At 45.1% G+C, this 50,811-nt stretch overlaps 2 protein-coding genes across 2 annotated transcripts; both read left to right on the forward strand.

Annotated features, from left to right (window-relative positions):
- The first annotated feature begins 912 nt into the window (after positions 1-912).
- Positions 913-10,570, forward strand: LOC115189780 (ABC transporter G family member 20-like). Its single transcript, XM_029748299.1, has 5 exons — positions 913-1,055; positions 4,952-5,055; positions 5,685-5,844; positions 6,618-6,722; positions 9,036-10,570. Exons 1-5 carry the CDS (start codon positions 1,034-1,036, stop codon positions 9,140-9,142), a joined length of 498 nt encoding a protein of 165 aa, XP_029604159.1. The 5' UTR covers positions 913-1,033; the 3' UTR covers positions 9,143-10,570.
- Positions 10,571-19,113: 8,543 nt separating this feature from the next.
- LOC115189781 (ABC transporter G family member 23-like) lies at positions 19,114-42,010 on the forward strand. Its single transcript, XM_029748300.1, has 6 exons — positions 19,114-19,215; positions 22,185-22,333; positions 34,481-34,640; positions 36,239-36,393; positions 40,935-41,042; positions 41,556-42,010. The coding sequence occupies exons 1-6, from the start codon at positions 19,138-19,140 to the stop codon at positions 41,671-41,673; spliced, it is 768 nt and encodes a 255-aa protein (XP_029604160.1). The 5' UTR covers positions 19,114-19,137; the 3' UTR covers positions 41,674-42,010.
- Positions 42,011-50,811: the final 8,801 nt, after the last annotated feature.

A 50,811-nucleotide genomic window follows, 5' to 3' on the forward strand; every position in this document is an offset into this window, starting at 1 on the left:
CTCCTCTCCCCCTCCCTTCTCCTCATTCTACCCCCTCCCTCCTTCTCTCTCCCTCCCTTCTCCCTCATTCTACCCCTCCCTCCTTCTCTCTCTCCCCCTCCCTTCTCCTCATTCTACCCCCTCCCTCCTTCTCTCTCTCCCCCTCCCTTCTCCTCATTCTACCCCCTCCCTCCTCTCTCTCTCCCCTCCCTTCTCCTCATTCTACCCCCTCCCTCCTTCTCTCTCTCCCTCCCTTCTCCCTCATTCTACCCCTCCCTCCTTCTCTCTCCCCCTCCCGTCTCCCTCATTCTACCCCCTCCCTCCTTCTCTCTCCCCCCTCCCTTCTCCTCATTCTACCCCTCCCTCCTTCTCTCTCCCTCCCTTCTCCCTCATTCTACCCCTCCCTCCTTCTCTCTCTCCCCCTCCCTTCTCCTCATTCTACCCCCTCCCTCTCTCTCTCTCCCCCTCCCTTCTCCTCATTCTACCCCCTCCCCCTTCCTCTCTCTCCCTCCCTTCTCCCTCATTCTACCCCCTCCCTCCTTCTCTCTCTCCCCCTCCCTTCTCCTCATTCTACCCCCTCCCTCCTTCTCTCTCTCCCTCCCTTCTCCCTCATTCTACCCCTCCCTCCTTCTCTCTCCCCCTCCCGTCTCCCTCATTCTACCCCCTCCCTCCTCTCTCCCCCTCCCTTCTCCCTCATTCTACCCCCTCCCTCCTTCTCTCTCCCTCCCTTCTCCCTCATTCTACCCCCCTCCCTCCTTCTCTCTCCCCCTCCCGTATCCCTCATTCTACCCCCTCCCTCCTTCTCTCTCCCCCTCCCGTCTCCCTCATTCTACCCCTCCCTCCTCTCTCCCCCTCCCTTCTCCCTCATTATACGCCCTCCCTCCTTCTCGCTCCCCCTCATTCTCTCCCTCATTATACGCCCTCCCTCCTTCTCGCTCCCCCTCATTCTCTCCCTTCCCTTCTTCTCTCTCCCCTCTCTCTACACAGCATCACTTTCTACTTGGCAGTGGGCTTGACAGCTCTGTCCTTCGTGATAGAGAGGAAGGAGGGGCTAATGGAAAGGTGCTGGGTCTCAGGTAAAGGTCAAAGTTCACACAGTGGGTAACAAAATGGCACCCTATTCCCTATTTCATGCTTCAATTTTGACCTGGGCCGAGCGTCCCAAACAGCATCCTATAGAGGGCTTGCAAGTACGTCACAAATCACCTAGCAACCCCCATGTTGGAAGACCCAACTCAAGTCTGATGAAAGTCCTCCAATCATCCACATGGCTAGCTGCGTTTTGCTACCACCGGAAACTTCTGGAAGATTTCCCATTATTCCATTTTTTTCTAAGGACCAAGAAAACGGAGTCAGTGGGAGAACCTATTCAAGTAAGTAAATATATGTTGAAAATAAAAAAAACAATGAATTATTAGCTAGCTTGCTACAGAAACTAAGTGTGCACGGCTAACTCAAATTAGCTGCTAACGTAATGTTCGCTAGTTAGCTAACTTTACATACTGTATACTGTAACTAACTAGGTGAATAAAATATCACCAGTTTGCTAACTTCATATTAGCTAGTTAGCTATCTTGATGTATTTATCATTGTAACTCCAAATGCATTTGTAGCTAGGTAGCCAGCTAACAGCCATGGAAGAGAGTGAACAGATTAGCTAGCAATTCCAGCTGTCAGAGAACAGAGAGTAGGCTACTCTAGTAGTACCTTTGTGGGAGGACATTATGAGATTATTCTCCAGTTCCAGTCCCTAGTGAGATACTGAGGACAGAGAGATGTAGCAACATAATATTCAGGGCTGTCTAACTTGAGTATAATGCTGCTTGTTTCTTTTCGATGTTGTCTCCTCAGATCCTCAGAGAGCTGGGAAACCCTGTCTGCAGATGAAGAGGTCCTAATTAATGTCTCAAGAGAATATACCATGGATTATATATTAGCACATTTTTGTGAAGAAAAATAGTTTAAAAGTCATACAATGTATAAACCCATTACAACTGGAGCAGGCCAACCGTGCTGGGTGTGCAGGGTTCTGTTCCAGCCCTGCACTAACACACCTGATTCAATGTATCAAACCTAATGAATTAATAATCAGGTGTGCTAAAGCTGGGCTGGAACAGAAGTCTGCTCCCCCAGTAGATCAGGGATCAGTGGATAATGAGTCAATAAGTGTGCTAAAGCTGGACTGGAACAGAAGTCTGCTCCCCCAGTAGATCAGGGATCAGTGGATAATGAGTTAATAAGTGTACTAAAGCTGGACTGGAACAGAAGTAGATCAGGGATCAGTGGAGCGATGTTGGACACCTCTGGTATTGATGTTTTTTTTGTTCACCTGAAATTGTTTTAATAATAATAGCATACGTGTTACTAAAATGTCTAACCTTTACATAGGAGTTAGCATACTTGTACACTTTGACATTATATGAAAGTGTTGATTTTTACAGTTAAGTGTTAATGTAACTATTATTCAAGATGAGCTAGTGTTGATGTTGATTAATCACAGATCACAATCCTGCAATAAAGAGGAATTTGTCTGTTTCTGTGTTCTATTCTCAAATGAACATTTCCTCTCCAATTAGTTTGATTTGATTGTCACTATTTTTTCAGGATATCGGCCATGTGACCCATTTTGCAGCTGATAATGGAATGCAACACCAATGCAGCCATAGACCTACAGCAGTGGTTCCCAACTCCAGTCCTCCAGTTCCCCCAACAGCACACATTGTTGTAGCCCAGGATAAACAAACCTGATTCAACTCATTGAGGGCCTGATGATTAGTTGACAAGTTGAATCAGGTGTGTTTGTCCGCGGTTACAATAAAACTGTACTGTTGGGAGGGGGTACTCGAGGACCGGAGTTGGGAACCACTGGCCAATAGCATGATGGCATTAGTCTTCTGGGCATTTGCAATGCAGCCCTTGACATTATGCTGCTGAAGCAGAGAATAGCTTAACTCACACACTGTTGACATATTGTTCAGCTGTAGACTATGTATATGAGGCTAATCATTATACTAGATGTTGTACATGCTTTGTGCTGACATGACATTTTTGGATGCAAATCTAAGCCTCGTAATCTAGGTGGTGAAATGTCTGAAAGCAGGAGATTGGATCCTTAGCTTAAAACATACACACAACTATACTGAACAAAAACATAAAAGCAACATGTTTCATGAAATAAAAGATCCCAGAAATGTTCCATACGCACAAAAAGTTTATTGCTCTCAAATGTTATGCACAAATTTGTTTACGTCCTTGTTAGTGAGCATTTCTCCTTTGCCAAGATAATTAATCCACCTGACAAGTGTGGCATATCAAGAAGCTGATTAAACAGCATGATCATGACACAGGTGCACCTTGTGCTGGGGACAACAAAAGGCCACTCAAATGTGCAGTTTTGTCACACAACACAATGCCACAGATGTCTCAAGTTTTGCAGGAATGTCCACCAGAGAATTTAACGTTAATTTCCAACTGGCCTCACAACACGTGTAACCACGCCAACCCAGAACCTCCACATCCTGCTTCTTCACCTGTGTCTGAGACCAGCCACCCGCGGATGAAATTGAGGGATATTTCTGTCTGTAATAAAGCTCTTTTGTGGGGGAAAAATCATTCTGATTGTCTGGGCCTGGATTCCCAGTGGGTGGGCCCATGCTTTCTCAGGCCCACCCATGGCTGCACCCCTGCCCAGTGATGTGAAATCCATAGATTAGGGCCTAATGAATTTATATCAATTGACTGATTTCCTTATATGAACTGAAACTCAGTAAAATCGTAGAAATTTTTGCATGTTGCATTTATATTTTTGTTCAGTATAATTCATTCTATTTTTATTTGTATTATTATTTTTTAACTCTGCATACATTGTTGGGAAGGGCTCATAAGCAAGCATATCACAGTAGTGTACACCTGATACCTGCATGTGACAAATAAAATGTGATTAGATTTTGATCAGAATAATGCCCCATCTCCCCCTAGTGGTCAATACTGGTCAGTACACAGATGATGATCTGAGCCCATAGTGCACTATAGAGGGCTTGCAGTTGACGTACGACGCCTCCTGGCGGCCATGTTGGAAGACTACTGCATTAATTATTCTGACAGCCAAGCGTCTACTCCTAACGACATGATGACAGTGCCTAAAACTAGTTGATTCATCACCATGGTCATTTTCTGTACAGTATTTGGCAGAGGATTGTTACTTTGAAGAATCTCAAATATAAAATATATTTTGATTTGTTTAACACTTTTCTGGTTACTACATGATTCCATATGTGTTATTTCATAGTTTTGATGTCTTCAAAAAAATGGAGTAAAAATAGTCAAAATAAAGAAAAAGCCTTGAATGAATAGGTGTGTACAAACTTTAGACTGGGACTGTATGTGAATGTGTGTTTGTGTTGTTTCGGTCTGCGTTGTGTCTAATGTGTGTGTGCGTATGTAGTGTATGTGAGAGTGTCGTTGGGTTTTGTGTGGGTGTGTCAATGTAGTATGTGTGAGTGTGTATATATAGTCTAGTGAGTGTGTACGGTGTACGGTCAGTGCAGATAGGCTCAGTGCAAATAGGCTCAATGCAGATAGGCTCAGTGCAAATAGGGCCAGTCCAATAATTGACTATTTAGCTAAATCACCATGGGCCCCACATTATGAAAAAAGAAATACATTGCTTCTCCCTTTTCCTCTATGATCTTCCTACCCTCTCTCTCTCTCTCCTCACTCTCGCTCTCTACCTCTCCCTCTTCTTTTCTCTCTCCTTCTTACTCCTCTCTCTCTCTCTATCCCCCTCTTTCTTCTCTTTCTCTCTATTCCTCCTCTCTCTCTCTATCCCTCTCTTTCTTCTCTCTCTCTCTCTCTCTCTCTATCCCTCTCTCTCTCTCTCTCTCTCTCTCTATCCCTCTCTTTCTTCTCTCTCTCTCTCTATCCCTCTCTTTCTTCTTCTCTCTCTCTCCTTACTCTCTCTTTCTCTCCCCAGGTGTGAGTTCAATGGAGACCGTGCTGGCGTATCTCATCTCCCAGCTGATTATCATCAGTGTCCAGATCGTTCTACTACTGATCTTAATGCTGCTTGTCTTTAAGGTAACACACACACACACACACACACACACACACACACACACAGGTCTCTGTATTGTGACAATAGAAAGAGTCAGGGCCTTATGTAACAGACACTATATCACTGAATAACATGACATGCTCTTTCACCTTCCTCTCTCTTGTTACCATCCCTCCTCTTTCACCTTCCTCTCTCTTGTTACCATCCCTCCTCTTTCACCTTCCTCTCTCTTATTACCATCCCTCCTCTTTCACCTTCCTCTCTCTTGTTACCATCCCTCCTCTTTCACCTTCCTCTCTCTTGTTACCATCCCTCCTCTTTCACCTTCCTCTCTCTTATTACCATCCCTCCTCTTTCACCTTCCTCTCTCTTGTTACCATCCCTCCTCTTTCACCTTCCTCTCTCTTGTTACCATCCCTCCTCTTTCACCTTCCTCTCTCTTATTACCATCCCTCCTCTTTCACCTTCCTCTCTCTTATTACCATCCCTCCTTTTCTGTCTTTCTCACTTTTTACTCTCTCCTCCTCCAACCCCTCTCCTCTCTCTCTCCTTCCTTCTCCCCCTCCTCCAACTCTCGCTTTCCTTCCCCTCTCTTCCCCTCCCTCCCCCCTCCTCTCCCCCTCCCCCCTCCTCCCCCTCCACCTCCCTCCAGATTCCTAATGAGGGGAGCCTGGTATTGGTTATAGCTCTGATCGTGCTGCAGGGCATAACAGGCACTTCCTTTGGTCTGGTCATCTCATCCGCCATCGATGACGAACAGAACGCCACCCAAGCTGCCCTTGGTATCTTCTACCCCAACCTCATCGTCAGTGGTAGGTCACACACACACACGGACGCACGTACACACGCTAGCACACAGAGACACACACACACACACACACACTGTCTTTTACCTCAATAGTCAGTGGTACGTTTTAGGGGGTTTGATTTCCGTAACTATGCAAAACTACAATAGTGTCTTCCATGTTCTCTCAATAAAGTTGAATTAAATCCTATTCAGTTCAGTTCTATTACTCTTTCTGAAAATAACATTTTCTTGGAAGAAAATCCATGTTGCCAAAGCAGTTCAGTTTAGGATATGTCTCTGTCTTCTGAGCCTCACAAAGAGTGAGAAAAACAGCACACACACACACACACATATCTCACTCTCTCTTTCTCTAAGACTCTCTGTTTCTCTAAGACTCTCTTGTTTCTCTAAGACTCTCTGTTTCTCTAAGACTCTCTGTTTCTCTAAGACTCTCTGTTTCTCTAAGACTCTCTGTTTCTCTAAGACTCTCTCTCTTTCTCTAAGACTCTCGGTTTCTCTAAGACTCTCTGTTTCTCTAAGACTCTCTGTTTCTCTAAGACTCTCTGTTTCTCTAAGACTCTCTGTTTCTCTAAGACTCTCTGTTTCTCTAAGACTCTCTGTTTCTCTAAGTCTCTCTGTTTCTCTAAGACTCTCTGTTCTCTAAGACTCTCTGTTTCTCTAAGGCTCTCTGTTTCTCTAAGACTCTGTTTCTCTAAGACTCTCTGTTTCTCTAAGACTCTCTGTTTCTCTAAGACTCTCTGTTTCTCTAAGGCTCTCTCTTTCCTCCTCTCCCTACAGGTATAATCTGGCCTGTGGAGTGCATCCCCTATCCACTACGTTACATCAGTCTGGCCCTGCCCCAGACCTACGCTTCTGAAGCCCTACGATGCATCATGTACAGAGGTAACACACACACACACAGACACACAAATAAAAATACTGTACATAAACTCAGCAAAAAAAGAAACGTCAACTGCGTTTATTTTCAGCAAACTTAACATGAGTAAATATTTGTATGGTACATAAGATTCAGCAACTGAGACATAAACTGAACAAGTTCCACAGACATGTGACTGACAGAAATGGAATAATGTGTCCCTGAACAAAGGGGGGGTCAAAATCAAAAGTAACGGTCAGCATCTGCAGTGGCCACCAGCTGCATTAAGTACTGCAGTGCATCTCCTCATGGACTGCACCAGATTTGCCAGTTCTTGCTGTGAGATGTTACCCCACCCTTCCACCAAGGCACCAGCAAGTTCCCAGACATTTCTGGGGGGAATGACCCTAGCCCTCACCCTCCGATCCAACAGGTCCCAGACGTGCTCAATGGGATTTAGATCCGGGCTTTTCGATGGCCATGGCAGAACACTGACATTCAGTCTCGCAGGAAATCACACACAGAACGAGCAGTATGGCTGGTGGCATTGTCATGCTGGAGGGTCATGTCAGGATGAGCCTGCAGGAAGAGTACCACATGAGGGAGGAGGATGTCTTCCCTGTAACGCACAGCATTGAGATTGCCTGCAACGACAACAAGCTCAGTCCGATGATGCTGTGACACACCGTCCCAGACCATGACGGACCCTCCACCTCCAAATCGATCCCGCTCCAGAGTACAGGCCTCGGTGTAACACTCATTCCTTCGACGATAAACGCGAATCCGGCCATCACCCCTGGTGAGACAAAACCGCGACTTGTCAGTGAAGAGCACTTTTTGCCAGTCCTGTCTGGTCCAGCGACGGTGGGTTTGTGCCCATAGGCGAGGTGAGGACCTGCCTTACAACAGGCCTACAAGCCCTCAGTCCAGCCTCTCTCAGCCTATTGCGGACAGTCTGAGCACTGATGGAGGGATTGTGCATTCCTGGTGTAACTCGGGCAGTTGTTGTTGCCATCCTGTACCTGTCCCGCAAGTGTGATGTTCGGATGTACGGATCCTGTGCAAGTGTTGTTACACGTGGTCTGCCACTGCAAGGACGATCAGCTGATCGTCCTGTCTCCCTGTAGCGCTGTCTTAGGCGTCTCACAGTACTGACATTGCAATTTTTTCCCCTGGCCACATCTGCAGTCCTCATGCTTCCTTGCAGCATGCCTAAGGCACGTTCACGCAGATGAGCAGGGACCTTGGGCATCTTTCTTTGGTGTTTTTCAGAATCAGTAGAAAGGCCTCTTTGGTGTCCTAAGTTTTGTGACCTTAATTGCCTACCGTCTGTAAGCTGTTAGTGTCTTAACCACCGTTCCTGTCACGTCCTGACCATAGTAAGTTGTTATTTTCTATGGTAGAGTAGGTCAGGGCGTGACAGGGGGTGTTTGTCTGTTTTGTATTTCAATGTTGGTTTTTGTTTGGCATGACCTCCAATTAGAGGCAGCCGGTTGTCGTTGTCTCTAATTGGAGGTCATATTTAAGTTGATGTTTGTCCCATCTGTTTTTTGTGGGTGATTATATTTTGTGAGTTGTGTTTGTTCCTCCTGCGTCACGGTTTGATGTTTTGGCCTTCAGTTTATTTTGGTATTGCATTAAGTTTCACAGTCTAATAAATATGTGGAACGAAACAGACGCTGCATTTTGGTCCGATCATTTAAACAGCCGTGACAGTTCCACGGGTTCATGTTCATGAATTGTTTATGGTTCATTGAACAAGGAACAATGAAGATCTGTGAAGTTATTTGTATTTTTACGAATTATCTTTGAAAGACAAGGTCCTGAAAAAGGGACGTTTCTTTTTTTGCTGAGTTTACATACATTCACACAGACATACATACACACAGACATACATACACACAGACATACATACAAATATACATACTATACATACAGTACATACATACATACATACATACATACATACATACATACATACATACATACATACATACATACATACATACATACATACATACATACATACATACATACATACATACACACACAACATAGTCCCGAGCTCACAATGGAGGAGAGATATCCTGCTCTCTCTCTGTCTGTTTGTCTGTCTCATCTTCACATCACAGTACAAACTCTAACACACACACACACACACAAACTCTCTCTCTCTCACACACACACACACACACACACACACACACACACACACACACACACACACACACACACACACACACACACACACACACACACACACATACACACACACACACACACACACACACACAGAGAGAGAGAGAGAAAGACACCATCTTATCTTGTCTCTCCCTCAGGCTGGGGTCTCTCCAGAATGATAGTGTGGCGAGGCTTTGTTGTCACCCTGGGCTGGAACACTTTCTTCGTCATCCTTGCCATCGTCATCCTCAAGCTGAGGATGTGAGACGCCTACCCAGGGAAGATGTGTGCGTATGTAGTGTATGTGAGTGTGGGAGGTTTTTGTGTGGGAGTGTCAATGTAGTGTGTGTAAGTGAGTGTGTATATGGTGTGTGTATATATAGTCTAGTGAGTGTGTGTGTAGGGTCAGTGCAGATAGGGTAACTTTCCCCCTCAGTCACCTTAGTTTGGCTACTCAATCTATCTATTTGTCACTCACAAACCAATCAAAATGCCTGAAATGTGCGTCTGGACACTGCACCCGCCCACTCAGGTGTTGTGAGTGTAATCACCGTCAGAAGAGTGATCATCGCCTGAGGACTATTATTGTGGACAATAACACGAATGGGTATAATATGTTTACAGCAGGATTCTATTGTACTGCCGTTATAAGTCTGTAATGTTAGTGTGTTTTCCCGATACTGCTTTGCATGTTGTTGATAGTTAATTGCCATTATTGCATTGGTTGCACAGGTGTTTTATGTAGGAGATTTGTTGTACTGGTAACACAAGGGTCGAATTGTTAAAAGTTAAGAAGGGGCATGCTTTTTTGTCAAAGCAGCTGTTAGGGTCAGAGTTATGCGTAGCCTCATGAGACTTATTTTCAAACGCACAACTAGGTTGCCTGACAACTCACACTGAATAATTCCACTGCTCTATGTTCGCTACATACTTCATTGCGGAGAAGGAACTAACGTCCGTGGGCGTGGCGTAGCTTTTGGCCAGAGCAAGGATTTTGGGTAGTCAGGCAAACTAGGTATATGTGTTGTTTCAGTCCCATATGTCATGTCTTTCTAGAATGCCATTTTTAGAAATATTCGTTGGGAAAATGTTTGGTCTCTTTCTCAGAAGTCTATTTTAACTAATAAGATTAAATAAGTTTCATATAAATGAATCCACAAGTGCTACCCTACTAAACACTATCTTGAAGTTTAAAAAATACATTGATGTTTCTTGTACCTTCTGTAATGATCAACTGGAGACTGCTTCACGTTTAGTTTGGTATTGCTCTTATACCAGGAAGCTGTGGCAAGATATCTGGAGATTGTTTTTGATCATAAACATTTCCTCTTCTACTTGAAAATGTGATATTTGGTTTTAAAAGTATAGCAAAGTCTTTCTTCTTAAATCAACCTCATTGTTATTTTAGCTCAATTCCATATTCATAAATGTAAATGACCGAGTCAAAAACCTCTTTACTATTTTTGAGAATGAAATTGAACAATATATAAACAACATTTCTTCTTCTCATGACATAAAAGCAAACAAAAGGTTGAATGTCATTTTGACAAGGTGCTTACATAATGTATGGTCTGTATTACTGGTCTGTATTACCCTGACTGTAGTTTTCCATGTTTGGATACTCGGTTGTGTACTCTGTTTGTTTTTCTATATGGGTTTTCTTTTACAATAAAATAAAAAAGACAACTAGGCATATCAGACTACAAATAAGCAGTTTGTTGTCCTGGCAACTGGGAAGAAGTGGAATAATTGTCACGATTCTCACCGACGAGCATTACAATAATATATGAAGCATGGAGAATAACAGTAATGTTCTTGCTGACACAAGCAAATAAATTACCCTGTATTTGAGCCCATTGTCAGGAATTAAAAGTGTTACACTGACTTACATTAGCTATTGTGAAAGACCCAATATTAAGCAGATGTGTAGGAAATGTGGTTTAGTATAGATTGGAGCCAGAAATGTGGTTTAGTATAGATTGGAGCCAGAAATGTGGTTTAGTTTAGGTTGGAGCCAGAAATGTGGTTTAGTATAGATTGGAGCCAGAAATGTGGTTTAGTATAGATTGGAGCCAGAAATGTGGTTTAGTATAGATTGGAGCCAGAAATGTGGTTTAGTATAGATTGGAGCCAGAAATGTGGTTTAGTTTAGGTTGGAGCCAGAAATGTGGTTTAGTCTAGGTTGGAGCTAGAAATGTGGTTTAGTTTAGGTTGGAGCCAGAAATGTGGTTTAGTATAGATTGGAGTCAGAAATGTGGTTTAGTTTAGGTTGGAGCCAGAAATGTGGTTTAGTATAGATTGGAGTCAGAAATGTGGTTTTGTAACAGCCGTCGTAAGGATTGGACCAAGGTGCAGCGGGAACGTGTATACTCATCCTCTTTATTAAATCAAAAGAAGGAAAAACAAACAAATCACATATACAAAACAACAAACGCCTCCAAACAGTCCTGTCATGTGCACAGACACAAAACAGGAGACAACTACCCACAAATCCCATTACCAAAACACCCCTATACATAGGACCTTCAATCAGAGGCAACGAGGAACAGCTGCCTCCAATTGAAGGTCAATCCAATGAACTAAACATAGAAATAGATAGACTAGACTGAACATAGAAGTACACTAACATAGAACATAGACCAAGAAACCCCGGAACACATAAAACAAACACCCCTCTTACATAAGTACATATCCCAACAAACCCCGAACCACATAAAACAAACACCCCCTGCCACGTCCTGACCAAACTACAATAACAAATAACCCCTTAACTGGTCAGGACGTGACAGGTTTAATATAGGTTGGAGCTAGAAATGTGGTTTAGTATAGATTGGAGTCAGAAATGTGGTTTAGTATAGATTGGAGCCAGAAATGTGGTTTAGTATAGATTGGAGCCAGAAATGTGGTTTAGTATAGATTGGAGCCAGAAATGTGGTTTAATATAGGTTGGAGCCAGAAATGTGGTTTAGTATAGGTTGGAGTCAGAAATGTGGTTTAGTATAGATTGGAGCCAGAAATGTGGTTTAGTTTAGGTTGGAGTCAGAAATGTGGTTTAGTATAGATTGGAGCCAGAAATGTGGTTTAGAATAGGTTGGAGCTAGAAATGTGGTTTAGTATAGATTGGAGCCAGAAATGTGGTTTAGTATAGATTGGAGCCAGAAATGTGGTTTAGTATAGATTGGAGTCAGAAATGTGGTTTAGTATAGGTTGGAGTCAGAAATGTGGTTTAGTTTAGGTTGGAGTCAGAAATGTGGTTTAGTATAGGTTGGAGCCAGAAATGTGGTTTAGTATAGGTTGGAGCCAGAAATGTGGTTTAGTATAGATTGGAGCCAGAAATGTGGTTTAGTTTAGGTTGGAGTCAGAAATGTGGTTAAGTATAGGTTGGAGCCAGAAATGTGGTTTAGTATAGATTGGAGCCAGAAATGTGGTTTAGTTTAGGTTGGAGTCAGAAATGTGGTTAAGTATAGGTTGGAGCCAGAAATGTGGTTTAGTATAGATTGGAGCCAGAAATGTGGTTTAGTATAGGTTGGAGCCAGAAATGTGGTTTAGTATAGGTTGGAGCCAGAAATGTGGTTTAGTATAGGTTGGAGCTAGAAATGTGGTTTAGTATAGATTGGAGCCAGAAATGTGGTTTAGTTTAGGTTGGAGCCAGAAATGTGGTTTAGTATAGATTGGAGCCAGAAATGTGGTTTAGTTTAGGTTGGAGCCAGAAATGTGGTTTAGTATAGGTTGGAGCCAGAAATGTGGTTTAGTATAGGTTGGAGTCAGAAATGTGGTTTAGTATAGGTTGGAGCCAGAAATGTGGTTTAGTTTAGGTTGGAGCTAGAAATGTGGTTTAGTTTAGATTGGAGCCAGAAATGTGGTTTAGAATAGGTTGGAGCCAGAAATGTGGACTGGAGCCTGGATTTGAGCCTATTTTAAATATTGTTAATTGAGATACGTTAAATACACAATCAAAACTTGGCTTTAGTAAATGTGAGTTGTTTTGAAGCTAATTTCCTGCAATTCTACATAGTGTAACATAACTCATGAGTCACGACATCTTTTGGGTAGATTATTGTATAGTAATATGGATAAGGAAATTAAAGTGTAGACTATTTTCACAAATGTTATTCTGCTAACAAATTATAATGTTCTAAACCAGATTACCAAACCGTACAGAAACCACTTTGAACCCTGCCCCCAGCTGAATCACGATTGACTCCTGATTGGTCAAAGTCACCCACCATTTGATCGATGAATGGGTTCTCAATTTTAGACCAATGAGAGGACGCAAACCGAGTGTGTAGGGAAGCGAAATCTCAATTTGTCATGTTGTAAACCACAGCCCAGTTGATTAAGACGGGAAGATTTCTATCTAAGGTGAAGTGATACAAGACATTATTATTTCATTCATACGGCCTTTACAACCGCAGAGAATACTTTAGATAGCCAACCCCAACTTCGTTCGACTCAAAATGTGGGCGTGCAAGCCTGTTCCTGCTATCTACCTGTTAGTTTAGCCAGGATTTTCCCTTCATCTGACTCCATTAATAGCCCTTGTGTGACGGAGAAGCCAGGACCTCTGCTTGATGCTTTTTCTTACCAGCTACCTCTTCTAGCTAGAGAGAAGTAACGTCAGAGTTGATCAGGAAGAGGAAAGGAAGATGGACGTTACCCGACCGTGACGGTGACACACTGCCCAGCCTTGCCACGGCAGCACGTGAGGGGAACATCAGCCGTGTGTTGTATCTGATCCTGCTTGGCTGCAGTGTGGACAGCCAGGATGACGGTGGCTGGACCGCCCTCCACGAGGCAGCAGCTGCTGGCAACACAGAATGTGAGCAGTGAGCTAACAATTGCTGCTGGTGGGGTTTGACTTCTCTTTGTATCTGTATTGGCTCTAGGCTTGGGCAGTATCCAGATTGTCATGCCATCATATCTACCTTGAGCCATACAGGGTTATTCGGTAATACCGGCACTGAACACAAGGGGTGCTGTTTTTAAACACCACTGATACTCAGTAATCCGTTGGTTAGCACATTTTAAAATCCCATAGAGAACGCAAACTAAATGCTAACGAATGCTTTGTAAACATTTTACAATCTCAGACCTAAAGTATACAAGTATACTAGTAACTAAAAAATACTACTCAGTTCACTGCACGCACAAAGCAACTATTAGACAGCAAGGCTCTTGATCCAGGAGGGGATTCTCTGATGTTACCAAGCGAATGCTTGATTTTGGAGGAAGCTAAACACTTACACTACACAACCAAAAGTATGTGGACACCTGCTCGTTGAACATTTCATTTCAAAATCATGGGCAATAACGTGAAGTTGGTTCCCCTTTGCTGCAACAACAGCCTCCACTCTTCTGGGAAGGCTTTTCCACTAGATGTTGGAACATTGCTGCAGGAACTTGTTTCCAATTAGCCACGAGCATTAGGTGAGATCTGGCACTGATGTTGGATGATTAGGCCTGGCTCACAGACAGTATTACAATTCAACCCAATGGTTTTTGATGAAGTTGAGGTCAGGGCTCTGTGAAGGCCAGTTAAGTTCTTCCACACTGATCTCGATAAACCATTTATGTATGGACCTCAGGGGCATTGTCATGCTGAAACAGGAAAGGGCCTTTCCCAAACTGTTGACAAAGTTGGAAGCACAGAGTCTAGAATGTCAATCTATGCTGTAGCGTTAAGATTTCCTTCACTGGAACTAAGGGGCCTGAACCATGATAAACAGCCACAGACCATTATTATCCTCCACCAAACTTTACAGTTGCACTATGCATTGGGGCAGGTAGTGTTCTCCTGGCATCTGCCAAACTCAGATTCGTCTGTCGGACTGCCAGATAGTGAAGCGTGAATCATCTCTCCAGAGAACGCATTTTCACTGCTCAAGAGTCCAATGGCGGCGAGCTTTACACCACTCCAGCCGACACTTGGCATTGCTCATGGGGATCTTAGGCATGTGTGCGGCTGCTCGGCCATGGAAAGACATTTCATGATGCTCCTGATGAACAGTTCTTGTGCTGACGTTGCTTCCAGAGGCAGTTTGGAACTCGGTAGGAAGTGTTGCAACCGAGGACAGACAATTTTTACACCCTACACCAGGGCTGCCCAACCCTCTTCCTGGAGATCTACTGTCCTGTAGGTTTTCAGTCCAACCCTAATTTAGCATATCTGATTCAGCTAGTTAAGGTCTTGTTGAGCAGCTAATTAGTAGAAGCCGGTGTGTTAAGTTAGAGTTGGACTGAAAACCCACAGGACGGTAGATCTCCAGGAAGAGGGTTGAGCAGCCCTGCCCTACACGCTTCAGCGGTCCAGTTCTGTGAGCTTGTGTGGCCTACCACTTCACGGCTGAGCCGTTGTTGCTCCTAGACATTTCCACTTCACAATAACAACACTTACAGTTGACCGGGGCAGCTCTAGCAGGGCAGAAATTTGACAAACTGACTTGTTGGAAAGGTGGCATCCTATGACGGTGCTACGTTGAAAGTCACTGAGCTCTTCAGTAAGGCCATTCTACTGCCAAAGTTTGTCTATGGAGGTTGCATGGCTGTGTGCTCGTCAGCAACGGGTGTGGCTGAAATAGCTGAATCCACTAATTTGAAGGGGTGTCCACATACTTTTGTGTATATATAGTGTAGCTAGCTAACTAGCAAACCAAATGCACAACTGCAGAGTGTTTAGCACGTTACACAGTTACCTTAATAGCTATAAGATGTTTAGTTGTGAATTCCATAATGTAATTACATTTTTTTTTTTTTACCAGGTATGTTGACTGAGAACACATTCTCATTTACAGCAACGACCTGGGGAATAGTTACAGGGAAGATGAATGAGCCAATTGGAAGCTGGGGATGATTAGGTGTCCATGATGGTATGAGGGCCATATTGGGAATTTAGCCAGGACACCGAGGTTAACACCCCTACTCTTACAATAAATGCCATTGAATCTTTATTGACCAATTTGTTAGACCAGAGAAAGCCCTCCAAAACAACATCCAGCAGCATCTGGTCTCCCATCCAGGGACCGACCCTGCTTAGCTTCAGAGGCAAGCAGCAGTGGGATACAGGGTGGCATGCAGCTGGCCTATGCTGCATAACAATGAGTAAACAAACAGCACATGACCGGGGACGACTGGTAAGCTTCATAATGAAACATTGTGACAGTTGAAATGAACAACTTGATCTTCTTCATCTCCTAATGTATTGCACAAGTTGACTCCAGGTATTTACTTAAAAAGTAGATACAGATATTCAAATGTTTTAAAATAAACTTCAAATAAATAGTTACGAAGGTATATATATTTTTTAAAATCATCCCGGGGCTTTTTCCAAATAGCCCGGTAAACACCGCCCGAGCCTACTTGGCACCTGAAAGTGCACCTCAAATGGCTAAAGAGGATCCTCTTTCCATTGGCTCGGTGCAGCAAGCACTTCCCTTGGTTGCCTTGCCTACGTGAACACTCTGACAGATGCGGGTCAGTCGGCGCTGTACATGGCTGCTCAGAATGGACACCTGGAAGTGGTCCAACTCCTCCTTGAAACAGACGCTGACCCCCAACAAGCCAGCTGACTGCATCTCTATGTCCTGTCCTCTATACTCAGGTAACACACACACAACAGAAGGACTTCGTCAACCTTATTAGAAGTTTTACAACAAATGTTATTGGATGGTCTGTGTAGCTGTAGACGCTGGACACACAGAGATGGTGGAGTTGCTGGTCCGGGAAGGGGCAGAGGTCAACGGAACATACACAAGACACTATGGCTCCAAGAGATCCTGTCTTCATCAGGCTGCTCTTAAGGTAAACAGACAGACAGACAGACAGACAGACAGACAGACAGACAGACAGACAGACAGACAGACAGACAGACAGACAGACAGACAGACACACACACATACACACATACAGACAGATATGGTTCTACATTCTGACCTGTTGTGCTTGCCTACGGAGCTGTGAGGGGAACGGCACCTCCGTACCTTCAGGCTCTGATCAGGCCCTACACCCAAACAAGGGCACTGCGTCTATCCACCTCTGGACTGCTCGCCTCCCTACCTCTGAGGAAGCACAGCTCCCGCTCAGCCCAGTCAAAACTGTTCGCTGCTCTGGCACCCCAATGGTGGAACAAGCTCCCTCACGACGCCAGGACAGCGGAGTCAATCACCACCTTCCGGAGACACCTGAAACCCCACCTCTTTAAGGAATACCTGGGATAGGATAAAGTAATCCTTCTACCCCCCCCCCCCCGAAAGATTTAGATGCACTATTGTAAAGTGGTTGTTCCACTGGATATCTTAAGGTGAATGCACCAATTTGTAAGTCGCTCTGGATAAGAGCGTCTGCTAAATGACTTAAATGTAATGTAAATGTAAATGTAAATGTTGTGAATCAGAGGAGATGCAGTACATCCTCAAACACAGGGGCATACCCAGACCAGAGCAGCCGAGCAGGAGCCTCTCCAGACCAGAGCAGCCGGGCAGGAGCCTCTCCAGACCAGAGCAGCCGAGCAGGAGCCTCTCCAGACCAGAGCAGCCGAGCAGGAGCCTCTCCAGACCAGAGCAGCCGAGCAGGAGCCTCTCCAGACCAGAGCAGCCGAGCAGGAGCCTCTCCAGACCAGAGCAGCCGAATGGGAGCCTCTCCAGACCAGAGCAGCCGAATGGGAGCATTCTCACTGGAGAGGAGTTATGTGGACTGTTGTGTGAGGGCCTCAGTCAGTTATTCTATGCTTCCTACTGGCTCCCCCCACTACTGCAGGCAGGACTGGAGCCCTCCTTACTGCTGCATCCAGCATCTAACATGTAAGACACACATTTACTTGCTTATGGTTGTCCATCGTGCCTGTTTCCTTTACTTGTGAGTCTTTTGGTGGCAATGGAGGCCACTCCTGGATTTACAGCTGCAGATGGCCCTTTGAAGGCTTGGTTAGAGGGGCAGTAGCCCTGTGAAGGCTTTGTTGGAGGGCATAGGGGTAGCCATGTGAAGGCTAATTGGAAGGGCAGCTGTAGCCCTGTGAAGGCTAGGCTGAAGGGCAGGGGTAGCCCTGTGAAGGCTAGGTTGGAGGGGCAGCCCTGTGAAGGCTTGGTTGAAGAGGCAGGAGTAGCCCTGTGAAGGTTAGGTTGGAGGGGCAGGGGTAGCCCTGTGAAGGCTAGGTTAGAGGGCGTAAGAGTAGCCCTATGAAGGCTTGGTTGGAGGGGCAGGGGTAGCCCTGTGAAGGCTTGGTTGGAGGGGCAGGGGTAGCCCTGTGAAGGCTAGGTTAGAGGGCGTAAGAGTAGCCCTATGAAGGCTTGGTTGGAGGGGCAGGGGTAGCCCTGTGAAGGCTTGGTTGGAGGGGCAGCCCTGTGAAGGCTTGGGGTAGCCCTGTGAAGAGGCAGGGGTAGCCCTGTGAAGGTTAGGTTGGAGGGGCAGGGGTAGCCCTGTGAAGGCTAGGTTGGAGGGGCAGGGGTACTCCTGTGAAGGCTAGGTTGGAGGGGCAGGGGTAGCCCTGTGAAGGTTATGTCGGAGGGGCAGGGGTATTCCTGTGAAGGCTAGGTTGGAGGGGCAGGGGTATTCCTGTGAAGGCTAGGTTGGAGGGGCAGGGGTAGCCCTGTGAAGGCTAGGTAACACACAATAACATGGACACATAACATTTTTGTCATTCAGCAGATGCTTTTTAAAGTGACCTATTTTAATTCCAACGTGTGTGTCCTCTCTCTCTATCTAGAGTGTGTGGCCTCTCTCATCTCTGCAGGCTGCGGGTCAGGGAAGAGTTGGGTTCAGTGGTTCTGATGCAGACCGATGAGGTGCAGCAGCTTCCTCTTCCTTCCCTACTGAAGACATACCTCCGGTTTAGAGACATCCCACCACCCTCACATGAAGTCCCAGTCACACAGAGGGGCGGTTTAGACACGGACGACCAAAAACGATATAGTTGATGCACACGTTTTTTTTAAACTCCCATTGGAAAAAGTATTGTCTCATCTGAAATTTTCGGACACAGAATCTTAATTTGGCCTAAGGCTCTTTTCTGTTGATATTATGTAAATGAATTGGCTCTGTTTTGTGTGGTCAGATGTTACTGAACATGTTTATACATTGTTGTACGATTGCCTGTATTGTTTGCATTTGATGCTTGCTAATAAAAAAAACTATTGGTCTGTTTACAGACACGTTTCCTAGTTCCCCTTCCTTCACCGCCAGTAGATGGAGATAGTAGCCTATTGATTTTAGTGAGAGACCATCTGCTGGGGGGCTGAGGCTGGATGCATCTCCCGCCAATCGACGACCATGGCCGCGGAGGCAGCAGACGCGGCTGATGCTGAGACGACAGGAGGACCGCCCGAATGCACCGAGATGGAGGAGCAGGTATGCAAAGTTTGTAAGCCGGATACGTGGTGGCATTATTTAGTGAGGTATTTTATGGAAGATCTGACAATGCAATACGGCTAACGCTGATATGTCTATGCTGAAAAAACTCCATAGATAATTAGCATTTCAGAAAAAGCACTATAGGCCCAGTGAACAGGGACATCCTTAGGATGTGGGGAAATATAGTGATGTAATATAAAGAGACGCGTGTTTGAATTCCGTTCCTGTGGGAATAAAAATGGAATGTCTGGTGCAGAGTGGAAGTGCACTGCGGCGTTTATAAAAGAAGCATTGATTTGAAATGGCATGAAAACCTAGCAGCTGGCTATACCGGCATGTAGCCAACCGCTGGATAAAAATAGCCAGGCACCAACACGCATCACAGGTCATGCATGCATGACGCTTTCGCTGCCGAATTCATGGTCATTTGAAGGCTAAATGCGCTAGTTGAGCAAACCGACAGAGACCGACATGCTCCGTTTTGGAGGTGCTGTGAAGCGGAAGTTGGCAGGCTCTCTGTAAGGTAGTTTTTCCCTACAAGATGATTGGAGAGCGAAAGCTTGTTCTATATTCTGTATCGGATTGTGATTATAGCAGACAGGCTAAGGTAGCTTTGGATAAATGCACTGCAGATTCACGAAAGAGCGAACCGGCACCAGTTGGAATGTTATTGCTCCTATAAATGAATTAGTTGTTACGGTTAGAACAGGATATATGGCTGCTCCGTTTATTACGATGGAATCCCGCTGCCATATATAGGCTACCTAAACTGAAGAAAATCATAGGAAGGTGTCGTGCTAGGAGGCTCGTGGTTTGTTTTTCTAGTTTATAATCTGTCTCGCTAATTCTCTGTTAATGTCATTTAGTAGTAGAATAACAGGTGCATTTATTCTCCCTTCTCGAAACCCAACCTGCTCCACGTTATAATATAGCCTTCCTACACTGTTGGCTGGGCAGACTCACACAGGCACAGTGCAGGTGGCTACATTGTTGCTCTTCATCCCCACTAGGCTACTGGACTTCTACTTGACTAGAGGGACTATTTCAGGTGAGTCCCTGTCACAATGTTGGACAAGTTGTTTTCCTAGTTGGCTAAATTAAGCTTTCAGCTTGTGTTTTCGTATTTTTATATAGTTTGTGGTTGTCCCTCTTTCAAAGATTAGGTAGGTTAAACGTATGGTACAGTACCAGTGAGTATCTGAAATAATAAAGCTGAATCGGTATGACACTTGTCGTTAGCATCAAATGTAGTCTACCTGGCTTCCATTTTTTTCTTCATTTTGAGTAATCTGGTGTACACAGTAGTTTACTTCAACATCTCGTTGGATGGCTCAAATTATATCTTTTTTCCTTTTTCTTATTTTTATGGAGCTTCTTTAAACGTGAACTGGAGTCTTTAATCTGTTAATATCAAGTATTTCAGATCATTTGCGGTCTGCAATTTGATTAATAAAAACGTTGAACTTCAAGCAGAAAGAATAGAACCATGGACAAATTCCCTTACAGTGAATGAATACGTCTGTCTATGTAGATAGGCTTTATAATGTCTCACTTATCAATATCCTATATTACAATGTTACTACAGTACAACAATGTCCTGGCCATTACTACAACAACAGTACCTTTCTGTACATATGCTGCCATGTGACATTGTGTCAAAGAAGGTGACCTTGATCAAATGAGTCAGATTACGGAATGGTTTCCCTATAATCTCATCACGGTGGAATGAAAGATGCTGGATTAAATGAGGGAGAACGGGGAAGCCAACACAGAGAAAGGGAGAATGAAACAGGGGAAGCCAAGGAAAGGAGGCAGGGATTAAAGATGATTTTGACCCAGGGTGCATCCCAAATGGTACCCTATTCCCTATATAGACCACTATATCCCTATGGGCCTTGGTGAAAAGTAGTGCACTACGTAGGGAATAGGGTGCCAGTCGGGGTTGCTCTACGACCTAGATTCAATGCAGGCCAAGTTACAGGCACGCCACCACCAGACCTGGGTTCATATTCTGTTTTGAAATCTCTCAAATACTTTGAGCGTTTGCTTTAGCCTGCCTAGAGTGCCAGATGGGCAGGGTTTACAGTTGTGGGACTATTCTATTGGTCCCATTAAGCCAGGCAAGATCAATCAAGCACAGAGAAAGCATTTGAAATGATTTTCCAATAATATTTCAACACAGGTCTGCTACACAACACAGACACAGATTCATGGCAGCTGTTGCTGAGAAGATGTAATTTAGTTCCCTTTCTGTTGTCCGTAATGAGCAAGTCCTTAGTTGGACTGCATCCCAAATGGCATCCTATTTTCCATATAGTGCACTACTTTTGACCAGGGTCCTATATGGGCTCTGGTCAAAGGTAGTGCACTACGTATGGAATATTCCAGTCATGCATTCCAGTCATGCATTTAATCTTTAACCAATTCCCCTAGGTTTGTAAGACTCTGGGATCACTAATAATTGGGCAAAGTCTTGGATTTTATAAAAAAGGTTCAAAGATCTTTATTCATGAGTGCACTAAAGTCAAAAATTAGGACTCAGTCCTTTTATAATACACACATACATTCCTATCTTTAGACCACTCCCTTCTCAAACAACCAGTACTTTTCCACTAACCACAAAGAACCATAAAAGTTGTTGCAAAGAAACCCATAAAAGCTTCTGCAAAGAGACCCTTAATGGCATAGGTGGTAGTACACTTGCCCCGTAACCATAGTCGCCGGCTGTTCTCCCTCAATTGCTAGTAGGGCTGCAACATTCAGGTAACTTTCCCCAAATTCCCAGGTTTTCCTGAAACCCTGGTTGGAGGATTCCTGGATTTCCTGCTTATTCCTTCCTGATTTCATGAATCTTCTAACTGGGGTTTCTGGAAAACCTGGGAATTTTGGGAAAGAAACCCTAATCACAACGCTGGGCCATAATGCTGTGGGTGATTGATTTTTTACATTTGTTTTTCTTCGTCCAGTTGGCGGAGGGAAGGATGAAGGCAGACGAGGAAGCTCCCCCCTCCCCGGGACTGGGGGGTTCGGCGATCTGTTGTCGGGAAGTGTGTCGGTCGTACGGTGAACTCAAAGTCCTGAGTAATCTCAACTTGACCGTGCCACAGGGACACATGTGAGTAAATCACATTGACACTACAACCTTACCCAGTCCTAACCCTAACCTTATACCATGACACTGACCTCAGTAGTGCTTACTGCCCTGTGGGGTATTCAATCAGAAAAGGCTGTCCTGAGTGTCCAGGATAAGTCAAAACACCACTTCACACCGCAGTAAGACAGAGCATGTTAATATCGCTAATAAGTAATGGACTTACACGTTATTAATATGTAATGGTCTTACATGTTATTAATATGTAATGGTCTTACATGTTATTAATATGTAATGGTCTTACATGTTATTAATATGTAATGGTCTTACATGTTATTAATATGTAATGGTCTTTCATGTTATTAATATGTAATGGTCTTACATGTTATTAATATGTAATGGACTTACATGTTATTAATATGTAATGGTCTTACATGTTATTAATATGTAATGGTGTTTTTGTCCACACATTGATGATAGCCTAACAGCTGAAATGTTTGTTGCCTCAACAGTAGTGGCTGAATATTGTCCTTTGACAGTCCTTTGACAGTAACAGCTGAATACTTTCTCTTAAGCACAATTCTCTTTCTTATAAAATATTGTTGTTTCAACATCTCTGTCCCTTAGTGGCAGGTGACGTGAGCTCCACTGACACACAACTCAATTAGATTTGATTTACACAGAGCCTCAGATTCCATTACAAAAGGCCCTGGGTCTGAACCTAGTGAAAAGCTGGAGTAGGGTGACAGGGTGTTAAACACTCAGAGAAGGAGGAGTAGGGTGGTAAACACTCAGAGAAGGAGGAGTAGGGTGGTAAACACTCAGAGGGAGGAGTAGGGTAGTAAACACTCAGAGAAGGAGGAGTAGGGTGACAGGATGGTAAACACTCAGAGAAGGAGGAGTAGGGTGACAGGGTGGTAAACACTCGGAGAAGGAGGAGTAGGGTGACAGGGTGGTAAACACTCAGAGAAGGAGGAGTAGGGTGACAGGGTGGTAAACACTCAGAGAAGGAGGAGTAGGGTGGTAAACACTCAGAGAAGGAGGAGTAGGGTGACAGGGTGGTAAACACTCAGAGAAGGAGGAGTAGGGTGACAGGGTGGTGAACACTCAGAGGAGGAGGAGTAGAGTGACAGGGTGGTAAACACTCAGAGAAGGAGGAGTAGGGTGACAGGGTGGTGAACACTCAGAGAAGGAGGAGTAGGGTGACAGGGTGGTAAACACTCAGAGAAGGAGGAGTAGGGTGACAGGGTGGTAAACACTCAGAGAAGGAGGAGTAGAGTGACAGGATGGTAAACACTCGGAGAAGGAGGAGTAGGGTGACAGGGTGGTAAACACTCAGAGAAGGAGGAGTAGGGTGGTAAACACTCAGAGAAGGAGGAGTAGGGTGGTAAACACTCAGAGAAGGAGGAGTAGGGTGGTAAACACTCGGAGAAGGAGGAGTAGGGTGACAGGGTGGTAAACACTCGGAGAAGGAGGAGTAGGGTGACAGGATGGTAAACACTCAGAGAAGGAGGAGTAGGGTGGTAAACACTCGGAGAAGGAGGAGTAGGGTGACAGGGTGGTAAACACTCGGAGAAGGAGGAGTAGGGTGACAGGATGGTAAACACTCAGAGGAGGAGGAGTAGGGTGACAGGGTGGTAAACACTCAGAGAAGGAGGAGTAGGGTGACAGGATGGTAAACACTCAGAGAAGGAGGAGTAGGGTGGTAAACACTCAGAGAAGGAGGAGTAGGGTGGTAAACACTCAGAGAAGGAGGAGTAGGGTGGTAAACACTCGGAGAAGGAGGAGTAGGGTGACAGGATGGTAAACACTCAGAGAAGGAGGAGTAGGGTGACAGGGTGGTAAACACTCAGAGAAGGAGGAGTAGGGTGACAGGGTGGTAAACACTCAGAGAAGGAGGAGTAGGGTGACAGGGTGGTAAACACTCAGAGAAGGAGGAGTAGGGTGACAGGGTGGTAAACACTCAGAGAAGGAGGAGTAGGGTGACAGGGTGGTAAACACTCAGAGAAGGGGGAGTAGGGTGGTAAACACTCAGAGAAGGAGGAGTAGGGTGACAGGTTGGTAAACACTCAGAGAAGGAGTAGGGTGACAGGGTGGTAAACACTCAGAGAAGGAGGAGTAGGGTGACAGGGTGGTAAACACTCAGAGAAGGAGGAGTAGGGTGACAGGGTGGTAAACACTCAGAGAAGGAGGAGTAGGGTGATAGGGTGGTAAACACTCAGAGAAGGAGGAGTAGGGTGACAGGGTGGTAAACACTCGGAGGAGGAGGAGTAGGGTGGTAAACACTCAGAGAAGGAGGAGTAGGGTGGTAAACACTCAGAGAAGGAGGAGTAGGGTGACAGGGTGGTAAACACTCAGAGAAGGAGGAGTAGGGTGACAGGGTGGTAAACACTCAGAGAAGGAGGAGTAGGGTGACAGGGTGGTAAACACTCAGAGAAGGAGGAGTAGGGTGACAGGGTGGTAAACACTCAGAGAAGGAGGAGTAGGGTGACAGGGTGGTAAACACTCAGAGAAGGAGGAGTAGGGTGACAGGGTGGTAAACACTCGGAGGAGGAGGAGTAGGGTGGTAAACACTCAGAGAAGGAGGAGTAGGGTGGTAAACACTCAGAGAAGGAGGAGTAGGGTGACAGGGTGGTAAACACTCAGAGAAGGAGGAGTAGGGTGACAGGGTGGTAAACACTCAGAGAAGGAGGAGTAGGGTGACAGGGTGGTAAACACTCAGAGAAGGAGGAGTAGGGTGACAGGGTGGTAAACACTCAGAGAAGGAGGAGTAGGGTGACAGGGTGGTAAACACTCGGAGAAGGAGGAGTAGGGTGGTAAACACTCGGAGAAGGAGGAGTAGGGTGACAGGATGGTAAACACTCAGAGAAGGAGGAGTAGGGTGACAGGGTGGTAAACACTCAGAGGAGGAGGAGTAGGATGGTAAACACTCGGAGGAGGAGGAGTAGGGTGACAGGGTGGTAAACACTCAGAGAAGGAGGAGTAGGGTGACAGGGTGGTAAACACTCAGAGAAGGAGGAGTAGGGTGACAGGGTGGTAAACACTCAGAGAAGGAGGAGTAGGGTGACAGGGTGGTAAACACTCAGAGAAGGAGGAGTAGGGTGACAGGGTGGTAAACACTCAGAGAAGGAGGAGTAGGGTGACAGGGTGGTAAACACTCAGAGAAGGAGGAGTAGGGTGACAGGGTGGTAAACACTCAGAGAAGGAGGAGTAGGGTGACAGGGTGGTAAACACTCAGAGAAGGAGGAGTAGGGTGACAGGGTGGTAAACACTCAGAGAAGGAGGAGTAGGGTGACAGGGTGGTAAACACTCGGAGAAGGAGGAGTAGGGTGGTAAACACTCAGAGGAGGAGGAGTAGGGTGACAGGGTCGTAAACACTCAGAGAAGGAGGAGTAGGGTGGTGAACACTCAGAGAAGGAGGAGTAGGGTGGTAAACACTCAGAGAAGGAGGAGTAGGGTGACAGGATGGTAAACACTCAGAGAAGGAGGAGTAGGGTGACAGGGTGGTGAACACTCAGAGAAGGAGGAGTAGGAGGAGTAGGGTGGTAAACACTCGGAGAAGGAGGAGTAGGGTGACAGGATGGTAAACACTCAGAGAAGGAGGAGTAGGGTGACAGGGTGGTAAACACTCAGAGGAGGAGGAGTAGGATGGTAAACACTCGGAGGAGGAGGAGTAGGGTGACAGGGTGGTAAACACTCAGAGAAGGAGGAGTAGGGTGACAGGGTGGTAAACACTCAGAGAAGGAGGAGTAGGGTGACAGGGTGGTAAACACTCAGAGAAGGAGGAATAGGGTGACAGGGTGGTAAACACTCAGAGAAGGAGGAGTAGGGTGACAGGGTGGTAAACACTCAGAGAAGGAGGAGTAGGGTGACAGGGTGGTAAACACTCAGAGAAGGAGGAGTAGGGTGACAGGGTGGTAAACACTCAGAGAAGGAGGAGTAGGGTGACAGGGTGGTAAACACTCAGAGAAGGAGGAGTAGGGTGACAGGGTGGTAAACACTCAGAGAAGGAGGAGTAGGGTGACAGGGTGGTAAACACTCAGAGAAGGAGGAGTAGGGTGACAGGGTGGTAAACACTCAGAGAAGGAGGAGTAGGGTGACAGGGTGGTAAACACTCGGAGAAGGAGGAGTAGGGTGGTAAACACTCAGAGGAGGAGGAGTAGGGTGACAGGGTCGTAAACACTCAGAGAAGGAGGAGTAGGGTGGTGAACACTCAGAGAAGGAGGAGTAGGGTGGTAAACACTCAGAGAAGGAGGAGTAGGGTGACAGGATGGTAAACACTCAGAGAAGGAGGAGTAGGGTGACAGGGTGGTGAACACTCAGAGAAGGAGGAGTAGGGTGACAGGGTGGTGAACACTCAGAGAAGGAGGAGTAGGGTGACAGGGTGGTGAACACTCAGAGAAGGAGGAGTAGGGTGACAGGATGGTAAACACTCAGAGAAGGAGGAGTAGGGTGACAGGGTGGTGAACACTCAGAGAAGGAGGAGTAGGGTGACAGGATGGTAAACACTCAGAGAAGGAGGAGTAGGGTGGTAAACACTCAGAGAAGGAGGAGTAGGGTGACAGGGTGGTAAACACTCAGAGGAGGAGGAGTAGGGTGACAGGGTGGTAAACACTCAGAGAAGGAGGAGTAGGGTGACAGGGTGGTAAACACTCAGAGAAGGAGGAGTAGGGTGACAGGGTGGTAAACACTCAGAGAAGGAGGAGTAGGGTGACAGGATGGTAAACACTCAGAGAAGGAGGAGTAGGGTGACAGGGTGGTAAACACTCAGAGAAGGAGGAGTAGGGTGACAGGGTGGTAAACACTCAGAGAAGGAGGAGTAGGGTGACAGGGTGGTAAACACTCAGAGAAGGAGGAGTAGGGTGACAGGGTGGTAAACACTCAGAGAAGGAGGAGTAGGGTGACAGGGTGGTAAACACTCAGAGAAGGAGGAGTAGGGTGACAGGGTGGTAAACACTCAGAGAAGGAGGAGTAGGGTGACAGGGTGGTGAACACTCAGAGAAGGAGGAGTAGGGTGACAGGGTGGTGAACACTCAGAGAAGGAGGAGTAGGGTGACAGGGTGGTAAACACTCAGAGAAGGAGGAGTAGGGTGACAGGGTGGTAAACACTCAGAGAAGGAGGAGTAGGGTGACAGGGTGGTAAACACTCAGAGAAGGAGGAGTAGGGTGACAGGGTGGTAAACACTCAGAGAAGGAGGAGTAGGGTGACAGGGTGGTAAACACTCAGAGAAGGAGGAGTAGGGTGGTAAACACTCAGAGGAGGAGGAGTAGGGTGACAGGGTGGTAAACACTCAGAGAAGGAGGAGTAGGGTGACAGGGTGGTAAACACTCAGAGAAGGAGGAGTAGGGTGGTAAACACTCAGAGAAGGAGGAGTAGGGTGACAGGGTGGTAAACACTCAGAGAAGGAGGAGTAGGGTGACAGGGTGGTAAACACTCAGAGAAGGAGGAGTAGGGTGACAGGATGGTAAACACTCAGAGAAGGAGGAGTAGGGTGACAGGGTGGTAAACACTCAGAGAAGGAGGAGTAGGGTGACAGGGTGGTAAACACTCAGAGAAGGAGGAGTAGGGTGACAGGGTGGTAAACACTCAGAAGGAGGAGTAGGGTGACAGGGTGGTAAACACTCAGAGAAGGAGGAGTAGGGTGACAGGATGGTAAACACTCAGAGAAGGAGGAGTAGGGTGACAGGGTGGTAAACACTCAGAGAAGGAGGAGTAGGGTGACAGGGTGGTAAACACTCAGAGAAGGAGGAGTAGGGTGACAGGGTGGTAAACACTCAGAGAAGGAGGAGTAGGGTGACAGGGTGGTAAACACTCAGAGGAGGAGGAGTAGGGTGACAGGGTGGTAAACACTCGGAGGAGGAGGAGTAGGGTGGTAAACACTCAGAGAAGGAGGAGTAGGGTGACAGGGTGGTAAACACTCAGAGAAGGAGGAGTAGGGTGACAGGGTGGTAAACACTCAGAGAAGGAGGAGTAGGGTGGTGAACACTCAGAGAAGGAGGAGTAGGGTGGTGAACACTCAGAGAAGGAGGAGTAGGGTGACAGGGTGGTAAACACTCAGAGAAGGAGGAGTAGGGTGACAGGGTGGTAAACACTCAGAGAAGGAGGAGTAGGGTGGTGAACACTCAGAGGAGGAGGAGTAGGGTGTTAAACACTCAGAGGAGGAGGAGTAGGGTGACAGGATGGACTGTAGAAAGAAAAGAATAAGAAATAGAGGAAGAGAACCCAGTAAAATAAATATCTACAGTATTTAATGAAGAGCCTCTTGTTGATGTTGAAACTATCTTTCTCTTTCCTCTCTTTCTCTCGCTCTCTTACTCTTTCTGTCTATCTGTTTTTGTTTCTCTTTCTCTCTGTCCCCTCTACACACACACACACACACACACACACACACACACACACACACACACACACACACACACACCACACACAAACCTACACAAAGCCAACTGCTTAATCTGCGTTATTCTGTGAAATGAGTGGACTTCAAAAGGACAAGAATTTGAGCGAATGTGTTTAAGTTTGTTTACTGAACTCTGCTCGAAGTGAGCTGCATTTGAACAAGCTTGTTTAGTAAAATGACTTATTCATATTTGCTCAAAACCACACCCATCATTACAATATTTCCCACCATGCTCTTGCAGGTTGATTTTCAGAATTGTTTGTTTCAATACCTGTTTTTTTATGTAGCATACATTTGTTAGTTGATTAGTCTTATGCTACACAAACATAAATAACATAATACATTTTTCTAAACTAATCGTCTCAATAATCAATCTTCCCTACCCCTGCAGTCATCCTCAATGCAGGTTGCGCATTAATTAAAAGTTCCAGTTGTTGGATATCCTTACTCTGGCTGGATTCCAATAGGAATTACACATCACTTTTCAAGACAGCATATTACTTACAGGCTTGATGTGGCATGTAAAACAGGAGTTTCAAACAACAGTGTTAGGGTGTTACTTGGCCCTCAATGAAAGGCCTTGTGATGTATGGTCATAAAGAGTAGAATTATAAAGACAACATTCACTTGGTGAAGGCGACAGGAATGAAAGCCATTCAACAACCATGTCTCTGTCATTAACAAATACAGTCATGGGTGGTAACTACAATTCACTGGAAAAGGCAAGGCACACTGGGAAATATGCAAATAAGGTAGAATACATTCTCAGATTGAATTGTATGTTTACTGAACCTAAAATGTAAAGTTGAGTGAACATACAATTCAACTTGAGAATTTCTGTAGGGTCAGCCAAAATGTTGAGCAAACTCACAATCCTCTTGCAGCGTTAACAAAATTATGTTGAATCAACATTTTTATTTTTAGAGTGCAGTACTGTTATTCTGTGTTGTAATTCTCCACTGGTATGTCACAGTATAATTTGCACTCTGCTTAAAACCTAATGATACTGTCACGGGTGTCGTTGTGTAGAGATGACCAAAACGCAGCGGGAATGTGGATGCTCATCTTTATATTTATTAAATAAAGACACCACGAAAAAACAACAAAACAAAGAACGGCAGATGACAGTTTTACAGGCTATAACTAGCAGTGCAAAAGACAACTACCCACAAAATCCCCAGGTGAAAACAAGCATCTAATATATGACTCCCAATCAGGAACAACGACGTATAGCTGTTCCTGATCGGGATCCACACAGACCACACAGAAATAGACAGACTAGAAAACCATAGAAAACCAACACTAGAACATATACTCAAACCCCAGACTACATAAACCAAACACCCCTTTAATAACCCACACAACCCGAACCATATGAAACAAATACCCTTCTGCCATATCCTGATCAAACTACAATACAAATACTCCCTCTACTGGTCAGGACGTGACAGATACACTATACCTTCAAACTCAACTCTGGGCCTCCAAGCCAGTGTAATCTAGACCCCCAGATGTTCCATGAACGCCATCCAGACCCTCGGAAGTGAACTGGGGACCCCGATCAGACACTATGTCCTCAGGCACCCCGTAGTGCCGGAAGACATCCGTAAACAAGGCCTCCGCAGTCTGTAGGGCCGTAGGGAGACCGGGCAGAGGGAGGAGATGGCAGGACTTAGAGAAACGGTCCACAACGACCAGGATCGTGGTGTTACCCTGTGAGGGGGGGAGATCGGTAAGGAAATCAATCGACAAGTGTGACCAAGGCCATTGTGGAACGGGTAAGTGGTGTAGCTTACCTCTGGGCAGGTGCCTAGGAGCCTTACACTGGGCGCACACCGAGCAGGAGGAAACATAAACCCTCATGTCCTTAGCCAAGGTGGACCACCTGTACTTCCCACACAAACAGCACACTGTCCAACCGATCCCTGGATGACCAGAGGAGGGGGATGTGTGGGCCCAATAGATCAGCCGGTCACGGACAGCAGACGGAACGTACAGACGCCCAGCGGGACACTGGAGGGGAGCGGGCTCTGCACGTAACGCCTGCTCAATGTCCACGTCCAGCTCCCATACTACCGGCGCCACCAGGCAGGAGGCCGGGAGTATGAAGGTAGGATCCATGGGCCACTCCTCTGTGTCATACAGCCGGGAAAGTGCGTCTGCCTTCACATTCTGGGAACCTGGTCTGTAAGAAAGGGTGAGAACAAAACGGGTGAAAAACATGGCTCACCTTGCCTGACGAGGATTCAGTCTCCTCGCTGTACTCCAGGTTGCGGTGGTCAGTCCAGATGATAAAAGGGTGTTTAGCCCCCTCAAGCCAATGTCTCCACATTTTCAACGCTTTGACGACAGCCAACAGCTCCCGGTCCCCCACATCATAGTTTCGCTTCGCCGGGCTGAGCTTCTTCGAGAAGAAGGCACAGGGGCGGAGCTTCGGTGGCGTGCCCGAGCGCTGAGAGAGCACGGCTCCTATCTCAGCCTCGGACGCGTCCACCTCCACCGTGAACCCCAAAGAGTGATCCGGATGGGCCAGCACGGGCGCCAAGGTAAACAGAGCCCTTAGGTGACCAAAAGCCCTATCCGCCTCAGCCGACCACTGCAACCAAACTGGACCCCCCTTTAGCAGTGAGGTAATGGGAGCCGCTACCTGACCAAAACCCCGGATAAACCTCTGGTAGTAATGGGCAAAGCCTAGAAACCGCTGCACCTCCTTTACCGTGGTGAGAGTCAGCCACTTACGCATGGCTGAAATGCGGTCACTCCATCTCCACCCCTGAGGTGGAAATGCGGTATCCTAAGAAAGAGACGGACTGCTGGAAGAACAGGCATTTCTCAGCCTTGACATACAGGTCATGCTCCAACAGTCGACCAAGCACCTTGCGCACCAAGGACACATGCTCGGCGCGTGCAGCGGAGTATATCAGAATGTCATCGATATACACCCTGCCCGTGCAGGTCCCTGAAAATCTCGTCCACAAAGGCTTGGAAGACTGATGGAGCATTCATCAACCCGTACGGCATGACGAGGTACTCATAATGCCCTGAGGTGGTACTGAACGCTGTCTTCCACTCGTCTCCCTCCCGGATACACACCAGGTTGTAAGCACTCCTGAGATCTAGTTTCGTGAAGAAGCGCGCCCTGTGCATTGACTCAATCGCTGTGGCTATGAGAGGTAGCGGATAACTGTACTTCACAGTGATCTGGTTTAGGGCTCGATAGTCAATACACGGGCGCAGACCTCCCTCCTTTTTGTTCACAAACAACAAACTCGAGGAGGCGGGTGAAGTGGAGGACCGAATGTACCCCTGACGCAGGGATTCGGAGACATATGTCTCCATAGCTGCCGTCTCTGCCTGTGACAGGGGATTCACGTGACTCCTAGGAAGTGCGGCGTCTACCTGGAGGTTTATCTCACAATCCCCCCGACGATGGGGTGGTAATTGAGTCGCATTCTTCTTGGAGAAGGCGAGAGCCAAATCGGAATATTCGGGGGGAATGCGCACGGTGGAGACCTGGTCTGGACTTTCCACTGTAGTAGCTTTCCACCGCGACCACCCCGTGAGAGCCCTCCGTTGCCAGGAAACAGTGGGGTTATGACAGACTAACCAGGGTAGGCCTAGCACCACGGGAAACGCAGGAGAGTCAGTGAGGAAGAGACTGATTCTCTCCTTGTGACCCCCCCCGCGTCACCGTGCCCAGGAGAGCGGTGGCCTCCCTAATTAACCCTGACCCTATTGGTCGACTGTCTAAGGCGTGAACTGGGAAGGGCATAGCCACTGGAACAATGGGGATCCCTAAACTATGGGTGAATGATCGGTCTATGAAATTCCCAGCTGCACCTGAATCGACGAGCGCCTTATGCTGGGAATGCGGGAAAAACTCAGGAAAAGTAACATCAAAAACAGGTGTGCAACAGAGGGCTCTGGGTGAGAATGGTGCTGGCTCACCTGGGGTGATGCCAGAGTGCCCTAACTGCTTCCTCTACCCCCAGAGGAACCAATCCGACACCGACCGGCAGTGTGACCTCTGCGGCCACAGATGGTGCACATGAAGGAACCTCCTCCAGTCTCCCTGAGCGCAGCACCTCTCAGCTCCATAGGTATCGGAGTGGTGGTGCTCGGGGATGGAACCGACAGATCCCGATCTGGATGTCCGCGGGTAGCCAGCAGGTTATCCAGCCGAATGGACGGGCCCACCAGCTGGTCGAAGGTGAGGGTGGTGTCCCTGCAGGCCAACTCCCGACAGACGTCCTTGCGCAAACTGCAGCGATAGTGGTCGATCAGGGCCCTGTCGTTCCATCCTGCGCCGGCGGCCAGGGTCCGAAAGTCCATCGCGAACTCCTGGGCGCTCCTCGTCCCCTGCCTCAGGTCGAAGAGATTCACCTGCCGCTCTACCCTCGGGCGGGTGGTTGAAGACGGCCCGGAAGCGGCGGGTGAAATCCTCGAAGTGGTCCAGCGCCGCATTTCCTTCTCCCCACACAGCGTTGGCCCACTCCAGAGCTTTCCCCGAGAGGCACGAGATGAGGGCGGACACCCTCTCACGGCCCGAGGGAGCCGGGTGAAGGGTCGCCAGGTGTGCGGCGTGCGGCCGTCCCATCTTACTCCCTGTGAAGTGCGAGACGAATCCCACTGGAACCGGGTGCGGAGGGGGTGAGTAGTGGAGATCCCTGTTGTGCTGGTGGGAGCGCTGGAGGGACTGCCTGTCTCTCCTAGCGGTCCATCGTCTGGACGACGCGGTCCATGGCGGCGCCGAGATGGTGAAGCATCGCTGCGTGCTCCTGGATGCGCTCCTCGACTCCGCTACCAGGGGTACCTGCTCCTGCTGACTCCATAATTCAGGTGTGGAATTCTGTAAAGGAGTGCGTAACTGGCTGCAGGGAAGTCAGGCGCAGGAGAGCAGAAATGGGTACCAAACGGAGCCCTATAATGAGGCAAACAAAACACGACACTCAGAAAACGAAACACTCACGGGTTACAATAACCCGGCGCAAACCAGCCTGCAGTACACATACATTTACACATAACAATTGCACACACAGACATGGGGGGAAACAGAGAGTTATATGCAAGACTAGTAATGAGGGAATGCAAACCAGGTGTACGGGAAAACAAGACAAAACAATTGGAAAATGAAAGGTGGATCTGCGATGGCTAGAAGACCGGTAACGTCGACCGTTGAACGCCACCCGAACAAGGAGAGGGACAGCCAGTTTCACTGCATTGTTCCCCTCTAATCAGGGACTGTTTTAGATCTGGGACACCAGGTCGGTGGAATTAATTATCAGGTAGAACAGAAAACCCGCAGGCTACCGGACCTCGTAGGGTAAGAGTTGAGTACCCCTGCTCTAAACCTTACATAAAGTAGACAATGTAATTGGGTTCTTGCATATATAAATTACGTTTAACTTGGATTTCCACGTGAATCATGTATCGATGTCATTGCAAGTTTTATGTGAGTTACGATTAAGAGTCAGACCATACTGAGTAATACAGATATCAATATTATCATTATATTCTACTGTACTATCATACTATACTATCATACTATGATATACCATCATATAATATCATACTATACTATCATATCATACTGTACTATCATACTATACTATCATATCATACTATACTATCATACTATACTATCATATCATACTATACTATCATACTATGATATACCATCATATACTATCACAGCATACTATCATACTATACTATCATACTGTAGTAATATGTATGATTTAGTGCAAATGTTCTTCCTGTTATCTTTCAGCTACGGCCTGCTGGGTCCGAGTGGGTGTGGGAAGACCACACTGTTGAAATGCATTGTGGGAACACTGAAGATCTCCCGAGGGCACATCAGCGTGTTGGGGAAGCCGCCAGCATTTCCTGGACACCAGGTCCCTGGGAGGATGGTGGGGTACATGCCACAGGTAAACTGTTACCTTATAGGTACACAACATACCACAGGTAAATCGATCCATAGATGACGCAATCTCTATCGCAGTCCACACTGCCCTCTCCCACCTGGACAACAGGAACACCTATGTGAGAATGCTGTTCATAGACTACAGCTCAGTGTTCAACACCATAGAGCCCACAAAGCTCATCACTAAGCTCAGGACCCTGGGACTGAACACCTCCCTCTGCAACTGGATCCTGGACTTCTTGACGGGCTGCCCCCAGGTGGTGAGGGTAGGTAACAACACATCCGCCACACTGATCCTCAGCACGGTGGCCCCTCAGGGGTGCGTGCTCAGTCCTCTCCTGTACTTCCTGTTCACCAACAACTGCGTGGCCGCGCACGACTCCAACACCATCATTAAGTTTGCTGACGACACAACGGTGGTTGGCCTGATCACCGACGACAACGTCAACAAGACAAATTAGCTGATAATGGACTACAGGAAACGGAGTGCCTAGCACGCCCCCATCCACATCAACCGGGGTGTAGTGGAGCAGGTCAAGAGCTTCAATTTCCTCGGTGTCCATATCACTAAGTAATTATTATGGTCCACACACACCAACACAGTCATGAAGAAGGCATGACAACTCCTCTTCCGCCTCATTGAGAGCATCTTGACTGGCTGCATCACCGCTTGGTATGTCAACTGCTTGGCATCTGACCCCAAGGCACTACAGAGGGTAGTGCGTACAGTCCCAGTACATCCCTGGGGCAGAGCTCCCTGCCATCCAGGACCTCTACACCAGGCGGTGTCAGAGAAAGGCCCTAACAATTGTAAAAGATTCCAGCCACCCAAGCCATAGACTGTTCTCTCTGCTACCGCACGGCAAGCAGTACCGATGCACCAAGTCTAGAACCAATAGGACCCTGAACAGCTGCTACCCCCAAGCTATAAGACTGCTAGTTAGTTAAATAGTAACCAATAGCTACCCGGACAACCTGCATTGACCCTTTTTGCACTAACTGTTTTGACTCATCACATACGCTGCTGCTACTGTTTATTATCTACCCTGTTGCCTAGTCCCTTTACCGCTACCTATATGTACATATCTACCTCAATTACCTTGTACATGGACTCGATACTGGTAACCCTGTGTATATAGCCAAGTTATCTTTACTCATTGTGTATTTATTCCTCGTGTTATAATTTTTCTATTTTTCTCTCTGCGTTGTTGGGAAGTAGATAAGTAAGTAAGCATTTCACTGTTAGTCTACACCTGTTGTTTACCAAGCATGTGACCAATCAAATTTGATTTGATTTGACAGATGCACAAACGCACCTCAGTTCCAAATGGACTCCTAACCTTTAGACACTATGGAAGTGTATTGACATACGACTGTAAATACCATGACAACATGATATGTCAACATAACATACTATAGCAAAACACACCATTTTAATTTGTCTCTTCATTTTGTTCTTGTCTATCTTCATTTAAAAATTGTGTAGAAAACGTTTAGTGTTTTTATCTTTCTCACCTTTGTAATAAATGTGCTGTATAAATAAAGTTTGATTTGATATCAACACAACACATACCATGACATAACATTGTGTTTCCCCTTTAGGACCTGGCGTTGTACAACGAGTTTACCATCAGTGACACCCTGACGTTCTTCGGACGGATCCACGGCCTGTCATCTAAGGACACCCAGGCACGTATGGACTTCCTGGTGGACTTCCTGGACCTACCTCAGAAGAGCAAACTAGTCCGAAATCTCAGGTAACAAAACCCTACATAGTGGTGAGCCCATTAAATCCGGCCCACGGATGGGTTGAATTTATACATATGTATACCAAATGGAAACTATGTATAAATGATAATGATATCTACATCTATAGTCTCTACACTCTGTCCAGCTGGTAACAGGCATCTATAGTCTCTACACTCTGTCCAGCTGATAACAGTCAATTATAGTCTCTTCACTCTGTCCAGCTGGTAACAGTCATCTATAGTCTCTACACTCTGTCCAGCTGATAACAGTCATCTATAGTCTCTTCACTCTGTCCAGCTTGATAACAGTCATCTATAGTCTCTACACTCTGTCCAGCTTGATAACAGTCATCTATAGTCTCTTCACTCTGTCCAGCTTGTTAACAGTCATCTATAGTCTCTACACTCTGTCCAACTGATAACAGTCATCTATAGTCTCTTCACTCTGTCCAGCTAGATAACAGTCATCTATAGTCTCTACACTCTGTCCAGCTGATAACAGTCATCTATAGTCTCTTCACTCTGTCCAGCTTGATAACAGTCATCTATAGTCTCTTCACTCTGTCCAGCTGATAACAGTCATCTATAGTCTCTACACTCTGTCCAGCTGATAACAGTCATCTATAGTCTCTACACTCTGTCCAGCTTGTTAACAGTCATCTATAGTCTCTTCACTCTGTCCAGCTTGATAACAGTCATCTATAGTCTCTTCACTCTGTCCAGCTGATAACAGTCATCTATAGTCTCTACACTCTGTCCAGCTTGATAACAGTCATCTATAGTCTCTTCACTCTGTCCAGCTGATAACAGTCATCTATAGTCTCTACACTCTGTCCAGCTGATAACAGTCATCTATAGTCTCTACACTCTGTCCAGCTTGATAACAGTCATCTAAACAGAAGTTATACAGTCGGGTGCATAAAACATTCCAAAAGCGATGTATAAAGGACTATATATTTTTTTAAGTTGACGTTAAGGAAATATAGTACATTTTAAATGCGTCACTCCAGACCTCTGTGAAGAGCGTGTGCGAACCGCAAGATGTTATGGTCCACGTTCATTTGGCGTGGGATAGTTTCCCCTTGCCCATGACGAGGAAAGGTTAAATACAGAAGCGGTGACCCATGTCCTCATTATGGAGATGGAATGGAGTTATCAGTGCTGTCCCCAGAACACACACACCTTTGTGGGTTAAACGGTTAGTGGGTTAAAGGGTTAGTGGGTTAAAGGGTTAGTGGGTTAATGGGTTAGTGGGTTAATGGGTTAGTGGGTTGAAGGGTTAGTGGGTTAAACGGTTAGTGGGTTAAAGGGTTAGTGGGTTAAAGGGTTAGTGGGTTAAAGGGTTAGTGGGTTGAAGGGTTAGTGGGTTAAAGGGTTAAAGGGTTAGTGGGTTGAAGGGTTAGTGGGTTAAAGGGTTAGTGGGTTAAAGGGTTAGTGGGTTAAAGGGTTAGTGGGTTGAAGGGTTAGTGGGTTAAAGGGTTAGTGGGTTGAAGGGTTAGTGGGTTAAAGGGTTAGTGGGTTAAAGGGTTAGTGGGTTAAAGGGTTAAAGGGTTAGTGGGTTAAAGGGTTAGTGGGTTGAAGGGTTAAAGGGTTAGTGGGTTAAAGGGTTAGTGGGTTAAAGGGTTTAGTGGGTTAAAGGGTTAAGGGTTAGTGGGTTGAAGGGTTAAAGGGTTTGTGGGTTAAAGGGTTAGTGGGTTAAAGGGTTAAAGGGTTAGTGGGTTGAAGGGTTAAAGGGTTTGTGGGTTAAAGGGTTAGTGGGTTAAAGGGTTAGTGGGTTAAAGGGTTAGTGGGTTAAAGGGTTAGTGGGTTGAAGGGTTAGTGGGTTGAAGGGTTAGTGGGTTAAAGGGTTAGTGGGTTAAAGGGTTAGTGGGTTAAAGGGTTAGTGGGTTAAAGGGTTAGTGGGTTGAAGGGTTAGTGGGTTAAAGGGTTAGTGGGTTGAAGGGTTAGTGGGTTGAAGGGTTAGTGGGTTAAAGGGTTAGTGGGTCTCCATCTCCTCCCTCTCTTCTAACCAGCATAGGTCCATGATTACATCATGTCCACAAAACCATGTGACCTGTGTCTATGGCTGAGTCCCCAATTGCACTAGTATATCCCATTTTGATCTGGGGACAAAGTATGCTACAGCAGGGCTAAGATGGCTAGAAAAAGAAGGAAACAGTTTCCCCCTGAGTGAGTTTCTGTTTGTGTGTCACGGGCTTCTGTAAAAATGCAGTGTTTTTGCAACAGACATCTGTCAAGCTGTCAATGCCAAAGAGAAGACTCCCTCACTTCCATCATAACAACTCCTCAATGCTGGCTTATTACCATACATTTAACCATAGTATTACAGTGTTATTGATTAGACCTATTTAAAAATCATCATAAAAATGTATTGAACTTCTATGTGACCATTTAATTAACACACTTCAGCTGCAGAAGGTCATACATTATATTAATGTATTTAATGTGATTCAGAATGTTGCATCTTATACAACTGTCAAACATAGAGCAGAACCAACAGCTCTGTCCCAGTATCCTGACTGTACAGAACCAACAGCTCTGTCCCAGTATACTGACTGTACAGAACCAACAGCTCTGTCCCAGTATCCTGACTGTACAGAACCAACAGCTCTCTGTCCCAGTATCCTGACTGTACAGAACCAACAGCTCAGTCCCAGTATCCTGACTGTACAGAACCAACAGCTCTGTCCCAGTATCCTGACTGTACAGAACCAACAGCTCTGTCCCAGTATCCTGACTGTACAGAACCAACAGCTCTGTCCCAGTATCCTGACTGTACAGAACCAACAGCTCAGTCCCAGTATCCTGACTGTACAGAACCAACAGCTCTCTGTCCCAGTATCCTGACTGTACAGAACCAACAGCTCTGTCCCAGTATCCTGACTGTACAGAACCAACAGCTCAGTCCCAGTATCCTGACTGTACAGAACCAACAGCTCTCTCTCCCAGTATCCTGACTGTACAGAACCAACACCTCTCAGTCCCAGTATCCTGACTGTACAGAACCAACAGCTCTCTGTCCCAGTATCCTGACTGTACAGAACCAACAGCTCTCTGTCCCAGTATCCTGACTGTACAGAACCAACAGCTCAGTCCCAGTATCCTGACTGTACAGAACCAACAGCTCTGTCCCAGTATCCTGACTGTACAGAACCAACAGCTCTCAGTCCCAGTATCCTGACTGTACAGACGCAAGGCCTCCAGAGAATGTGTCTGAACTAACTCACCAATTATGTCATAGTAGTGTAATTGGCCCTTGAACCTGTGAAAGAACTGGTGTGGCTCCCAGCTCTCGGCATCCCCCCCTACCTCACAAGGACCCAGTGCTGCCCTGTAGACAAAGAAACATCCCTCTAACTCACAAGGACCCTGTTCTGCCCTGTAGTACAAGAAACACCCCCCTACCTCACAAGGACCCAGTGCTGCCCTGTAGTACAAGAAACATCCCCCCTACCTCACAAGGACCCAGTTCTGCCCTGTAGTACAAGAAACATCCCCCCTACCTCACAAGGACCCAGTTTTTGCCCTGTAGTACAAGAAACATCCCCCTACCTCACAAGGACCCAGTGCTGCCCTGTAGTACAAGAAACATCCCTCTACCTCACAAGGACCCAGTGCTGCCCTGTAGTACAAGAAACATCCCTCTACCTCACAAGGACCCAGTGCTGCCCTGTAGTACAAGAAACATCCCCCTACCTCACAAGGACCCAGTGCTGCCCTGTAGTACAAGAAACATCCCCCCTACCTCACAAGGACCCAGTGCTGCCCTGTAGTACAAGAAACATCCCCCCCTACCTCACAAGGACCCAGTTCTGCCCTGTAGTACAAGAAACATCCCCCTACCTCACAAGGACCCAGTTTTGCCCTGTAGTACAAGAAACATCCCCCCTACCTCACAAGGACCCAGTTTTGCCCTGTAGTACAAGAAACATCCCCCTACCTCACATGGACCCAGTGCTGCCCTGTAGTACAAGAAACATCCCCCCTACCTCACATGGACCCAGTGCTGCCCTGTAGTACAAGAAACATCCCCCTACCTCACAAGGACCCAGTGCTGCCCTGTAGTACAAGAACATCCCCCTACCTCACAAGGACCCAGTTTTGCCCTGTAGTACAAGAAACATCCCCCTACCTCACAAGGACCCAGTTTTGCCCTGTAGTACAAGAAACATCCCCCTACCTCACATGGACCCAGTGCTGCCCTGTAGTACAAGAAACATCCCCCCTACCTCACATGGACCCAGTGCTGCCCTGTAGTACAAGAAACATCCCCCTACCTCACAAGGACCCAGTGCTGCCCTGTAGTACAAGAAACATCCCCCTACCTCACAAGGTTGGTGTTGCAGGGTTTCTCTGCTTTGCTGCCTAACCAGCCCTGCTAACACACCTATTACACTGAGAAGCCAGTGAGAGTGACGCAAGTCAAACAAATGCAGCTGGATGGATCAGATATATCTGGTGTTTTATGTAACGTGTGTGTGTGTGTGTGTGTGTGTGTGTGTGGTGTGTGGTGTGTGTGTGTGTGTGTGTGTGTGTGTGTGTGTTTACAGCGGAGGGCAGAAACGGAGGGTGTCTCTGGGAGCAGCCTTACTTCAAAACCCCCAGTTATTGATTCTGGATGAACCCACAGTCGGGGTGGACCCTGTGCTGAGAGCCAAGTATGTACTGGACACACACACACACACACACACACACACACACACACACACACACAGAACCTACAATAATTAACCTGCTTCACATTTCCCCTTTTCCATCCAGTATAATGAATGTCATATACAGTCTGAAGATAACATGTATGTTTCTGAACACCACTCTCTCTCCAACAGTCTCACCCCGTCAAACACACTCTCTGCCCCTCATTACAGAAACCATTTTGTCTCTCATTCAGAAAGACTGTATAAATCCTGTTGGAAGTATATGGGTGTGTAATCTGATTGTGTAATGGTACCAGTGCTGTGTTACAAAGCCCAGCCAAATCAGTCTAGTCAGGGTAATCCCAGGCAGGTCATAAGGCTAAGGCTGTATGTCAAATGGCACCCTATTCCCTTTATAGTGCACTACCAGGGCTCATAGAGCTCTGGTAAGTAGTGCACTTTATAGAGAATAGGGTGCCATTTGGAACAACAGGATGTGATCCTTAAACTGAGTTGTGTCATGTGTCCCTGTAGGATCTGGCAGCATCTAGTAGAGATTGTGAAAACTGGAAAAGTATCAGTCGTCATCACCACTCACTACATAGAGGAGGCCAGGCAAGCCAATGTGGTAAGATACAGTCTATATACATGACAACTACCTACTGATAGACACTACATAGAGGAGGACAGGCAAGCCAATGTGGTAAGATACAGTCTATATACATGATAACTACCTACTGATAGACACTACATAGAGGAGGCCAGGCAAGCCAATGTGGTAAGATACAGTCTATATACATGATAACTACCTACTGATAGGCACTACATAGAGGAGGCCAGGCAAGCCAATGTGGTAAGATACAGTCTATATACATGGATAACTACCTACTGATAGACACTACATAGAGGAGGCCAGGCAAGCCAATGTGGTAAGATACAGTCTATATACATGGATAACTACCTACTGATAGACACTACATAGAGGAGGCCAGGCAAGCCAATGTGGTAAGACACTCTCACACACACACACACACACACACAAACATACACACACACACACAGTCCTTTTGTCAAATGCTCCTCTGTGAACGCTGTGCCTTGTTTATCTGTTGTCACAAGAGGAAAGGGGAAACACACAGCTCAACTGACCGGCCCTCCTCAAATACTTTATGAGCAGGCAATTATCAGGTCCCCTCTGCTGAGAAACAATGGGTCCTTTAGTAGTTCCTGTAGTTCTTCTGTGTTTCACCGATTTAGAAAGGGGGGAGAGGTGGACTATGGGTCTGCGTGTGTGTCACAGCGTCAATGGTCTGGTTGTCTTCAATCAGAACACACTGTTCCAGTTATATACACTATTCCAGTTGTATGGCCCTCACCATGTCCTCCATCAGACTAGTAGTGTTCATTCCCTATCCTGACTGGTTCAAAGTCTAATACCTCGGAGCTACTGCTCTGTAAATCTACAGATTAGGTTACTGTAAAACCTTCTTCCTGCTTTCCTCTGATGATGTTTGTTTCTGAGCAGCCTTTTTCCTCCGTTGAGGAATGAAATGTGATCGAGTGGTTGAAGGGGACAGACATGAACTACAGTACTGAGGGGATGTTTTGGTTCTGTACCACATGGACCATGAACTACAGTACTGAGGGGATGTTCTGGTTCTGTACCACATGGACCATGAACTACAGTACCGAGAGGATGTTCTGGTCCTGTACCACATGGACCATGAACTACAGTACTGAGTGGATGTTCTGGTTCTGTACCACATGGACCATGAACTACAGTACTGAGAGGATGTTCTGGTCCTGTACCACATGGACCATGAACTACAGTACGAGAGGATGTTCTGGTCCTGTACCACCAGGGACCCATGAAACTACAGTACTGAGAGGATGTTCTGGTCCTGTACCACATGGACCATGAACTACAGTACTGAGTGGATGTTCTGGTCCTGGTACCCCATGGACCATGAAATACAGTACTGAGTGGATGTTCTGGTTCTGTACCACATGGACCATGAACTACAGTACTGAGGGGATGTTCTGGTTCTGTACCACATGGACCATGAACTACAGTACTGAGAGGATGTTCTGGTCCTGTACCACATGGACCATAAACTACAGTACTGAGGGGATGTTCTGGTCCTGTACCACATGGACCATGAACTACAGTACTGAGGGGATGTTCTGGTTCTGTACCACATGGACCATGAACTACAGTACTGAGGGATGTTCTGGTCCTGTACCACTGGACCATGAACTACAGTACTGAGGGGATGTTCTGGTGCTGTACTACATGGACCATGAACTACAGTACTGAGGGGATGTTCTGGTCCTGTACCACATGGACCATGAACTACAGTACTGAGGGGATGTTCTGGTCTGTACCACATGGACCATGAACTACAGTACTGAGAGGATGTTCTGGTCCTGTACCACAGGACCATGAACTACAGTACTGGGGATGTTCTGGTCCTGTACCACATGGACCATGAACTACAGTACTGAGGGGATGTTCTGGTCCTGTACCACATGGACCAGAACTACAGTACTGAGGGGATGTTCTGGTCCTGTACCACATGGACCATGAACTATAGTACTGAGGGGATGTCTGGTCCTGTACCACATGGACCATGAACTACAGTACTGAGGGATGTTCTGGTCCTGTACACATGGATCATGAACTACAGTACTGAGGGGATGTTTGGTCCTGTACCACATGGACCATGAACTACAGTACTGAGGGGATGTTTGGTCCTGTACCACATGGACCATGAACTACAGTACTGAGGGGATGTTTTGGTTCTGTACCACATGGACATGAACTACAGTACTGAGGGGATGTTCTGGTCCTGTACCACATGGACCATGAACTACAGTACTGAGAGGATGTTCGGTCCTGTACCACATGGACCATGAACTACAGTACGAGGGGATGTTCTGGTCCTGTACCAGATAACTTCTACCTACTGATCCATCCCTATGACTGTTACCATGAGACATTTAGATAATTCTACCTACTGTATTCCATCCCCTCTGACCTGTTACCATGAGACAGACATTTAGAACTTCTACCTACTGTATTCCATCCCCTCTGACTGTTACCATGAGACAGACATTAGATAACTTCTACCTACTGTATTCCATCCCCTCTGACCTGTTACCATGAGACATTTAGAACTTCTACCTACTGTATTCCATCCCCTCTGACCTGTTACCATGAGACAGACATTTAGATAACTTCTACCTACTGTATTCCATCCCTCTGATCTGTTACCATGAGACGACATTTAGATAACTCTACCTACTGTATTCCATCCCCTCTGATCTGTTACCATGAGACAGACATTTAGATAACTTCTACCTACTGTATTCCATCCCCTCTGACCTGTTACCATGAGACATTTAGATAACTTCTACCTACTGTATTCCATCCCCTCTGACCTGTTACCATGAGACAGACATTTAGATAACTTCTACCTACTGTATTCCATCCCCTCTGACCTGTTACCATGAGACAGACATTTAGATAACTTCTACCTACTGTATTCCATCCCTCTGACCTGTTACCATGAGACAGACATTTAGAAACTTCTACCTACTGTATTCCATCCCCTCTGACCTGTTACCATGAGACAGACATTTAGATAACTTCTACTACTGTATTCCATCCCCTCTGACCTGTTACCATGAGACATTAGATAACTTCTACCTACTGTATTCCATCCCCTCTGACCTGTTACCATGAGACAGACAATTTAGATAACTTCTACCTACTGTATTCCATCCCCTCTGACCTGTTACCATGAGACAGATGAGAGATGGATCAGATCTCACTTCTCTATTATTGTAGCCAGTTCAATGTCCTGCTGAGCCACTAAGGCAGAAGTGAAAGTAGTGTGAAGTGCATAGTACTGTATTCTGCATTTAGCTTCTCACACTCAACACAGATCTTACTGGAAACACACTGATAAGAATCTCTATGTTCCAAATGGCACCATATTATATTATATTATAATGCACTTTCTACCAGGACCCATAGGGCTCCCGTCAAAAGTAGTGCACTTTGTAGGGAATAGGGTGCCATTTGGGACATAGAGGTTCCTTGTACCACCTGTGCAATGTATTCTGAATGCATTTAGGGCACATTCTATCACCGCAAGTCTACAGTATTACCTCTGTGTTATAGTCTACAGTACTACCTCTGTGTTATAGTCTACAGTACTACTCTGTGTATAGTCTACAGTACTACCTCTGTGTTATAGTCTACAGTATACCTCTGTGTTATAGTCTACAGTACTACCTCTGTGTATAGTCTACAGTATTACCTCTGTGTATAGTCTACAGTTACCTCTGTGTTATAGTCTACAGTACTACCTCTGTGTTATAGTATAGTCTACAGTACTACCTCTGTTATAGTCTACAGTACCTCTGTGTTATAGTTACAGTACTACCTCTGTGTTATAGTCTACAGTATACCTCTGTGTTATAGTCTACAGTACTACCTCTGTGTATAGTTATAGTCTACAGTACTACCTCTGTTATAGTTATAGTCTACAGTACTACCTCTGTGTTATAGTCTACAGTATTACCTCTGTGTTATAGTCTACAGTATTACCTCTGTGTATAGTCTACAGTACTACCTCTGTGTATAGTTATAGTCTACAGTATACCTCTGTGTTATAGTCTACAGTACTACCTCTGTGTTATAGTCTACAGTACTACCTCTGTGTTATAGTCTACAGTACTACCTCTGTGTTATAGTCTACAGTACTACCTCTGTGTTATAGTCTACAGTACTACCTCTGTTATAGTCTACAGTACTACCTCTGTGTTATAGTTATAGTCTACAGTACTACCTCTGTGTTATAGTTATAGTCTACAGTACTACCTCTGTGTATAGTTAGTCTACAGTACTACCTCTGTGTTATAGTCTACAGTACACCTCTGTGTTATAGTCTACAGTATTACCTCTGTGTTATAGTCTACAGTACTACCTCTGTGTTATAGTCTACAGTACTACCTCTGTGTTATACTCTACAGTATACCTCTGTGTTATAGTCTACAGTACTACCTCTGTGTTATAGTCTACAGTATTACCTCTGGTTATAGTTATAGTCTACAGTATTACCTCTGTGTATAGTTATAGTCTACAGTATTACCTCTGTGTTATAGTCTACAGTATTACCTCTGTGTTATAGTCTACAGTACTACCTCTGTGTATAGTCTACAGTATTACCTCTGTTTATAGTCTACAGTATTACCTCTGTGTTATAGTTATAGTCTACAGTACTACCTCTGTGTTATAGTTATAGTCTACAGTATTACCTCTGTGTTATAGTCTACAGTACTACCTCTGTGTATAGTCTACAGTACTACCTCTGTGTTATAGTCTGCAGTATACCTCTGTGTTATAGTCTACAGTACTACCTGTGTTATAGTCTACAGTATACCTCTGTGTTATAGTCTACAGTATTACCTCTGTGTTATAGTCTACAGTATTACCTCTGTGTTATAGCTACAGTACTACCTCTGTGTTATAGTTATAGTTACAGTATTACCTCTGTGTTTAGTCTACAGTACTACCTCTGTTTATAGTCTACAGTATTACCTCTGTGTTATAGTTATAGTCTACAGTACTACCTCTGTGTTATAGTCTACAGTATTACCTCTGTGTTATAGTCTACAGTATTACCTCTGTGTTATAGTCTACAGTACTACCTCTGTGTTATAGTCTACAGTACTACCTCTGTGTTATAGTCTACAGTACTACCTCTGTGTTATAGTCTACAGTATACCTCTGTGTTATAGTCTACAGTATTACCTCTGTGTTATAGTCTACAGTACTACCTCTGTGTTATAGTCTACAGTACTACCTCTGTGTTATAGTCTACAGTACTACCTCTGTGTTATAGTCTACAGTATTACCTCTGTGTTATAGTTATAGTCTACAGTATTACCTCTGTGTTATAGTCTACAGTACTACCTCTGTGTTATAGTTATAGTCTACAGTATTACCTCTGTGTTATAGTCTACAGTATTACCTCTGTGTTATAGTCTACAGTATTACCTCTGTGTTATAGTCTTCAGTACTACCTCTGTGTTATAGTCTACAGTAACCTCTGTGTTATAGTCTACAGTATTACCTCTGTGTTATAGTATAGTCTACAGTATACCTCTGTGTATAGTCTACAGTACTACCTCTGTGTTATAGTTATAGTCTACAGTATTACCTCGTGTTATAGTCTACAGTATTACCTCTGTGTAAAGTTATAGTCTACAGTATTACCTCTGTGTTATAGTCTACAGTACTACCTCTGTGTTATAGTCTACAGTATTACCTCTGTGTTATAGTTATAGTCTACAGTATTACCTCTGTGTATAGTCTACAGTATTACCTCTGTGTTATAGTCTACAGTACTACCTCTGTGTTATAGTTATAGTCTACAGTACTACCTCTGTGTTATAGTCTACAGTACTACCTCTGTGTTATAGTCTACAATACTACCTCTGTGTTATAGTCTACAGTATTACCTCTGTGTTATAGTTATAGTCTACAGTACTACCTCTGTGTTATAGTCTACAGTATTACCTCTGTGTTATAGTCTACAGTACTACCTCTGTTATAGTCTACAGTATTACCTCTGTGTTATAGTTATAGTCTACAGTATTACCTCTGTGTTATAGTCTACAGTATTACCTCTGTGTTATAGTCTACAGTATTACCTCTGTGTTATAGTCTACAGTATTACCTCTGTGTTATAGTTACAGTATTACCTCTGTGTTATAGTCTACAGTACTACCTCTGTGTTATAGTCTACAGTACTACCTCTGTGTTATAGTCTACAGTACTACCTCTGTGTTATAGTCTACAGTACTACCTCTGTGTTATAGTCTACAATACTACCTCTGTGTTATAGTCTACAGTATTACCTCTGTGTTATAGTTATAGTCTACAGTACTACCTCTGTGTTATAGTCTACAGTACTACTCTGTTATAGTCTACAGTATTACCTCTGTGTTATAGTTATAGTCTACAGTATTACCTCTGTGTTATAGTCTACAGTATTACCTCTGGTTATAGTCTACAGTATACCTCTGTGTTATAGTCTACAGTATTACCTCTGTGTTATAGTCTACAGTATTACCTCGTGTTATAGTCTACAGTACTACCTCTGTGTTATAGTCTACAGTACTACCTCTGTGTAGTCTACAATTACCTCGTGTTATAGTTATAGTCTACAGTATTACCTCTGTGTTATAGTTATAGTCTACAGTATACCTCTGTTATAGTCTACATTATTACCTCTGTTATAGTATAGTCTACAGTATTACCTCTGTGTATAGTTATAGTCTACAGTATTACCTCTGTGTTATAGTCTACAGTACTACCTCTGTGTTATAGTCTACAGTACTACCTCTGTGTTATAGTCTACAGTATTACCTCTGTGTTATAGTCTACAGTACTACCTCTGTGTTATAGTCTACAGTATTACCTCTGTGTTATAGTTATAGTCTACAGTATTACCTCTGTGTTATAGTTATAGGTCTACAGTATATCTCTGTGTTATAGTCTACAGTATTACCTCTGTGTTATAGTCTACAGTATTACCTCTGTGTTATAGTCTACAGTATTACCTCTGTGTTATAGTTATAGTCTACAGTACTACCTCTGTGTTATAGTCTACAGTATTACCTCTGTTATAGTTATAGTCTACAGTATTACCTCTGTGTTATAGTTATAGTCTACAGTATTATCTCTGTGTTATAGTCTACAGTATTACCTCTGTGTTATAGTCTACAGTACTACCTCTGTGTTATAGTCTACAGTACTACCTCTGTGTTATAGTCTACAGTATTACCTCTGTGTTATAGTTATAGTCTACAGTATTACCTCTGTGTTATAGTCTACAATTACCTCTGTGTTATAGTCTACAGTATTACCTCTGTGTTATAGTCTACAGTATACCTCTGTGTATAGTCTACAGTACTACCTCTGTGTTATAGTCTACAGTACTACCTGTGTGTTATAGTCTACAGTACTACCTCTGTGTTATAGTCTACAGTACTACCTCTGTGTTATAGTCTACAGTATACCTCTGTGTATAGTTATAGTCTACAGTACTACCTCTGTGTATAGTTATAGTCTACAGTACTACCTCTGTGTTATAGTCTACAGTATTACCTCTGTGTTATAGTCTACAGTACTACCTCTGTGTTACTGTGTTATAGTCTAAAGTATTACCTCTGTGTTATAGTTATAGTCTACAGTATTACGTCTGTGTTATAGTTATAGTCTACAGTATTACCTCTGTGTTTTAGTCTACAGTATTACCTCTGTGTTATAGTTATGTCTACAGTATTACCTCTGTGTTATAGTCTACAGTATTACGTCTGTGTTATAGTCTACAGTATTACTCTGTGTTGTAGTCTACAGTATTACCTCTGTGATAGTTATAGTCTACAGTACTACCTCTGTGTTATAGTCTACAGTATACCTCTGTGTTATAGTCTACAGTAATACCTCTGTGTATAGTCTACAGTATTACCTCTGTGTTATAGTTATAGTCTACAGTATTACCTCTGTGTTATAGTTATAGTCTACAGTACTACCTCTGTGTTATAGTCTACAGTACTACCTCTGTGTTAGTATAGTCTACAGTATTACCTCTGTGTTAAGTCTACAGTATTACCTCTGTGTATAGTCTACAGTATTACCTCTGTGTTATAGTCTACAGTACTACCTCTGTTATAGTCTACAGTACTACCTCTGTTATAGTTATAGTCTATAGTATTACCTCTGTTATAGTTATAGTCTACAGTACTACCTCTGTGTTATAGTTATAGTCTACAGTATTACCTCTGTGTTATAGTTATAGTCTACAGTATTACCTCTGTGTTAGTTATAGTCTACAGTACTACCTCTGTGTTAAGTTATAGTCTACAGTACTACCTGTGTTATAGTTATAGTCTACAGTATTACCTCTGTGTTATAGTTATAGTCTACAGTATTACCTCTGTTTATAGTCTACAGTACTACCTCTGTGTTATAGTCTACAGTACTACTCTGTGTATAGTCTACAGTACTACCTCTGTGTTATAGTCTACAGTACTACCTCTGTGTTATAGTCTACAGTACTACCTCTGTGTTATAGCCTACAGTATTACCTCTGTGTTATAGTCTACAATACTACCTCTGTGTTATAGTCTACAATACTACCTCTGTGTTATAGTCTACAGTACTACCTCTGTGTTATAGTTATAGTCTACAGTACTACCTCTGTGTTATAGTCTACAGTATTACCTCTGTGTATAGTCTACAGTATTACCTCTGTGTTAGAGTCACAATACTACCTCTGTGTTATAGTCTACAATACTACCTCTGTGTAGTCTACAGTACTACCTCTGTGTTATAGTATACAGTATTACCTCTGTGTTATAGTTATAGTCTACAGTACTACCTCTTTGTTATAGTCTACAGTATTACCTCTGTTATAGTCTACAGTACTACCCTGTGTATAGTCTACAGTACTACTCGTGTTATAGTCTACAGTTACCTCTGTGTTATAGTCTACAGTACTACCTCTGTGTTATAGTCTACAGTTACCTCTGGTTATAGTCTACAGTTACCTCTGTGTTATAGTACATATTACCTCTGTGTTATAGTCTACAGTACTACCTCTGTGTTATAGTGCTACAGATTACCTCTTGTTATGTTATAGTCTACATTACTCTGTTGTTATACTACAGTCCTCTGTTAGTTATAGTTACAGTCTACCGATTACCTCTGTGT

The sequence above is a fragment of the Salmo trutta genome, unplaced genomic scaffold, assembly GCF_901001165.1.
Source record: "Salmo trutta unplaced genomic scaffold, fSalTru1.1, whole genome shotgun sequence".
Classification (NCBI taxonomy): domain Eukaryota; kingdom Metazoa; phylum Chordata; class Actinopteri; order Salmoniformes; family Salmonidae; genus Salmo; species Salmo trutta.

Coding starts and splice junctions, on each gene's coding strand:
- LOC115189780 (XM_029748299.1), top strand. CDS start 1,034: ATGGAAAGGTGCTGGGTCTCAG. Junction 5,845..6,617: donor CCCCAACCTCATCGTCAGTG/GTAGGTCACACA, acceptor CTCTCCCTACAG/GTATAATCTGGCCTGTGGAG. Junction 6,723..9,035: donor ACGATGCATCATGTACAGAG/GTAACACACACA, acceptor TCTCTCCCTCAG/GCTGGGGTCTCTCCAGAATG.
- LOC115189781 (XM_029748300.1), top strand. CDS start 19,138: ATGGCCGCGGAGGCAGCAGACGCGGCTGATGCTGAGACGACAGGAGGA. Junction 19,216..22,184: donor GCACCGAGATGGAGGAGCAG/GTATGCAAAGTT, acceptor TTCTTCGTCCAG/TTGGCGGAGGGAAGGATGAA. Junction 41,043..41,555: donor GACCCTGTGCTGAGAGCCAA/GTATGTACTGGA, acceptor GTGTCCCTGTAG/GATCTGGCAGCATCTAGTAG.